The 65,881-nt window shown below is 44.6% G+C and overlaps 1 protein-coding gene, 1 long non-coding RNA gene, 1 other non-coding gene and 1 pseudogene across 7 annotated transcripts; 2 read left to right on the forward strand and 2 right to left on the reverse strand.

The window, feature by feature from the left end:
• Positions 1-1,992: 1,992 nt before the first annotated feature.
• LOC140603639 (uncharacterized) lies at positions 1,993-51,872 on the reverse strand. 2 transcript variants are annotated; one of them, XR_012006554.1, is made up of 3 exons: positions 51,742-51,872; positions 11,052-11,201; positions 1,993-2,168 (listed from the first exon to the last, which is right to left on the reverse strand). It is a non-coding gene; the product is annotated as an uncharacterized lncRNA (long non-coding RNA). The 2 variants fall into 2 exon arrangements; XR_012006555.1 differs by lacking the exon at positions 51,742-51,872 and adding an exon at positions 35,744-36,481.
• Positions 4,747-5,771, forward strand: LOC140624717 (prohibitin 1 pseudogene; annotated as a pseudogene).
• LOC140608750 (U6 spliceosomal RNA) lies at positions 11,996-12,104 on the reverse strand. Its single transcript, XR_012010733.1, has one exon. It is a non-coding gene; the product is annotated as a U6 spliceosomal RNA (small nuclear RNA).
• LOC140603619 (insulin growth factor-like family member 3) lies at positions 29,083-33,997 on the forward strand. Of its 4 annotated transcripts, none has more exons than XM_072774039.1 (4): positions 29,083-29,307; positions 30,502-30,552; positions 30,631-30,854; positions 33,777-33,997. In XM_072774039.1, the coding sequence occupies exons 1-4, from the start codon at positions 29,283-29,285 to the stop codon at positions 33,882-33,884; spliced, it is 408 nt and encodes a 135-aa protein (XP_072630140.1). In that variant the 5' UTR covers positions 29,083-29,282; the 3' UTR covers positions 33,885-33,997. The 4 variants fall into 4 exon arrangements, with proteins under 4 accessions (XP_072630140.1, XP_072630156.1, XP_072630151.1 ...); XM_072774055.1 differs by having other exon boundaries at positions 29,111-29,307; positions 30,631-30,910; XM_072774050.1 differs by having other exon boundaries at positions 29,122-29,307; positions 30,643-30,854.
• Positions 51,873-65,881: the final 14,009 nt, after the last annotated feature.

Below are 65,881 nucleotides of genomic sequence, written 5' to 3' on the forward strand. Positions count from 1 at the left end.
TCTGTGTGTCTCTCATGAATAAATAAATAAAATCTTAAAAAAAAAAAAAAAGCTATCTGCAATTGAGCCCTTCAACAACTGCATAGGTCTACTTGTGTGTGAATTTTTTTTTAATTTTATGTGTTTATTCATGACAGACACAGAGAGAGAGAGAGGCAGAGACACAGGCAGAGGGAGAAGCAGGCTCCATGAAGGGAGCCTGACGTGGGACTTGATCCAGGATCTCCAGGATCACAGCCCAGGCTGAAGGTGGTGCTAAACCGCTGGGCCACCGGGGCTGCCCGTGTGTGGATTTTTTACAGTACTATAAATGTCTTTTCACTTCATGATTTTCTTTCTTTTTTTTTTTTAAGATATTTTTATTTGACATAGAGTGAGCGAGAGAGCAAAGGCAGGGGTAACAGCAGAGGGAAAGGGAGAAACAGGCTCCCCACTGAGCAGGGAGCCCGAGGCAGGGCTTGATCCCCAGGATACTAGGATCATGACCTGAGCCAAAGGCAGACACTTAACTGACTAAGCCACCCAGGTGCCCCTTTCATGATTTTCTTAATGACATTTTCTTTCCTCTAGCTTACTTTATTGTAAGAATACAGTATAAAATACACTGAACATACAATATAATATGCTAGCTGTTTATATTATTAGTAAGGTTTCTAATCAACAGTAGGCTATTAGTAGTGAAGTTTTAGAGGAGTCAAAGTTATAAGTGAATTTTTGACTGCACAGGGCCAGGGTGTTGGCTTCTCACCCCAGCATCATTCAAGCAAAGGTCAACTGTACTTACATTTTAGAACTGAGTATTTTTTTTTTAAGATGTTACTTATTTATTCATGAGAGACTCACAGAAAGAGGCAGAGACACAGGTGGAGGGAGAAACAGGCAGAGAGAGAAGCAGGCTCCCTGCGGGGAGCCTGATGCAGGACTCAATCCCAGGATCCCGGGATCACACCCTAAGCTGAAGGCAGACGCTCAACCACTGAGCCACCCAAGAGTCCCTAGAATTGAGTATTAAAAGACCAGTCTTCAGAATTTTAAAAGCAGAATGCAATGAAGGAGGTAGAGCCATAGGGGGAAAGATAGCATCCTGCAGTAGAAATCTTTTTTTTTTTTTTTTTTTTTTAATGAGAGACACACACACAGAGAGAGAGGCAGAGATGTAGGCAGAGAGAGAAGCAGGCTCCACTCAGGAAGCCCCATGTGGGACTCGATCCCAGGACTCGAGGATCACATCCTGGGCCAAAGGCAGGTGCTCAATCACAGACCCTCCCAGGCATCCCTCCAAAAGAAATCTTAAAAATCTCTTCTGCTGAGGCGATTCTCTCCTTTGTCAATTTATTTATTCTATCCTTGCAGTGTTATTTTCGCAAAGTGGTCCTGAACATATTCCAAGAACTTAGAACTGTTGCTGTGCCCTGTTCTAGAAAGAAACGTGTAATTCTGCTTAGCTTTCTTACTTTAGTATCTTATTGCTTTGGCAGTAATGGAGAAAAGAAAATTTCTGTGTTAAGTACTATAAATGCTTATTTGTTTCAGGAAAAAATTTCCACATAATAAAATACAAAGCTGAAGTTTCTGCCGGTATTCATATTTAAACCAATACATTGGGATCCCTGGGTGGCGCAGCGGTTTGGCTCCTGCCTTTGGCCCAGGGCGCGATCCTGGAGACCCAGGATCAAATCCCACGTCGGGCTCTCGGTGCATGGAGCCTGATTCTCTCTCTGCCTGTGTCTCTGCCTCTCTCTCTCTCCCTCTGTTACTATCATAAATAAATAAATTTAAAAAAATAAACCAATACATTGAGATTTGTTTCATTTAAATATGCAAATGGGGGGCACCTGGCCGGCTCGGTTGGTAGAGCATGCAACTCTTGAGGTCAGGGTGGTGAGTTCAAGCTCCATGTTGGGTGTAGAGATTACTTCAAAATTTAAAATCTTAAAAAAAATTTCAGCTCAAGATAAATTATTAATAAGTAAATAAATACACCACACACACAACTAGGGCCAGTTTAGTCAATTGACTAAACTGACCTGAGGGCTGAGGACAGAGACACCTGATTGTGAGATGAAGGTGACCCACCTGCCTGTAGGCCCCAGCAGAGGTCTGCCCTCGCCATCTTCCTCATTCAGCCTGAAGTAACAGCAACTGAGGAGGCATTTTGCTGAACAAACCTTAGAGAAATTGTGAAAGAAAAAATACATATATGGGTTCTTTTCTATTGTCTTACAGGAATCACAGTCTGTATTCTGTGAAGGCTGATACAGATTAAGGTGGATTCTTAACCAGCTACCACCACCAGCATCTGGAAGAGCTAGAAACTCTCTTCTCCAGAAATAGGCCTGGCTAGACTCCCGTTTCAAATAGAGTGGTTTTTTCCTTCATGAAAATGAGGACCAAGTAGGCACAGGTTGTTTCCCAGGCTGCTAGGAAACCAGAGAGCCTGGACAGGCTGCAGGTCTCAGGGACTCAGCGCCTCCCTCTGGTGAGAAGTGGAACAACACCAGGAAGGACAGCTGGGGAGCCCTGTTGGCTAGTCTGTGAGCAACTCCACCCATGTGGGTTCTGGGTATCTGGTCCTTCTTTCCCTTATTAAAAAAAATAGGAAAATTCTACAGATATACACAAGTAATCTAAATCACGATGTGAGGAAGCCTTCCAGGAAAATTTGAGCGCAGAGCCCAACCTTTCCTACATTTTTATAAGACCAAGTATTATAACAAAGAATACAAAACAAAATAGAAATAGAGGGAGAAATACCCTTAGACTGTGAATGCTTCTTCTGGGATCTGACTAGCTTGTAAAATCTATCTCTAGACAATGATCCCAACTAGAGACTACAACACGGAGAAGGGAAATATGTCCCAGACAAAGGGCTTCCTTCAAAGTCACTGGCTTGGGGCACCTGGATGGCTCAGTAGGTGAAGTGTCTGCCTTCCTCTCAGGCATAATCCCAGGGTCCTGGGATCAAGCCCCCCATCAGGCTCCCTGCTGGGTGGGGAGCCTGCTTCTCTCTCTCCCTGTGCCCTGCCCCCCACTCATGCTTTTCTCTCTTTCAAATAATTTTTTTTAAAAAAAGTCACCAGCTTGCCTTTGAATATGGTAAGATTCTTCCATTCTTTGAGATTTTCTCTCTTTTCTCAAGTGTTGTAATTCGAGTGGATTGAAAAGAGGAGTAGAGAATAAGATTCCAAAACCCCTAATGAAGATCCAAGCTTGCTTGCTTGCTTTCTTCCTTTCTTTCAAGATTTACTCATTTATGGGCAGCCCCGGGGGGCTCAGCGGTTTAGCTCTGCCTCTAGCCCAGGGCCTGATCCTGGAGACCCAGGATCAAGTCCCATGTCAGGCTCCCTGCATGGACCTGCTTCTCCCTCTGCCTGTGTCTCTGCCTCTCCCTCTGCCTGTGTCTCTGCCTCTCCCTCTCTCTCTCTCATGAATAAATAAATAAAATCTTTAAAAACAAACAAAAAAAAAAGATTTATTCATTTATTTTAGAAAGAAAGTGCATGAGCAAGAGGGGCAAAGGGAAAGAGAGAATCCCAAGCAGACTCTGTGCTGGGTGCAGAGCCCTATGTGGGGCTTGAGGAATTAGACTTTATAGATTTTGCTCATGTTATGAACTCTTTTGCAGAATTTATGAGGTCCTCAGACATCCAAAGGTATGAACATTTACCATACACTCACGGGCCTTCTAGTCAGTGAGCTGTGTTAGAGGAGTCAGTGCATTTAAAATTTCCCAGGTGGGACACCTGGGTGGCTCAGTGGTTGAGCATCTACCTTTGGCTCAGGTTGTGATCCCCGGGTCCTGGAATCGAGTTCTGCATTGGGCTCCCTTCAAGGAGCCTGCTTCTCCCTCTGCCTATATCTCTGCCTCTTTCTCTGTATCTCTCATGAATAAATAAAATCTTAAAAATAAGTAAATAAAATAAAATTTCCCAAGTGCTAATGGATGAGCCTGATGCAGGGCTTGATCTCAAGTCTCTGAGATCACGACCTGAGCCGAAACCAAGAGTCAGATGTTTAACCAACTGCACCACACAGGCGCCCCAAGATCCAAGCTTTCTTAGTGCTAAAACACCAGCTATGCCAAAGCTGCTTGTCACTCAAGGACTGGTAAAATTTATGAAGGATGACCAAGAAAGACACTTCTTGTGGCAATGCCAGCCAGCCAAAGGATGCCAGGAACACACCTGGGATTGAACAAGTTAAGTTTATTGCTTGTTGCGGCAGTGGAGGCACATACCATGAGCAACTGTGGGCATCTAAGAAAGAAGGACTTAGGATAAGAAATTAAAATGTATTATAAGCCTAAACATGAGATTTATACGGCCTGTGTTAGGTTATTTTGAAAAGAGGATAAGGAAGCAAGGCCTTGCTCTGGGTTGGGTGCTGCCAGGAAGCTTGGAGCATTTTCTGACTGAGGATCTCCATACTATCCAGAAGGCAAGACCAGAGTGAAGTTAAAGCTGGAACAGTTAAAGCAGCAGTCACTTAGCTGTGACAGAGGGGTCATTTCTGGGGTTTGAGCAATGCTCATGTGTTTTTCTTCAGCCATGATTCTGGAGTGGCCTGATTTTTTTTTTTCCATCATAGTCAGAGTGGCCTTGCCTGATGTTGATGATCTGTAAAGTTGTTTATGCTCACAGGACAACACCAAGGCCTGGGTGGAGTGCAGGTCAGTTCCTGGATGTTGGAGGAAGGGCAGAGGGCTTTTTTCTTTTCTCACTTTTAAAATCATTTAAAAATTGGGGCTGGGGAATTCATGTGGAGGTCAGAGTGGAAGCAGGTGTGAGTGGATCCAGCAGAAGGAGATATGGCTACCAAAGTGTTTGAGTCCATTGACAAGTTCGGCCTGGCCTTAGCTGTTGCAGGAGGAGTGGTGAACTCTGCCTTGTATAATGTGGATGCTGGCCACAGAGCTGTCATCTTTGACTGGTTCCGTGGAGTACAGGACATTGTAGTAGGAGAAGGGACTCACTTTCTCATCCCTTGGGTACAGAAATCTATTATCTTTGATTGCCACTCTCGACCACGTAATGTGCCAGTAATCACTGGTAGCAAAGATTTACAGAATGTCAACATCATCCTGCGCATCCTTTTCCAACCAGTCAACAGCCAGCTTCCTGGCATCTTCACCAGCATCGGGGAGGACTATGATGAGCGGGTGCTACCGTCTATCACTACAGAGATCCTCAAGTCGGTGGTAGCTCACTTTGATGCTGGAGAACTGATCACCCAGAGAGAACTGGTCTCCAGACAGGTGAGTGATGACCTTATAGAGCAAGCAGCAACCTTTGGGCTCATCCTGGATGACGTGTCCTTGACGCATCTGACCTTCGGGAAGGAGTTCACAAAAGCAGTAGAAGCCAAACTGGTGGCTCAGCAGGAAGCAGAGAGAGCCAGATTTGTGGTGGAAAAAGCTGAGCAGCAGAAGAAGGAGGCCATCATCTCTGCCGAGGGTGACTCCAAGGCAGCAGAGCTGATTGCCAGCCAACTCGCTCGCCACAGGGGGCGACGGCCTCATAGAGCTGCGCAAGTTGGAGGCTGCAGAGGACATGGCGTACCAGCTGTCACGCTCTCGGAATATCACCTACCTGCCGGCTGGGCAGTCTGTGCTCCTGCAGCTGCCTCAGTGAGCCCTGTCTGGCCTGCCTGTCCTCGGGCCCCCACAGCCCTGACGACTCTTTATACCACCATCCTTGTGCCCCCACCCCAGAAATCACTGTGAAATTTCATGATTGGCTTAAAGTGTAGGAAATAAAAGTGAAATCACTTCAGATCTCTAAAAAATAATAATAATAAATAAAATAAAATAAAATAATTTAAAAATTGGAAATAAAGGACATTAAGTCTATCAAATTCAATAAAACTCCTATTTGATTTTAGGAGACTGTTAAGTGCTCATCCAAGCCCAAGATAAGGGGCGTAGGAATACCAGGAAAAATGTAAAGACCAACTTTAAGTATATATATGTGAGTATGATGTGTATGTCTATGTATATATGTGCATATATGTACGTATCTATTTCCAACAATTTCCTTTTAAAAACAACTGGCAAATATAAACTTTTAGATTAAAAATCAAAGATATACAGGGGCACCTGGATGGCTCAGTAGGTTAAGCCTCTGACTCTCAGTTTCAGCTCAGGTCATGATCTTGGGGTCTTGAGAGCAAGTACAGCACCAGGCTCAGCACTCAGCGCTGAGTCTGCTCAAGATTCTCTCTCTCTTGGCATGCTGGTGTGGCTCAGTGGTTGAGCGTCTGCCTTTGGCTCAGGTCGTGACCCCAGGGTCCTGGGATCAAGTCCTGCATCAGCTCCCCATAGGGATCCTGCTCCTCTCTCTGCCTATGTCTCTGCCTCTCTCCGTGTGTCTTTCATGAATAAATAAATAAAAATTTTTTTAAATAAATAAAATCTTTTAAAAAAATTACCTCTCCCTCAGTTCCTCCCCTGCTCCCTTTCTCTCTAAATAAATGAAATTTAAAAAAAAAATCAAAGATATCCTAAGAGGCACCTAGCTGCTCAATCAGAAGAGCATGTGACTCTTAATCTCGGGGCTGTGAGTTCGAGCCTTACATTGGGTCTAGAGATTACTTAAATAAATAAAAATCAAAGCTATCTTTGATTTCATTGGTTGCCCACCATCACCGTCTTATATTATTTAAACATCATCAAGTGACTATAGTCCTGCATTGTTCTCTGCTGAAATGGAAGTAGCTTCACTGAGGCAAATGGCTGCTTTGCAGGATGGGAGATCACCCTTATCTTAATTTGACCAAGTGTCAAGTTATAAAACCTTAAAGTCAAGGTGGCTGGCCTCCTACAGCTTTACTTGCCCATCCATTAGCACCTGGGAAATTTTATTTTATTTACTTATTTTTAAGATTTTATTTATTCATGAGAGACAGAGAAAGAGGCAGAGACATAGGCAGAGGGAGAAGCAGGCTCCCTCTGGGAAGCCCAATGTGGGACTCAATCCCAGGACTCCAGGGTCATGACCTGAGCCAAAGGCATATGCTCAACCACTGAGCCACTCAGGCACCCCACCTGGAAAATTTTAAATGCACTGACCCATTTAACACAGCTCACTGACTAGAAGGCCCCTGAGTGTATGGTAAATGTTCATACCTTTGGATGTCTGAGGACCTCATAAATTTGGCAAAAAAGTTCATAACATGAGCAAAATCTACAAAGGAATTAGAGGAATTAGAAGCTACACAAGCAGCTACAGTACTATCTGGGTAGCTATTAATAAAACACTGTATGCAAGCTTGTCTTCTGAGAATGGTGCCATCAGAAGCTAAATGGCCAGCCTCTGAGCTAAATTCAGGTTTGGGACTCCTTAGCCAGAAGTATTCTAAAAAAATCTGTTCTAGAAAAACTGACAGGACCTGAACTGACCATTGAAAATAAAGGAGAACAATCTGATGTCCACAAGGAAAAACTGAAAGACACATTTGAGGGAAACTCGGAAAGAGAAGTCCACCCAAGACCATCTTCAAAGTCATGGGTGTGGCTGCCCCACCCCTTCCACCCTCATTGCCAGGGATCTGAGGCTCCTGGGAATCCATTTACATCAAGCGAGGAACAACATGCAGGGTTTACTAGTAGCACCACAGGGCTGTGTGTTACAAAAAGGAGGCGAGAGAGGAGGAAGGGTGGGAGGGAAGGAAGTAGGAAGGGAGGGAGGGGTGTGGGAGGGGGGGAAGAAGATAGAAAGAAGCCAAACTCCTAGTGTTAAAATTCTCAACTCTGAAATCTCCCAAAGAAGGTGGAGAAACTATAAATAGGGAAGAATGGAATTTGTGAAAGATCAAAATCTACAAATCTTGCTAATGCAGATCAGGACGGGGGGGGGGGGGGGGGGGGGGGGGGGGGGGAATGAAACATCTTGTGTTGTCCCTCATCATCTGCACAGTAGATGGCACCCAAGTCAAACACTTCATAGACTTGATGCTTGCATCTGAAAATTCCTCCAACAGAATTGTCCTGTCTTCTCTTTTTGGCTATGTTTCCCCCCTCTGTTTGCTCCTATCTTGGCACCAACCTCAGATCACCATGTATTTCTCTCAGCCCCTTCCCCTCTTATCGCCTACTGAGTAGAGATCTTTGCAGAACAGGGTTATAGTGTATTACATACTAGATAGGTTCTTTCTGAATGTAAATTTTCTCTCAGAGGCCCTGACAGAGGCACCCTCTTCTAAATGTTATACTGCAGTGATTCCTCAGTAAGAGATTCAACAGGAAATTCCTGCCTCTGTGTCTTTCCCCTTTTGATCTCATATGTTAATAAGGGGTTGCTCTTGGTTAAAATTATTATTTTTTATTTTTTTTAAAGATTTTATTTATTTATGAGAGACACAGAGAGAGAGAGAGAGAGAGAGGCAGAGACACAGAGGGAGAAGCAGGCTCTATGCAGGGAGCCTGATGTGGGACTTGATACCAGGACTCCAAGATCAGGCCCTGGACTGAAGGTGGCGCTAAACCACTGAGCCACGGAGCTGCCCCAGCTCTTGGTTAAAATTAAACTAAACCCAGATAAGCTTCTTCCAAAATTGCCTCAAAAACCATTACAAAAGGAGTGTGTCTGCCACAAATGAAATCTGTCCCACAAAAAAGATTGACTTTTTGCCAAAAGTCCTTGCCATAGTTTAACTCAGGCATTCAAGGAGTTAGCCAATATTTTCCCCCAAACAGCTCTGTGCTATCATGCCGCACTATTGTCTTCAGCTGGGTCTTCCTAGTCTGGCCACGGTTCTGTCCAGTATGCCAACAAGTGCTGAATATGGCCTGTGGGGGCGCCTGGGTGGCTGGGGTCATGATCCCAGCATCCTGGAATTGAGCCCTGGGTCAGGATCCCTGATGAGCCTGGAGTCTGCTTCTCCCTCTGCCTGCCCCTCCCCCTGCTCATGCTCTCTCTTGCTCAAATAAATAAATAAAATCTTTTTTTAAAAACTGTGACACTGGGGCACCCCCGGTGGCTCAGTGGTTTGGCGCTGCCTTCAGTCCAGGGCGTGATCCTGGAGACCCCGGATCAAGTCCCACATCGGGCTCCCTGCATGGAGCCTGCTTCTCCCTCTGCCTGTGTCTCTGCCTCTCTCTCTCTCTTTCTCTCTTTCTCTCTTTCTCTCTCTGTGTCTCTCATGAATAAATAAAATCTTAAAAAAAAAAAAAAACTATGACACTGTAATGCTCTTCCATCTTCTCAATTCCCCTTCATGCTTCCAGCTGATGGTTACCTACTCTCCTAACCCAAGGTCTCCACTATACTCCAACTAGGAGTCCTGAGGCACATTCTGACAGACCCCTGTCTCTTCTCCTATGTTCTCTAAATAAATTTTGACATTATTGAATTTCTTAGCCTCTCCCTCCATAAGGGTATGTAAATGAGACCCTGTAATTCTGGTTCTCATCTCCAGCTCATGGTGGCCAGTAAGCTTCTAAACAAAATGATTATATTTACCTTGACTCCATGATCTAAAACACGTTATTCTTAATTGTGTCACCACACCTGCCAGCTTCATGAATCTCGGCTTTCTAGATATCTGTTTCAGTCAGGTTCTCTCCAGGAAAACAGGAATTACTTTGAGTATTTACAGCAGAGGAATTTAATACAGAGAATTGGCCAAACAGGGGATGGAGGAACTGAGGGTCGAGCAGGGAATCGTGTGGTGATGCCCCAGGTCAGCAGCAAAAAGTAGCTATGCCCACCCCTTTACTGGAAAGAAAAGGCAAGAGGTGAGGCTCTCAGAGCCCAGGAAAGGAATCAGCAAAGAAAACTGGAATCAGCGGGTCTGACTGGCGGGGACTAAGGCTGGGGCTGGGGAGGTGGAGGTGCAGTTCCTGCCATGGGGGCTGGCCAAGGCAGGGGGACAGGGGAGAAAGATACCTGTAGAGGCTGCTTTTAGGCAATAGGCCTGACCAATGGAAACCTGAGCAGGGCAAAAAGGCCCACAGTGACCACTGAGCAGACACGCACAGGTTCATTAAGCCATAGGCCTTAACTGACCAAGTACAACCAGGTACAGTCCCTAAGATTATCAAAAAAGGAAAAAATTCCATCTGTTCCCAGCTCCCTCACTCTGTCCTATAACTATAGCCCCTCACTACCACCTCGCAGCACACAGTCTCTCCTGTGCTATCCTGCTCACTGATCCCTTGTGGCGTATTCAATAAACCTCTATCTCTTTTGTTCCTCCTCGGGTAAATTCTTTCAGCATCCATGCTACCAGCTGCCAGCCCCCACCCACTTGAGATGCCCCACAATACCCTGGTTCTCTCTTCTCTTCTTCCAGCCTCCTGCCCATGTCCCCCCACCCCACCCTCTAAGCTGACTCAAACCCAAAGCTAGCTGACACTGAAGCCTGGCAAACAGTCTGCAGGTATCATTCCCCCTAAGTATAGAGCAGAGAAAGGGAGAGAGAATGGCCGAGGCCCAATTCTTCCTACCTACCACATACTACCGGACCCCAGTTCATGGATCAGGTGTCCTATGATATGCATAATACTTCCAAGTACTTATTTAGGGAGCCATTAGGATCTGTACCTACTCTGTAGCTGACTCTGGTAGAATAAAACTCCTGCTGTCATGGGGCTTTATATTCCAGTCTACTCCACAAAGGATGGAGTTTTGTCTTTGTTCTCAATGCTTCTTGGAATGAAGGATCTGTCCTAAACCCCAAGCTAAAGCTCAGCCAGCAGCTGGAAGAGCCCCTTTCTTTTACCACTGCTTACTGCAAGGTGGGCAGCATTCCCGAGAGAATCCCTGAGATCATTTGGCTGCTCCAAGGCAATTCTGCAACCTGCAACATTACCTAGTCCTTGATCATAAAGGTGAGGCCAGAGAAATCCTGTTCCTTGAGGAGGCTCAGTCTACCTATTCAAAAACTCATCTCTTCCAGAAACACCCTCCCAAATACACCTGGAAATAACGTTTAACCAAGACTCTGGCATTCCCAAGATCCAGTCAAGTTGACACATAAAAAGAGCCATCCCCCCCCCCCCAAAAAAAAGAGCCATCACACCAGCCAAAGAACTCAAGTAATAATCGACTTACAAGCAGAACACAGGGCAGCCCTGGTGGCGCAGTGGTTTAGGGCTGCCTGCAGCCCGGGGTGTGATCCTGGAGACCCGGGATTGAGTCCCACGTTGGGCTCCCTGCATGGAGCCTGTTTCTGTCTCTGCCTCTCTCACTCTCTCTCTCTCTCTGAATAAATAAATAAATAATCTTTAAAAAAATTAAAAACAAGCAGAACACAATTTACCTGGTGATGGAAAAGTGAATAGTAACTTTACAGTGAAGAAATCTGGAAAAGAAAACACCTAAAATAGTGATTAAACCTAACAGCAACATCATGAGCCCTTTGACGTGATGCAAGGGAAAAACCCCATGAATTTCGGGATCTCCTCACCAGAAATTCAGAACTTCAGTGCCCACGCCAAACTGAGAGCCACTCTACAAAAGAACTGATGACTTACTTACTCTTCAAAATGTCCAAGTCACAGGAGACAAGGAAAGTCTAAGATGCTGCCAGTTTGGAGGAGACCAAGGAGACGTAATAAGGAAGTGCATCATTTTGAATCATAGGACATAAAAGGGATACAAGTGGAAAACCTCGTGAAATCCGAATAAGGCTTCTAGTTTATTTAATAGCATTACACTAATGTTAATTTCCCAGTTCTGATCGTTGTACTATGGTTATGTAAGAGGATCATATTTGGGGAGGTTGAGTGAAGGGTATATGGAAACTCTGACTGTTTTTAAATTCTAAGGCTAAATTTATTTCAAAATTAATTTTTTAAAAATATGGAGGGACACCTGGGTGGCTCAGCCATTGGGTGTGTCTGCCTTTGGCCCAGGGCATGGTCGTGGAGACCTGGGATCGAGTCCTGCGTCAGCTCCCTGCATGGAGCCTGCTTCTCCTTCTGCCTCTCTCTGCCTCTCTCTGTGTGTCTCTCATGAATAAATAAATAAGATCTTTTAAAAATATAATAAAAATTAAAAATATGGAATGCTTCATGAACGTGCACGTCATCCTCATGCGCAGGGGCCACACTAATCTTCTCTGTATCGTTCTAATTTTAGTATAGGTGCTGCCAAAGCAAGCACTCAAGATTTTTTTTTTTTTAAGGCTTACACTTAATCGATCCCCACAAGTTTGTGTGTGAGGTGACCAACAGGAAAAGGTTACGGTAGAATGAGAGTATAGTCAGAGAGTATAGTATAGGCAGAGTATAGTCTCTGCCTCACGTTTTGCTGAGGAATGTGCAAAAGGAAGATTATATATAGCCTTGAAAGCTTCTGGAAGCCACTTCTGAATGCAGCCTATGCTGCAATCTACACTGCAGTCCAGTCTACACTACAGAGAAGAGAACCAACAAAAAGAAACCTCTCTTTAGTGAAAGCTTCTAGATTACTGTGTTCTGCTTGACCCAAAGCCTGTCCCCTTACAATGTTCTCTCTCCAACTCAGGCAAATAATGTCTCTGTAACATTATCCTTTTTAATGACCCAGTCATTTTTTAAGGCAGAGTTTTTAAAAGTCCTTTTTAAAGATTTTATTTATTTATTCATGAGAGACACACAGAAAGAGGCAGAGACACAGGCAGAGGGAGAAGCAGGCTTCGTGCTGGAAGCCCGACACAGGACTCAATCCCAGGACCCCAGGATCACGCCCTAAGCCAAAAGCAGACACTCAACCACTAAGCCACCCAGGTGCCCCGAGTTTTTTAAAGTTTTGTTACACTTTTGTTTTTTTGTTTTTGTTTTTTCTAACTGTAAATGGGAATAGGTTTTTGTATTTATAAACACTGTCAGATTAAAGACTTGTTAATGTTAGTAGATCTTATTCAGGAATTGGACTCAGCAATCTGAAGAGCTTCCTTTGCCCCAACTGCAAATTATAGCTTTGAATTATATACTTCATTAAATAATAATGTGGTTTGGTTTCCTTTGCCTTATATTGCATTTACCCCAGTAACTATATTTATACCTATTCAGTTTTTTTGTGTGTGTTTTTTAAAGTATGTATGTATGTATAGGAGAGAGCATGGGGTTAGGGGTGTAGAGGAGGAAGAGGGATAGAATCTCCCAAGCAGACTCCATGTGGAGCGCAGAACCTAACCCAGGGCTGGATCTCATGACCCTGAGATCATGACCTGGGCCAAAACCAAGGAGTGGACATTCAACAGATTGAGCCACCCAGACGTCCCTCTCTGGTTGTTTTTAAAAAGAAAAGACACACAGGAACTCATGACCCTCAGATCAAGACCTGCAAGAGCTGGATGTTTAACCCAGACACCCCTTGAATTCTTTTTGAACATCTAATGATCAACACGCTGATTCTATAATCCAACACTATCAAACACCATGATAAATTGGGATGAATTCTCAGCTTCAAGGATTGCTTCCCTTTAGTCAACTTGACTGTAAGTTGTTGTTTTTTTAAGACTGTATTTTTTTTTTTGAGATTTTATTTATTTATTCACAAGAGACACAGAAAGAGAGGCAGAGACACAGGCAGAGGGAGAAACAGGCTCCATGCAAGGAGCCCAATGTGGGACTGGATCTCGAATCCCTCCAGGATCATGCCCTGAGCCAAAGGCAGATGCTCAACCACTGAGTCACCCAGGTGTTCCCTTAAGACTGTATTTTTAAGAAATCTCTACACTCAACCTGGGGCTCAAATGCATGACCCTGAGATAAAAAGTCGCATGCTCCACTAATTGAGCCACCCAGGTGCCCCTGACTATAAGTTTCTTAATCCATACAACTGAAAAAGTGGCATTGCACGAGTCTAAATGCAAGACCTGTGGGAGAACTAGCCTCCCACTCTAACTTCCTGAAGGCTTACAGCAACTTGTAGAGGCCAAAACATTTCTCTGAAGCGGCAGGCATGTGTGAGATTAGCCTAATAATAAGATGAACCAAATTGTAAGAAGTAAAATTAGGCACTCCTGCCCACCCCCCCCCCCAAAGCACTCTGCTCTAGGTACATTCCTCAAAGTACAACAGTAACTTTTTCTGGTTTGGAGCCTTGTAAATAATACTGGTTTCTTGGCTTGTCTGTAGGACTCCCTTCTTCCCATTTTGATGAGTTGTAATTTGTAAAATTTTGAGGAGTAACAGCATTAATGACTATTTTGTTCCTTCCTTAATTTTTTCTCTATTTTTTCACCCAAGCAAAGCAATACAGCTACCTATGCCTTAGGTAGTTTAGTTCATAAAAGTCAGTTTGGAAAACTCACAATTTTTATTCAAGGAGATAATCTTTTTTTAAGCCCTTCTGGAAATGCCATTGGACTAGTTCTATCATTTTGATAGAGATTTACTCATTTGACTACTTGCTGATGTTGAATTGGCCTGCTTTACTTGCCACTTGCTCCCTCATTTAGATAAAAATAAGCTCTGATGCATTTTCCCCCATGGTATGACATTTCTCTCTCAAGAGTCTTTGCAGAACACTTGTCCTGGAAATAATCCATCATCAACTACCTTCTATTTGTGAGCAGTTTTGAATTTCTGGCTCATCACTGTTTTTTTCTGTCTTGGATTTTGAAACATCTGTTCTGGTTTATTTAAGCTCATGGACCAAGGAACCATTACATTACACATCAGCAGAGCGCTTCTTTGAGCACAGGGAAGGATAGCACTTCCCAGGCATCCAGTCATGAGGAGGAAAGCAGCCAGGACCTGGGGAGCCAGTATCTCTCCCTCAGTTTCTGACCCTCTCTGCCCCCAGATCCACAGCTGAGCTCGCCCACTCCTGAATGATGCTCCTGGCAAACCAGGGCCAGATCTGAAAATTCTGGGTTATTTTAGGTTTTCTGGGTCGTTTTTATTTTTTCTCCACCCTTTCGTTTTCCCTTTCCTTGTTGGAACTTAATTTTTTTTTTTTTTAGATATTTATTTATTTGAAAGAGTGAGTGAGCCAGAAAGAGAGCACAAAGTTGGGGGGGGTGGTGCGAGGCAGAGGGAGAGGGAGAGGGAGAAGCAGATTCCCTGCTGAGCTGAGCAGGCCAAAGCCAGGGCTCATCCCAGGACCCTGGGATCGTGACCTGAGTCCAAGGCAGACCCTCCACCGACTGAGCCACCCAGGCGTCCCTGAACTTACTATTCTCTTAATGGAATTAATCTTAAATTTGAAGTTGTTCTTCAGCCCTGTAAATTTCCAGCTTCCAGACAAGGGATGGATAGTAGTAATTCCAGTCCTGTCCCAGGAAATGTTGAATGAGGACCAGTACAAGGGCAATAAGAGGAGTTCGAGGCTGATCGTGATTAATAAGAGGGCTTGAGACACACGGAGTAGGAAATACTTTCTAACCTTTGCCAGAAATGACTTAAGCAGGACAGAAAAACTTCTATTGAGAAACTCTGCTCTAGGCTATTATGCTGTGTAACAGAATATAGAAATCCTACAGAAAATATCACAAACAAAACTACTGTGGTTTACAAAATCAATACACAGACACACACACACACAAGTGTTAAATAACAGAAAGGATTATTCAGTGTTAAGGAAACCTGACCTTTTAATTTACACAATTAGGGAGATCCTTCCAGAAGTAATTAGGCAGGGAAACCACCAGCAACACATTCAAGGAATGTGTTCCCTCCCTTCCTCTCATTTGAACCCACCAGAAAGCTCTCTAAAGCAGACTTAACACATAGGCTCTGCTAACTCAAGAACTGGAACAGGCATGAATTGTACAAATGAAAAAGGAGACCTCATGCCTCACTCCCTCATTTCCTGGCACAGTTATTCCCAGTTTTATTCCTGTTCTGTTTCCAGCTCTACCAACAATATGGATTTATTTCCTCAGGTACCCACTTTGAAATGATCTACTCCACTTTCTGCTTTTGAAGTCATTTATTAGTTTTGTTTTTAGAGGTGGTGACCTTTACTTTATATTTTCATGGATGCGGCATTCAAACAGAACAATACTGATACCTCTCTCTTTCGGTTAATCCACTGTTGTGCCCAAGATTACGTATCCGAGAAACCACCAAGGAGCCAACACCCTTGCAAACACACAAGGGCTTATTTACAAGCTCGAGCTTGGGTCCAAGTATACTCAACACAGCAGTGCAGGGACTTGGACCCCTAGGTGGGTTTCAGCTTAGTTTTTATGGGATGGTCTAGGGGACCTCCAGAAGGGGTGGAGGAATTTCTCAAGTTCTGTTTACATTCTGATGTGGGGCTTTCAAGGGCATTGAGCTCTGTTCTTATTCTAATATGGGGCTTCCTGCCCTTGGCTTGGGCTCTGTTCTCATTCTAATATGGGGCTTTATAGGACTTTAAGCTGTAAACTGTTTTTTTTTTTTTTTTTTTTTTTTCTGTAACGGAAGTAATGTAAATTTCAGCTCTTATTCACAGGGGACAGGGGCCTGGGATGGCTGTACTTGTGCTTATGCTGAACTTAAAGTGGAATGGCCTTAATTTTCTCGGCCTCCACACCACTAAATTCAACTGCCTGAAATCCAATCTGTACTGGATTGGATGATTGGGGTGATTTTGGAAGTCTTGAAGGTTTCTTCCCGTTTGTATTTTACCCATTTTATTTTGTAGGTGAGTTAGCCATCGGGTAATTGTTTTCTGCTCTGCTATCCAACCTGTTATTGCTGTACCGAGAAAAGGCCATTAGTTTATTTGATGAGTTTCTAGCCCCACTTCCTAATATCCTGGTCATGTAAGCTACTCGCACTTAGAACTCCATGTATCTTCATATATGACTCATGAAACAAGACGGCTTTCACAATGCTTGTACTATAGTTCAGAAAAAATGTATCATTCCATGAGGGCCACCTGCATGGCTCAATGCTTGAGCATCTGCCTTTGGCTCAGGTCGTGATCCTGGGGTCCTGGGATCGAGTCCTGCATGGGTCTCCTCTCCCTGTGAGGAGCCTACTTCTCCCTCTGCCTATGTTTCTGCCTCTCTCTCTCTCTGTGTCTCTCATGAATAAATAAATGAAATCTTTTTAAAAAAATGGTATTGCCACTATCTTCATTTGGAAGTTAAAGATGGTTATAAAAGATAATTATGAAAGAAAAAATGCTTGTTTTTCAGTAGGGTGACCTGCATAAAAAATAATTATGAAAGAAAAACTGCTTGTTTTTCAGTAGGGTGGCCTGCACCAGTCTCTCTATGCTCAGCTCGATACCACCACTACTCCCTTCTGAGTCTGGGAACTACATGTTTCCAGAAACGCCTTCCAGATATGAGGCCCAGAGGTGAGGATGTGAATGACTCAGGGTTAACAGGTACCATCGTGTTTTCATGCTGTTCATCTTCTGACTCCTGTCAAAAGCAAGCAGACAGAAAACAGCAGGGGATAGTGACCTTCCAGACATAGGCCGACTGAACCCCAGCCACAGCTTTCATGCCAGACTCGACATCTTTAACAGAGCAAATCAAGACAGAGTGTGGTATCTGGCACGCAGCTTTCCATCTAGCAAATGTGCTATCAAAACCTCTCAGAAAAAAAAAAAAAAAAACCTCAGAAAAAAAAAAAACACCTCAGTAAGGAGCCGCCTGGGTGGCTCCCACTATTTATTTATTTATTTATTTATTTATTTATTTATTTATTTATTTATTTATTTATTTATTTAAGAGAGAGAGTATGTGGGGAGGGGCAGAGAGAGAAGGAGAGAATCCCAAGCAGACCCTGCACTGAGCATGGAGCCAGACATGGGGCTCCATCCCATGACCATGAGATCATGACCTGAGCTGAAATCAAGAATGGGACGCCTAGGTGGCTCAGAGGTTGAGCATCTGCCTTTGGCTCAGGGTGTGGATCTGGGGTCCAGGGATCAAGTCCTGCATCGGCCTCCCTGTGAGGAGCCTGTTTCTCCCTCTGCCTGTGTCTCTGCCTCTCTGTGTCTTTCATGAATAAGTAAATAAAATCTTTAAAATCAATCAATCAATCTTAAAAAAGTCATTTACTCTTCCCTGACAGGCCTACCTCCCTCCTCCCCTTTCACTATCAGGATGGTATTTAATCCTGAAATTTCTGGTCACCTTGGAGAGTTACCCATTTTTCCCCTGGGTATTTCCTATTTGTATATGAAGTGCAGGTGAGTAAACTTCTGTTTTTTCTCTTGTTAACCTTTCTCTTAAAGGGATCTCAGCACAGAACTCAGAAGAAAAATCATTTTATCCTTCCCTATTACAGAATGGGTAAATAAATAATAAAACTTCATCCAGCTATACTCTTAATGATTTGTATACTTTGCTACATGTATATTGCGTGTTACTAAAAATTACATATATCAGGAATCCATTTTTTTCCCAAAATGACGTGAGGGTTTTCTGTTTCTTCTGGCTCCTGTAAAAGATCTGAAATCTTCCTGAGGGGGTGGGTAACATGGCCCCAGTTCTGTTGCTGCCTCCTGCTCCTCCCCATGACTGCATTATCCACTCGTCCTTTCCTCCCTCTGAGGTTCAACCCTCCAGTGAAGCTGTGTGAGGAGGGAGCAGCCAGATCTAGTTCTAAGGTGAACCAGGTACTGTCCCCACCCACCATTCCAGGAGCAGGTGGACTGGAAAACTTTTCAAGTGAACGATGGGCCTTTCTTTTTGCTTCCTCTCTTCACTGCAGAAAACAGAATGTATCTGTCACCAGCCTCAGGGGTGAAAACTCCTCACATTCTCCCCTTAGTTTATAATATGCATCTGATTCTAATAACTGTCTCCTTATTGCTTTGTGGCTTCCTGGTGTGGCTGGGTAATTTCGTAAGATAACTATTCTCATATATCTCTCCCCATGTTTCCAGAAAGGAGCAAGTCATTTTTGTATTTTTATGCCTTGGTGTTTCCTGCAGGGCAGAAAGCAGAAACACTTTTGCCTTTTCTTGTCCGTTGGGAAAGTCCAAGTTCTCCTAAAACTGTGCACTAGATCCTCATTATGGGGAGGGTGAGCTGGGAGTCACAAGACATATGCAGGCCAGAAGGAAATGCAGTCAGCTGGGCCCTGAGCTCACCTTAGGAAAGCAGCAGGCTATGAGGAGGTAGACGCTTGATGGACCCATGGAGCTGCAACCTGGGCACAGAGGGCCCCAGTCGTGGCAAAAATGTGCATTTTTATAAACATTATCTCGGGATCCCTGGGTGGCTCAGCGGTTTGGCGCCTGCCTTTGGCCCAAGGCGTGATCCTGGAGACCTGGGATCGAGTCCCACATAGGGCTCCCTACAGGGAGCCTGCTTCTCCCTCTGCCTGTGTCTCTGCCTCTCTCTCTCTCCCTCTGTGTCTCTAATAAATAAATAAAAATCTTTTAAAATAAAATAAACATTATCTCTTTTTTTTGTCATTAACTCACTCCCAATGGGAGACTCCTGTGCCTGTTCAATGTGATGTCCCTCTGTTAAGCCACCAGAAGTCCTAGAGTGGTTTCTGATCTTTCTCTGTCTGCTCAGTTCTATAGGTAGGAGTCTGGGAGCCCCAGAAGGCAATGATAACTGGGCTAGCAGAGGAACAGGAGATGGAGAGAGGTGGCATTTGGTTGGCTGGTGGTGAATTGTGGAAAAACTGAGAGACCTCTCTGTTGGTGAGAGTGTGGCGAGGGGACTCTCTTCACAGATCATAGCAGAAAGGGGTTGGCCTGCTGCCAGCTCCAGGTGTTCCTTGTTCTTGAGATAAAGATACCGTCTGGGGGTTGACTGTTTCTAACAACAGATGGGGAGCTGAGGGGATCATAATAACTCTTGTCACAGCAACATCTAACATCTAATGACCAGTTATTCTGTGTTGTATATACTCTGCTGTGTCCTTGATATTTGGGAACTTATTTGGGTTACCATGCAATGGCTGCAGGATGGGGATGCTCTTATTATTGACATGGCCAAATATCTTTATTAGGAAAACTTCTAAATGTACACAATATTGCAGACTCCAAGGAATTCTTCAATGTATACAGCTGGTGTCAAGTGGTAATTCATACAGCACATCAGTATATTTTCTTGGCATATTATAAGGAGTAGGGAGGAGGCCAGGATAGTCAGAGAAGGAGGAGCAGAGGGTAGGAGAAGGTCAGGGGCAATGGGTATGAGGAAACTCAGAAGCCTTTGGGACAGGGATCAAAATTTGAATTCTGGCTTTTTGGTTTTTGTTTGTTTGTTCGTTTGTTTTAAGATCTTGTCTTGACAGAGAGAGAGAGAGAGAGAGAGTGCACAAGTGGGAGTGGGGGCCAGAGGAAGAAGCAGGCTCCTTGCTGAGCAGGGAGCATAATGCGGGGCTTGATCCCAGGACCCTGGGATCATGACCTGAGTGGAATGCAGACACTTAGCCAACTGAGCCACCCAGGCGAATTCTATTTTAAATATGATAGGAAACCACAAAAGGATTTATTCAGTTTGGGATCATAGAAGAAGAGGAAGTTGGGGATGAAGGAGGAATTGTGAAGACCGTTTTGGTGTTGTGTAGTTCCAAAACGGAAGGGCTGGCAGGTTGCTTCTCTGTTCAATGAAGTCTAGAGAGGGGACTTTAAGGTGCCCACTGACCTCAAGGACTTAATGTGTGCCCCCTAGGACATGGTGGATTGCTATCTGACTTGCAGCTAGAAAACGTAAAAGCAAGTTTTTGTGTAGGTACTTGTACGGTGGACCACGGGAGAAAAGGCTACACTGAGCACCCTGCAGCCCCAAGTATTTCTAAGCAGAGATGGGAGGGTGGGGTGATCCCTCTAGACCAGACATGTGCCCATGAATAAAAACAGACACATGAGGCCAAGTCCTGGAAGACGCAAATGAGAGGACACTCAGCAGAGTCCAGCACAGCTGGCTGCCTGGGGCTGAGAAAGGACTTGGCCTCTTCCAGAATAAAGATTCATCTGCCCTCACCAAGGAAAGTCCAAGTGAGCTCTCTTGGCCCCTAGAGTGAGGGCAAAACTAGCTATAGAATTTGCACGGCCCAGTGAAAAATAAAAATGTGGTGTCCTCCATTCAAAACCTATTAAGAAGTTCAAAATGATGACAGCAAAACATTAAACCAAGCTCAAAGCCCTTTTAAGTGCAGGTCACACACTCGTGAACCTAGCTTTGGGAACCATCCATAATAGGACATCAATGAACACCTTATTAGATCCTTCACAAGGTGACAGTCATGTAAGAAGTTGTCCTCCCCCATTTTCCAAAGACCAAAGCCACAGGCAACACGTGGAAGGAGGAGGAATAAAGTCAGGTGCAGAGATGGCCATGTTCCCATCACAGCCATGTTTCCAACTTACAGAAGAACCGTGTGGTAGAGGGTAAGTTTTGTTCTTAAATATCATGTTTGTAGTCTTGACACTTTATATAAAACTGGTGGGATTTTTTTTAAAGATTTTTAATATTTATTTATTCATGAGAGACACAAAGAGAAAGAGGCAGAGACACAGGCAGAGGGAGAAGCAGGCTCCCTCTGTGGAGCCCGATGCAGGACTGGATCCCAGGACTCTGGGATCACGGCCCAAGCCAAAGGCAGACGCTCAACCACTGAGCCACCCAGCGGCCCCTACATAAAACTTTTTAAATTATAGCTTGCATTTTATGACCTGAAAGGATCCAGATACATAAAGAGATTCACCTTCAATTTCATCTAGGGCACAGGGAAAAGTAACTCCACAGAATAAATGTATGAGGATTGGGTGGACCAAAAGTATAGAAATTTTACCACCATCCCCACCCTGGACAGCCTTGAACTCTGACATTCAGGCCACTAATCCTCGGGGGATGTCCAGCCTCTTGGGGAGAGGGGTGTTGCTCTTTGGAATTGGCAAATGAGTCTGGGGTAAAGGTGTCCCCAAATTCCAAGATTTACTCTTCAAATTGCCATCCTCTCCTGGAACTTGGTTAGTTATTTCTCATTGACTTATCAGATCTTTGATGCTTGATGTTTTTAAAGTGTTTTTATACCTTGTCCAGCATCTTATGTTGTCTTCAGCAAGAAGGTTGATCTAAATCACCTAGTGTGGGCAGCCCGGGTGGCTCGGCGGTTTAGCGCCACCTTCAGTCCAGGGTGTGATCCTGGAGACCTGGGGTCAAGTCCCGCGTCGGGCTCCCTGCATGGAGCCTGCTTCTCCCTCTGTCTCTGCCTCTCTCTCTCTCTCTCTCTCTCTGTCTCTATGAATAAACAAATTTTAAAAATCTTTTTTTCTTTAATTTTTTTTCTTTTTAAATTTATTTATTCATGATAGTCACACGGAGAGAGAGAGAGAGGCAGAGACACAGGCAGAGGGAGAAGCAGGCTCCAAGCACCGGGAGCCCGATGTGGGATTCGATCCCGGGTCTCCAGGATCGCGCCCTGGGCCAAAGGCAGGCGCCAAACCGCTGCGCCACCCAGGGATCCCCAAATTTTAAAAATCTTAAGAAAAATAAATCACTTAGTGTGCTATTACTATAAGCCAAGATCTGTTATCTGAATTTTAAAATCCTTAAAACTATTAATTTGCCTGTCAAGAGGCTGAGAGTCTAAAACTACTGTGACTGAAAAATGAAAAGCATACAAGAGCGGCAGAAGAGTTTAAACAAATTAAGGGGTGCCTGGGTGGCTCAGTCAGTTGAGTGTCTGCCTCTGGTTCAGGTCATGATCCTGGAGCCCCCAAATCCAACCCAGCATCAGGCTCCCTGCTCAATGGGGAGTCAGCTTCTCCCTCTACCCCTCACCCCTCTCGTGCTCTCTCTCTCACTTGCTCTCTCTCTCTCTCTCAAATAAATAAAATCTTAATAAAATAAAACAACAAATTTCTTAGAACATTACCTATACATTGGCTACTGGTAAAGAGGTAATAAATTAATTCATGAAATTTTTTCTGAAGACTAATACTAATGATTAACATGGATCAAGCACATGTGTAAAATATTGCCTAAATTTTCTTATGCATGTTATCTTATTTTATTCTTGCAACAAACGGTTATATTAGGTGCTAATTTTTACAGCACACTTACAGATAAGAAAATTGAGTGAAGCACAGTGAAGTTAAGCAGCTTGCCCAGGACCACAAAGCTAGTGAAAAACAGAACCAGGACTTGAATCCAAACTAAGTCTAGAGCTCATGTTCTTAAACATAATTCTAGAATGCCTTCATGCAGGGTCAGGACAAGTGTAATTCAGTAACAGAAGCAATTATGGTATATACTTTGTGAGCAAAATTTAAGAAGGTGCCACAGAAAACCTCTGCGATCAAGATCAGTAATATATCAGTGCGATATTTTTTAAATCAAAATTAACACAAAAAAAGATTCATGCTTAAAACCCTTACCTCCATATATACTGTTTGCTTTAGCTGAAAAACTCTTCGGCTCCCAGTGAAGCATTTTGAACAAAACAAAACAAAAAAACTCCAGGAATGAAATTTCAATGGATATCACATTATTAGTGGCCTGGGACTTCCACAGATTGCCCCTCTCCCAGGTCTTCCTGGATGGTCTGCTCCGCGGAGGGAGAGGTTCCTGTCTGAGGTGGCACCTGGGAAGGGGACTGTGTTTTGCAGCTTCTCGCTCTTGGCAGCTTCCTACAGCAGTCACTGGAGGGGGCCTCGGCCCTTCTGCTCTGTTCCTCGACCTTTACCTTTGCAGTGGCCCAAGGAAGCCTCTTTTGGGTGAGGCCTCTTGGGTGGTGCCCTTTACCCGGAGGAAGAACCAGAGGGGCCTTGCCAGTAGTGGGATTACCCTGAGGAAATGATGCCTCCCCACTGGGATACAGGGTAGCCAGGATTTTGGAATAAGGCAGGCCCAAGTTTAAATCCTAGTAGTGTTTTATGACCTTGTGTCATCTGGAAACCTTTATGTATCCAACTTTAATTTCCTTCTCTATAAAATGCACATTGTTCACGTAATCCCTTAACAAATGTGTCCTGAGCAGTGAACCGGGCCGTGTTCTAGGTGTTGGGGACACCACAGTGAACAAACAACAGGCAATAAGCTTCCTGAGGTTTGAGGATATTGTAACCAAGGGGTGGGGTCCTAAAGTTTTAGTATAAATCCCAGCTTTTTCATGTCATGACTGTGAGACCTTGGGCAAATTACTTAACCCCACCTGAGTCTGTGACCTCCTCTTTCAAATGCAGGCAAAATAGTACTGCCCTTCTAGTGGTTGTGAGCATCCAATGAAGTAATGCATGTAAAATGCTCTGGGCAAGGCCAGGAGTATAAGTACTCAAACTTCAATAATGATTATTACTCCTTCCCATGGCCCATGTGGCCCCCCTGCCCCCTCCCCTTGCTCCCTTAGCTCCAGGCTCCCTGGCCTGCTGCCATCCCAGCATGGCCAAACCAGACTTTGGGACTCTGCACTTGCTGTTCCCATTCCCCCTTCCTGGAACTCCCTTTTCATGGCTGGCTTCTTCAGATCTCTCTTGTCCATGTCTTCCTCCACCACGTTAGCTTCCTAGGTCTCCCCTCCTTGCTCTTTCTCCACACTCATGTGACTTCTTAGTGTAGAGGCCGAGAAAAATCAAGGCCATTCCACCTCAAGTTTAGCATTAGCACAAGTACAGCCATCTTAGGCCCCTGTGAATAAGAGCTGAACTTTATAGAAAAAACTGCAGAATGTCCTCAATGTCCTCAGCAGAGAATCCCATATCAGAAAGACAACAGAGCCCACACCTGTGGTATAAAGTCCCATATTAGAATAAGAACAGAGCTCAATGCCCTTGAAAGCCCCACATCAGAATGTAAACAGAACTTGAGAAATTCCTCCACCCCTTCTGAAAATCCCCTAGACCAGCCTATAAAAAAAACCAGCTGTAACCCACTTCAGGGTCCAAGTCCCTGCTCCGCTGTGTCGGGTATACTTGGACCCAAGCTCAAGCTTGTAAATAAACCCTCATGTGTTTGCATCGGTTTCTCGGATTCGCAATCTTGGGCACAACATTTAGCTCCTATTACAATCTGATTTTTTAAATCATTGGTTTGCTTTTGCTTCATTTATTTGTTTTTGGCATTCTCTCCCAGTGGTTGTCAACTCTGTTTCAGTGGGGACTGGAGCTGGCAGGCCTGGACATAGGCCATGTACCCACCACATGCCCTAGAACCCCACTGAGTGTTCAGCCCATGGGTAATGTCTGACCTGGTGCAACACCTTTGAGGTCTATCTCCGAAGTCCCCTTTACTCTACCCCCACATCTTTGCTTATGCTAATCCCATGGCTCTTCTAGAAGTCTTTCCTGACCCTCTGGACTCCCCCATGGTACCCATCCAGGGCTGTCACTGTCTTGGGATGAGTCTGTCTTCCCCATGTACTGTGAGCCCCAGAAGGACAGGACCAAGGATGTCCTGGGCCCTGCTGAGCCCCCAGCACAGGGCAGGATATAGAAAGAGTGGTCAGTGGATAGGTATTAATCCAGCCAAGTGCAAGGTATTGTTGGAATCCATAATGAAAATTTAATGGTAAATTGAAGTGGCAGAGAGGCCAGCTTTGGAGAAATCTTAGACGAAAAAGAGTATTGCACGAGTGGAAACCATCAGAGAAGAGACAGATCAGCAAACATCAGATGACAAAGAGCCTAGAGGCTACAGTGAGGGGTCTGAATGCCAAACTAAGGCCCTGGGGATCCCGGACAGGTATAAGCAGGAGAGAAACTGGTTCATATTGGTACTTCAGAAGATCCCACTGCCTGCCTTACTGGGGAGAGAAGGGAGGCACTGTTTGTTCCCAGATGAGTGATGAGTAATTAAGGGGCCTAGATGAGCTGGAAGAGCAGGCTGAAGGATAGTGATACTCCAGAGTGAAGAGGATGGGGTACCTGTCTTCAGAGTAGCCAGGCCTGATTAGACTCTTTGACTATGCCCCTATCACCTGCATAACAGTAGGCACGCATCTTTACCTCCTTTTCCTCCTCTGTAAAATGAAGTTAATAATAGCCTCTCTTTCCAGGATTTTAAGGATTAAAATTAAAAAGATACTAAACCCTTTGGCACACTCTAGATACCTGACAGCTCGTGGTTTTTTTTTTGTTTTGTTTTTTGTTTTGTTTTGTTTTGTTTTGTTTTATTTATTTATGATAGTCACAGAGAGAGAGAGTGAGAGAGGCAGAGGGAGATCCCTGGGTGGCGCAGCGGTTTAGCGCCTGCCTTTGGCCCAGGGCGCGATCCTGGAGACCCGGGATCAAATCCCACATCGGGCTCCCGGTGCATGGAGCCTGCTTCTCCCTCTGCCTGTGTCTCTGCCTCTCTCTCTCTCTCTCTCTATCATAAATAAATAAAAATTAAGAAAAAAGAATCTTAAAAAAAAAAAAGAGAGAGAGAGAGGCAGAGACACAGGCAGAGAGAGAAGCAGAAGCAGGCTCCATGCACCAGGAGCCCAACGTGGGAGTCGATCCCGGGTCTCCAGGATCGCACCCTGGGCCAAAGGCAGGCGCTAAACCGCTGCGCCACCCAGGGATCCCACAGCTTGTGTTTTTATGAATGGGCCTAACGTTTACCATCAGGACCCAGACACATATCAGTTTCTCTGAAGGCAGCTGCTCCTTACTGGTCAACGCTCAAGGCAGCCCTGCACTGCACCCAATGCCCGCCAGGGGTAGCTCTGGTCCCATTCTCCTGGAGTCTCGGGCTCACCTTATGCTAAAGGATGTGTTCCTTCCCCACATCATCAGTGAGGTGGGCATAGATCCTGGAACCTCGAGACTGGGATGGGAATTTTTATTCAATTGGCTCCAGGCGATTCAGGGTACCCACGCTGGAAATGCATGCACATGCAGACACAATTGTCCGACTCGTGGGTTCTGGTGTCTAGAACACTGCAGGCAGGTCTTCCTTCTCAACACATGCATGATAGTATTAACATCTAACCTATACCCTGTGGAGAATTGAATTCGAGGAGGATAATGGAAGAGACGAAGACCACCCACTCTGAGAGGGAAGTACCCCCAGATCAGCTACAGATTGTGGCCTCTGTGACACTGGCCATAGGGAAGCAAGAGGGATTCAGTTGTCATGTCCTCCACAATACCTAAGCAGCATCCCACCCCCCTCTCCAGCCAAGGCTGCTCCTCCTTGGGCAAATCCAGACTGAGGAGGGTGTCTCCATTAAAAGAGATCTCCCAAGAATCTTTCCTCATTTGCACTCTAAGCACAAGCTCATCTGTGACAAACCCTCCCATTGGGGAAGGGGACAGTGAGCAACCTTCATCTTAACTTTAAAGTAATTTTGGGGGATGCCTGGGTGGCTCAGTGGTTGAGCGTCTGCCTTTGGCTCAGGGCGTGATCCTGGAGTCCCAGGATCAAGTCCCACATCAGGCTCTTTGCATGGAGCCTGCTTCTTCCTCGCCTGTGTCTCTGCCTCTCTCTCTTTCATAAATAAATAAAACCTTTAAAAAAATAAAAATTAAAAAAAAATAAAGTAATTCTGGAAACCTAAGGCTGGGGCAGCATCGCTTGAAATAGACCGGGGATGAAGTTTAGATGGTGCCACAGGGAGTCAGAATTTGTCCCCACATCTCCTGTGTGGCTAGCACAACATGAGGTGAGCGCTCATCAGGGACAATGGAGGAGACAGAGCTGCTGTGGCCCAAGCAGCAGGACAGTAGGGCCCCAGCCTGGAGTTCTCTGGGAGCCACAGCCCACCTAGTCCCCTCTGGACTCACATGGGGCTCCACGTGAGCAGAGGGGAATGAGAATGCAGAGAGCAAATGAGAGAGCCAGTGGGAGAAGAGAGGGGATGAGGTAGGGCTGACAGGGCAGCCAGAGGTCTCTCTCAAGGAGCCCACCCTGAGGCAGGGAAGGGTCAAGGAAAGGTTAAGAGAGGACCCAGGATGGAATCAAGTCCTCTGGCTAGAGAGATAGTACGCACAGCACTCTTGGGGGAAACGGGTTTAGGATTCTAGGGAATGTGGTGATTTCCTGGGGAGGAGGAACAGGAGGAGAAGTCTGAGGCAGCTTGGATGCAGTCAGCCCAGAAAGGGGGCTGAGCTGACACGTTAGTTATGCATATGACTGACCTTAAAATTTAGAGGATTAGGGTACTCATGGCTGGCCCAGGTGGAAGAGCAGAAGAGTGTGAGACTCTTGATCTCCGGGGTCATGGGTTCAAGCCCCACACTGGGTGTAGAGATCACTAAAAAAATAAACTTAAAACATTTAGATACAGGGGATCCCTAGGTGGCTCAGTGGTTTAGCACCTGCCTTTGGCCCAGGGTGTGATCATGGAATCCCCGGATCGAGTCCCACATCCGGCTCCTTGCATGGAGCCTGCTTCTCCCTCTGCCTGTGTCTCTGCCTGCCTCTCTCTCTCTCTGTCTCTCTCTCATGAATAAATAAATAAAATCTTTAAAATAGTGATCTGATCTGAAGGGGCACCTGCACCCCAATGTTCATAGCAGCAATGTCCACAAGCCAAACTGAAAAGAGCCTAGATGTTCATCGACAGCTGAATGGATAAAGATGTGGTATATATACAATGGAATACTACTCATCCATTAAAAAATAAATCTTGCCATTTGCAATGATGTGGATGGAACTAGATTTATTATGCTAAGGGAAATAAGGCAATCAGAAAAAGACAAATATCATGATTTCACTCGTGGAATTTAAGAAACAAAACAGAGGATCATAGGGGAAGAGAGGAAAAAATGAAACAAGATGGAATCAGAGAGGGAAACAAACCATAAGGAGACTCTTTATGATAGGAGACAAGCTAAGGGTTGCTGGAGGGGAAGAGGGGTAGCAGGATGGGGTAACTGGGTGATGGGCATTAAGGAGGACACACTGTGTAATGAGCACTGGGTGTTACATAAGATTAATGAATCACTGACCTCTCTCTCTGCAATTAAAATTACACTATATGTTAATTAATTGAATTTAAATAAAAAATTTAAAAACTTTTTTAATTTAGAGAATTAGTTTTGGAGTGGGAACCAAGATGTGTATGTCACTGGGCCCGAGCTGGGAAACTGAATGGGGCGGGGGGGGGGGGGGGGGGGGGGGGGGAGGGACTGAGCCTGGGAATGTGGAATGAGTGTTGTTATGAGGGAGTCTTGGCTCCATTCAGTGCCCAGGTGGAAACTCTTGAGCACCTCAAGCTGGGTTAGGGCCAAGCTGCAGCCATGGGAAGCCTTGAGTAGACCAGGAAGCAGCAATGAGTCAGTTAGGAACACTTTGCTTTCAGGAGCTCACACCTCCTGAGCAGACCAGCCAGTCCCCTCCTAGAGAAACTATGTGCTAGTGATTCCTGAAGAATCTGAAGAGCTAGCTGAAGGGTGGCCTGATCTGAATGCCCAATCAGAAACTGGTGACAAAAGGTTGGGGCAGCTGCCTACAGAAATTCCCGAGTTGATCGCTCTCTCCTTCACTGTCCTAGAGCCTCTTCAGAAGCGATGACACCACGAAGCTCCATCTTAGGTAAGGAGGACCCCGAATGCTAGCATCATCTCACCCCATCCCCAGTGCAGCTCCCAAATCTCAACATCATTCCCATCTCCTCCCCACCCCTGGTCGCCTCAGGAGCATCTCACCTCATCTTGCCCCACCGCTCCATTCTTAGACAATCCAGAAACCTTCTGTCTGGGAGCCAAGGCTGAGGACTCAAGTCTTCCCTGATTGCCCCTCACCTGGCAGGCTGCAGCTACACAGGGCCTGGCTGAGGAAACCAAAATCCACACCTTTAAATCCCCCTAACCTGGGGCTTCTTCCATACTCATCTGCCTTCCCTGAGGACCCCTTGACCACTTTCTCCACCCCATGTTCCACCTTGCAATATGATTCATAAGAAATATTTATTTGGTCATTGAGATAACCAAAATATATTTCCCATGGTATATCTGGTCTTCAGCATTCCTGAAAATGATTCAGAGACATAAAGGTGAGATGGGTGCCTTATTAATGAAGGTGACTTTTGGACCCAAGCATGGGAGCTGGTAGCCAGGAGGACCAACCCTGTGCATGAAGGAGTGGAACTTTTATTCCCACCTTCCCTAGCTCCAGGGAGGGGAGAGGAGCTAGACACTGAATCAGCCAACGGCCAATGACTTTGTCAATCATGATTTTTCAATGAAGCCCCATGAAAACCCAAAGGGATTGGGTTTGGAGGGCTTCCAGATTGGTGAATCCATGGGCTCTGACGAGGGTGGCGCATCTGGAGGGGGATGGATGGTCCACAACCCCTCCCCAGACCTCACCCTATGTATCTTTTCATTTGGCTATTGATTCCTATCCTTTATCACATCCCTTAATAAACCAGTAAATGTAGGTAAATGTTCCCTTGAGTTTTGTGAGCCACTCTAGTAAACTGAAAGAACCTAAGGAGAAGGTTGCTGGAATCTCCAATCTGTAGCCGATGGGTCAGAAGCAGAGGTACTGGCCTGGGGCTTGTAACTAGCATCTGCGGGGTGCCATGGGGTATGGTCTTGTAGGACTGAGCCCTTAACCTGTTAGAATCTGATTCTATCTCTGCACAGACAGTGTCAGAATGGAGTTGAATTAGCAGACACTGCTGATACCTTGGAATTTGTTTGGTGTTATGTGTGCAGGAAGCCCCCCCCATGTTGCAATTCGGTTTGGGAACTGTGCAAGAGCCCCCTTTTCTTTCTCCCACAGTTCCTGTCTGCATAGCACTCTTCTTCCTCCAGTGTTCACAAGCAGTAACAGGTAAGGACAAAGAATGAGGAGGGAGGAGGCTGCCCTTGGAAAGTGGGTATCTGTTCCTCCTTGGACTCACATCATCAGTGTCTCCACCAGATGCCCCCGTGGGCTCAGGGCTGTGGCTGTGCCAGCCTGCTCCCCGGTGTGGGGATCAGATCTACAACCCCCTGGAGCAGTGCTGTGACTATGACACCGTCCTGCCTCTGAACCGGACTCGTCTCTGTGGCCCCAACTGCACCTTCTGGCCCTGCATGGAGCTCTGCTGTCCTGACTCCTTCGGCTCCCAGAAGTTTGTCGTGAAGTTGAAGGTACTGGGTGACAAGTCCCAATGCTTCTCATCCCCTATCTCCACGAACTGCCCCAGGTAAAGGCCCCTAACTGCTCATGACTGAGGGAAGGAAGGAGGGATGAGGGACACAGAAGGTCATAAGAGGATGCTCTGTTCTGCTGTTTAATTTTTTAAGTTTATTTATGCAATCTCTACACCCAGTGTGGAGCTTGAACTCCTGACCCCGAGATCAAGAGCCGCACACTCTAATTACTGAGCCAACCAGACTGCCTCTCCTGCCCCAGCCCTGTCCTGTTGTTCTCTCTCTGCCCATTTCTGGAATCTTTCCATTCTTTTCCTTGTCGGTGTCTCATAATTTCCTAATTTTTCTTTCTCTGTGGCTAAAGGAAACCTTTCTAGATGAGCTCCTTATGAAAATGTGATGATGTTTTCCACATGCCAGCAGACACCCCAACCTACACCACTAGCTTCCCCCCTCCACCCCCCAGAGAAGCTGATTGTGGGCTGGCCCTGTGCTGCCCATCTTGGGACACTCAGAGACTCCTTCACGACCTACATTGCCTTGTGCCTCAGTCCCTCATCTGTAAAACAGGGATGATACCATCTTCCTGAGGTGCTGAGGCATCATAAGGAAGATGCTTGGGATTTGAGTTTTGGGGTATTAGTATTAATATAAGGATGAGATGAAAACCCTTTTCTAGAAAATTTTGCATGTGTATCTTGAAATGGAAAAAATAAATTAAAAAAAAGAACAGAAATCAACCAAAGACCTGTGAAATTTAGAAAGCAGTTTCTAGAAGATCTGATGGCTTCACGTTGCATGAATTTATAAAATCAAGACTTCTCTTTTCATTTTCTTACTGTCTTAATCCCCTCTGAAACTGAATAAAGTCAACCTCACTTAAAATGGAGTCAGGAGGGCAGCCTGGGTGGCTCAGCGGTTTAGCACCTGCCTTCAGCCCAGGGCTTGATCCTGGAGATCCGGGATCAAGTCCTACGTTGGGCTCCCTGCATGGAGCCTGCTTCTCCCTCTGCCTGTGTCTCTGCCTCTCTCTCTATGTCTATCACGAATAAATAAATAAAATCTGTGCAAAACAAAAAATGGAGTCAGGAGGGGCGCCTGGGTGACTCAGTCAGTTGATTATCTGCCTTTGGCTCAGGTCATGATCTCAGGGTCCTGGGATCGACCCATGTTGGGCATCCTGCTCAGCAGGGAGTCTGCTTCTCCCTCTTCCTCTGCTCCTCCCCCACTGTGCTCTCTCCCCCTCTTTCAAATAACTAAATAAAATCTTTTTTTAAAAAAATGGAGTCAGGAGCCCAGAAGGGGAAACTTTCATGTTATACCACACATAACCCTTCACAGAACTAACTGGGAGAAGCCTATGTGACTACCTCAGCAAGAGGAAGACTCTGTCCTGGCAAGAACGCAGCCAGTGAGACTGTCACAGTGCAGTCAATGAGAAGCCTCTGCACTGAGAACCCCCAGTTTACTCCAATGGGCCTCTCCTATATAACAGTCTCGCCCACCTTCCCACTTTCCTCTGTAAAGGATGAGTCTCCCCTTTGTTTTCTAGACTTGCCTGTGGTTTTGCCAGGGCTCATGTGTGTCAGATTCCAATTCTCTGTTCCCGAAAAAAAAATGGGGGGTGAGGGCGCTGGTAAAATAACTGATATTTTTATTTCTAACTTCAACTATCTACAAAATGAGATAAAATCACTATCTTGAAAAGACAGCTGCCCACCCACGTTTGCTGTGGCACGTTTGCTATGGCCAAGATATCCATATCCAACAACCTAAAAGCCCACTGACAGATGAACAGATAAATAAAGAAAATGTGGTATACATCATAAATACAACGCACTACCATTCAACCATGAAAGAGGAAATCTTGCCATTTGTGACAACATCAATGAACCAGGAAGGCATTATGCTAAATGAAAGAAGCCAAGCAGAGAAAGACAAATAGCACAGAATATCATTTATACGTAGAATATACAACAACAAAAAGCTGATTTCACAGAAACAAAGCAGAGATAGAATGGTGGGTGCCATGGGCTGGGAGGAGGCAGAAATGAAGATTGAGGTCAAAACCACACACTTTTCTAATATAACTTCTGAGAGGGGGGATCTCTGTATGGCTCAGTGGTTTAGCGCCTGCCTTTGGCCCAGGGCATGATCCTGGAGTCCCGGGATTGAGTCCCACATCAGGCTCCCTGCATGGAGCCTGCTCCTCCCTCTGCCTGTGTCTCTGCCTCTCTCTGTCTCTCATGAATAAATAAAACCTTAAAAAAAAAAGTTCTGAGGGGCACCTGGGTGGCTCAATTGGTTAAGTGTCTGGCTTCAGCTCAGGTCATAATCTTGGGGTCCAGGGATCGAGCCTCATCCTCTCCCTCTGCCCCTTGCCCCACTAATGCGCTCTCTCAAATCAATGAAATCTTAAAAAAAAAAAAAAAGAATAAGTTCTGAGGCTCTCACATACAGTTCAGTGACGACAGTCAATAATATATACGGTATTATATACTTAAAAGTTGCTATGAGATCTTAAGCAGTCTGAAAACACACACACACAAAGGTCTTGATGAATGTTATCTTAGTAATCATCCCACTATAAATATATATTGTGAAAATGAGTAATGGCAAATCTCATTAAAATGAAGTGGGGAGGGCAGGCCAGGCGGCTCAGCGATTTAGCACCTCCTTCAGCCCAGGGTGTGATCCTGGAAACCCTGGATCAAGTCCCATGTCAGGCTCCCTGCATGGAGCCTGCTTCTTCCTCTGCCTGTGTGCCTCTCTCTCTCTATCTCTCTGTGTGCGTGTCTCTCATGAATAAATAAATAAAATTTAAATAAATAAATAAATTTAATTACATTAAATGAAGTGGGGAGGTCTGGGCAGGAGTTCTCACATCCCACCATTCACAGTCAATTGCACACCCAACAGGAAGAGAGAAACCTGACCTTGCATGAACTTTATCTTGCACGTGGATACCAGTTACCAGCAGAAGGAAGCTGCTTTCCTCATCCCTCCAGGCAACAGCTCCTCCAGTGAGAAACCACCACACTTGGAATTCCAGATGCCTGTAGTTTGACCACTGCTTGTTTGTCCGGGATTGCAGTTCTCTTTTATTCTCCCAATAAATCCATCTTCTGCTGATAAAATAACTGGCCAAGTCTATTTTTAAAGCTAAGAATGATGTAGAAAGTGTTGGGGGTTCAGAGCTAAAGGCCAACAAAGAATTCTTGAGTCATCTTCAGTGCATAAAAGGTGGTTTAATTAAAGCATGGGGACAGGACCTGTGGGCAGAAAGAGCTGCACTGGGTTGTGATGGGTGACTGATTATATACTTTCAAGTTGGAAGGGGGTTACCCACAGCACAAACCTCCCAGGCATTTTGCAAACAAGGTTTCCAGGACCCTAAGGAGGCTGGCTATTGTTAGGAAAAGGTCATTTATTAATGTTTAGTAAAAACTCAGTCACGAGACCCTCCAGATGTATACAGTTGGCCAATGCTTGGAGTATAAGCGCCAACATACATCTTGGTGGGGGGTGTGGGACAGAGACAAAGGAAGTTTCCAAAAGGAATTTCTATATGTTTAAAGGAGACTCACAGGATCCTGGGGAGTGTCAGGCTAAGGCTGCCTTTTGCCCTTAGCATAGTGTCAACATCAAGGCAGCTGAGTCCCTGGAGGAAGGTAGCTGCCTGTTTCAAGGACTTGTCAGGGGCTGTACGCAGTAAGGAAATTCAATAATTTCTCTTCTGCCTTTGTTTCCCATATCAACAACACACAAATGTATACATGTATAAAATCATGCCATTGAATACTTTAAAACATACCAAATGAACATTTGTCAATCATCCCTCAATAAAGCTGAATAAGCATTTAAATGGGATCATTTTATTTTATTTTATTTTTATTTTTTTTTTAATTTTTATTTATTTATGATAGTCACAGAGAGAGAGAGGCAGAGACATAGGCAGAGGGAAAAGCAGGCTCCATGCACCGGGAGCCTGACGTGGGATTCGATCCCGGGTCTCCAGGATCGCGCCCTGGGCCAAAGGCAGGCACCAAACCGCTGCGCCACCCAGGGATCCCTAAATGGGATCATTTTAATGAACAAAGCATGACTCATGGAATATAATTACAAAGTAGCTTTTGTTTTCACACCTCTTTTTACATTTTATTTCCCCTTGTAATGCTAGGTGTTCCCCTGTCCCTGGATAAAAAAAAAAAAAAAAAATCCCTGGAAATCTCCTGGTCACTTTTAATAAAATATTAATAAATATCCTCCTCTGACCAATTTAAAATGGCCAGGGGCTCCTGGGTGGCTCCGCTGGTGGCCGACTCTTGCTTTCCACTCAGGTTAGGATCTCAGGGTCATGAGATCAAGCCCCCTGTTGGGTTCTACACTGGGGTGTGGAACCTGCTTGGATCCTCCCTTCCCTCTGCCCCTACCCACCCCCTAACAACCAACCCCCACAGGCTTTCTCTCTTAAAAAAAAAAGTTAAAAAACAAAGTAAAAGTAAAATGTCCAGAAGCATGTGGCATGTGTAAAAGTGAAAACAACCATCCTGACCACAAGCTACATTTCACTATCCTTAGCTCTGGCCAGCAGGAAAAGTAGAAGCCTGAACCTGAGGAAGAAATGTTGGCACCTTTTACTTTTTGCTCTGTCACACCCTTTTATGAATCTTCCTTAGTTTCTGAACCTACCGCTGAAGGAACTTTGGGAGGGATGACAGTAAAGCCTAGGGAGTTCCAAGGCAGGGGCAGTGAAGTTCCTCCTCCACCAGAACCATCCTGGTCGTCTAACACTGACACCCCGTGGGCTTTGCAAATATTTAAAGCTGCTTCTTTCCGTTCAGGGTGCATTTTACCTCCTACACAGACACGTATTTGTCTCTCACCTGACCTTCCTTTGAGGAGGGCAAGCACCTCCGCTTGCTTATCTACATTCCTTATCAGCCTTGAAAAGCCAGCAACCAAAATCCAGCAGCAGCTAGGCTGGCGGGCGTCCCGCAGGTGTCCGTGCAGCTGCAGCAGATGGGCCTCTGCCAGCCAGAGGTGCTGGCTCTTCCAACGCACCGGCTACGGCCTGAGGGACGCCAGGGCCTGGGCGGAGCAGACACGGGCATGGGGGTACGAACCCCACGTGTGAGACCTGAGATCTCGGTCTAGATAAAGGGAGGCACACGGATTTCCGCCCCGTGGAAGATGCACCTGTGTAACCTGCCCAGGTGCGGCCACGCGGGTCACGACTCTCCGGACTCCACTCCAGAAACGCGGAACTTGGGCTGCCTGACGCCCAAAAGGTGGCGGAGACCTGATGGGAGTCCCAGGCTCCCAAAAGGGGCTGTGAAGGGGGAGCGCAGCCCCAAGCAAGGGTAGTCCTAGCCACCGAATTCGGCAGCGTCCCAGGTTCCAGGAGGCCCGTGGTGACCCCCCAGTAGGCCCCCTCGGCGGAAACATGGCGACCCCTCCGCCGCAGCAGCAGCGCGCATGTGCGAGCTCTACTGGGGGCGCCTGCGCACTGCAGGGCTGTTCCACGCGGCCCTCTCAGGCTCCTCCTACCAGGCGGGAGGGCAGCTGGGGATGCTGGCTGGGAGGTGCCGGGAGGGAGCTGCGCACCCTTTGAGCGACAGTGTAAATGCAGTATGTTATTATGCTTGGTGCACATGAAATCCGCCCTTGATCCCATGATTGGATGATGTTATAACCCATATTAAAACTAAGTGACCGGGGGCGCCTCGGTGGCTCAGTCCGTTAAGCATCTGCCTTTGGCCCAGGTCATGATCCCAGGGTCCTGGGATCCAGACCCGCAAGGGGCTCATTACTCGCTGGAGAGCCTGCTTCTCCCTCTCTCTCTGCCTGTCACTATCCCTGCTTGTGCTCTCTCAATGTCTCTCTCTGTCAAATAAATAAAATCTGAACAAAATAAATAAAATCTAAACAAACAAACAGAAAACCTAAATGATAAAAAAAAAAAAAAAAAAAAGCACACCAATCCTTGAGGAGGTGAAAAGCCATTGATGCCTCTGGATAGCAAGGTCCTGGTGGTCTATGTTAAACTTGTTCATCCAAGTTGATGGTGGGGGGCAGTGAGCAGAAAAAAGATTCAGGATAAGTTTTAGCCGCCTCTCCGTGGGAAGCTGACCTCAGGTAATCTTCTCTCCACACAGTTTCTTTGGAACCAACCCGGGTTAAGATAAATGTGGAGTGTCAACTATGTTATCAGACAACATTGTCATTAAGAGGACACTTGATCTGGACTAAAAAAAAACTGTGAGTGTGTTAACAGAAAGAGTTAGGGATCCTTAGAAAAAGAAAGACAGACATAGCTTTCTTGATATAAGGAAAGTTATTTTAGCTGCCCCCACCCCCTATCTTGTGAAAGAATGAAGAACAAAGAGCCAGGAGGTTGACTAATGGTATCAGAACAATGAATCACTGTTAAGACTCCTAGTGTTCATTCATAAGGGAAGACAGCCTTATGCACACTGATTAGTTATCTTTGCTGCTAAACTCCTTTGAGCTCTCAGATACTGGACTAAGAGGAGCCAGAATTGACGATGCTTACCCTTGCCAATTCTGGTGAACTTGACCTGGACTCAGTCATTTCAAGATGATTTTTGCCCCAATTCCATGCTGTATTCCCCATTGCGCAAGCCCCTTCGTGAATATGGATACACTCTTAGCCTAAAACTTCCCCAATTTTGTTCAGGGAGACTCTATTTTGGGAAAGATCCCCAGTGTTCTCCTTTACTTGTCGCAAATAAAACCTTTTTTTCCCCTATCCTTTAGCTTAGTTGTGTCTTTTGGTTCAGCAGCATCAAGAGGCCAACAGGTGAATCCAGTTTCAGGTAACAAATGGACACATAGGGATCCCTGGGTGGTGCAGCGGTTTGGCGCCTGCCTTTGGCCCAGGGCTCAATCCTGGAGACCCGGGATCGAATCCCACGTCGGGCTCCCGGTGCATGGAGCCTGCTTCTCCCTCTGCCTATGTCTCTGCCTCTCTCTCTCTCACTGTGTGCCTATCATAAATAAATAAAAATTAAAAAAATAAAGTTGCTTAAAAAAAAAACAAATGGACACATAGATGCAGACAGGGTATCTACTTTCAGGGAAAGACAACAAAGAATAGTTTAAGAGATAAGCCTTGGTTTTCCTGGATGGAGTTTCTTGTTTCTGAGCCTAACACTTGTATGTTTTGGGAGCTACACTGCGTTTCCCTGTTCTATGCCTGTTTTCTATTTATAACCACTATCTATGACGAGCAGCAGATTTCTTCAGTTCAGGTTGATGTTCACACACACAAGGCATGACGGGCTGCAGGTTGGCAGAGTAGAGTTAAAAAGACATAAGAGGGAAACCCACCATGGCTTCTTGACAGCATCAGACACATCTTTGTCGGGAAGCCTTCCAACTATCTAGATGGTGCTTTCTAGACTCCAAAACAGGCAGCTCAGCTGAAAGGGGTAAGCCCTGTGGTTGGAAGTGTGAACAATCTCACCTGCACATCCTCATTTACAACAGGAACTATTAGCATGTATCAGCCCACAAGGGTAGCTTCCAAAGTACACAAGTATCATACTCAGAAACAAGAAACGTCATTCGGGAAAACAAAAACTTATTTCTGAAGCCATTTTTTTCTTTTTTTAATATTTTATTTATTCATGAGAGACACAGAGAGGCAGAGAGACAGGCAAAAGGAGAAGCAGGCTCCCTCAAGGAGCCCGATGTGGGACTTGATCCCGGACCCCAGGATCACGCCCCAAGCTGAAGGCACACATTCAACCACTGAGCCACCCAGGCATCCCTGAAGCCATTTTTTTTTTTCCTAACAGATCCAGACCCTCTGGATCTACATGTCCATTCACAGCTCACGTAGTCCAGATCAGGGGTCTTTTTCATGATAAACAATGTTGCCTATAACAAAGGTGACATCCCACATTTATCTTAACCCAGGATGGTTCCAAAGAAACAGTACTAAGAGAAGATCATGAAAAAGTCTTGTGGCTGGGGCACCTGGGTGGCCTAGTGGTTGAGTGCCTACCTTCAGCTCAGGTTGTGATCCTGGGGTCCTGGGATCAAGTCCTGCATCCAGCTCCCCTCAGGGAGCCTGCTTCTCCCTCTGCCTATATCTCTGTCTCTCTCCCTGTCTCTCATGAATAAATAAATAAAATCTTTAATTAAAAAAAAAAAAAAACTTGTGACTACTGCCCAAACTTCTTGGAATACTTGCTCATGGAGCTCAGTTGCCAGGCTGTGAGGAAGCCCCAGCAGCCATGTGGCCAGGCCCATGTGGGCAGGAACTAAGTAAGGTCCCTAACCAGATTCCTAGATTGAGCTCCTAGAGGACATCCAGCACTAGCTTCCCAAGCACACAAATGGACATTCTAGAAGCAAATCCTCTGGGCCTAGTCAAGCCACCCCAGCTTACTTCACGTGAAGGAAAAATTAACCTACCCAAACTGTATTTTTGTTAGGAAAAGCAATGATTGTTGTTTTTTAAGCTGTGAATCAAAAGGATGAGAACCCAGCTCCCTTTCAGGGCAGATTAATGGAAGAATCTTTCCAGAAGTATACTAACACAGACCCCAATTCTCCAGGACAATCATTATTGACTGTGCATTTTTTTCCAGTTAGCCTGCAGCAGATATCAGGAGAAAATTACAGAAAGCAACTTCCAGGCCCTAAACCCCTGTGAACCAATCGTTGAATATGGCTTTTGCTGTCTGTAGTAATAGGGATAGGGCAGGAAAGGAGGACAAGTTTGTTCAAAATAAGCAGAATGCCCAGTTCTCAGCTGTGGCATTGAAGACCCTAGTGTCCCATGATCACCCAATACAAAAGCCTACAAGGCCAAAATCTGGCAAAGCCAAGCTAGAGTCCCAGCTCACAAAAGGCTGGGACCTAATGAGTGTGCCTTCTGTAAGAAGGATGGCCATTGCAAAAAAGGCTTTCCCCACCTCTGAAACCTTTGTTGCCTGAAGTTACAGAGAACCAAAGGGACCTGAGCTCTCCTACAGCTCCCCTGGACATCTCCACATAACATACCAGAAGCTTCAGGTAATCCTTGACATGACAGGTAAGAAAAATGAATTTTTCCCAGACATGAGAGCCAACTACTCTGTCCTCACTCAAGCGTACAGGGCCTCTATTCCACCTGGACAACAAAGAATTGTTTAAGAGATGATCCTTGGTTTTCCTGGATGGAACAGATGGACAGCCACAGGAGAGATGATTTACTTGTCCACTAGCTTGTGGCAGGGCTCTCTTGAGCTTTCCCATAGCTTTCTGTGGTTACCTAAATGCATTACTACTTTTACTGGGGAAAAACATATTTTAAACAAATGATTCAGAGAACTGAGAAGCAATCAGAGGAAATTTGTTTTACAGGAGAAAGAGATAACAAATGGGGGAAAAAAAGAGAACTGAGTTAGTCGCAACTTTGAATCTGCCTTCACTTCCCTTCCTCCCGTTCTTGCATCACCAATGGGTGCAGCTCTTATAACCAGCTCCTAGACCACCCTCAGTGCCTCAGTATTGGCTCCTACTCCTCCTACCCTCACTATCGAGGAGCAAAGAGTACCCCAATTGATGGGCCACCTCTTTTTGTGGTTCAAATTCCTCCCTGGACTTAGAGCACCAACTTTAGTTTCCCCATAGGAGTCTCAAGTAAAAATGTTGGGAACAAACTGATTGACTTTTAGGTGGACCTAGGTGCAGTATCTTCAGTATTTAAACTAATTTAAATTTGTTAGGTCTTTTTTCAAAAATATTTTATTTATTTATTCTGTGTAGAGCCACAAAAAGAGAGGCAGAGACACAGGCAGAAGGAGAAGCAAGCTCCCTGAGGGGACCCTGACTCGGAACTCAGTCCTAGGACCCCAGGATCATGACCTGAGCCAAAGGCAGATGCTTAACTACTGAGCCACCCAAGTGCCCTTAAATTTGTTAGTTTAATTAAGGTAGACATGTCTTCAGATTTATCGGCGTTAACTATAAAACTTTTATTTTACGAAGGTTTGCTAAAGGTTGAATAAGCTCGTGTTCTTTCCATGGCAATTTGTCACCAAAAAGGAGACTCAAAACGATGGTTAGTTTTGTCTGTCTCAAAAGGTACTTATAGGTAATTGTAAAGATAGCTTTCAAAATCTTTAGTAAGCCAAGACTTTGAAGTTTTGCTAAGTCCAATGATAAATCAGATTGAATTCATTGGACATCTAAGTCTTTTCCAAATAAGATAAAATACTGAAACATTGGTTACTGAACAAAGATTGGTGCTTTTGGCTTCTTACTGCAGAGAAACTGAGAATGCGTGGGTCTGTTGGTAAACATGAGTTATGCTTTTTTTGAAAGATTGTACTACAGAAAAAAAAATGTTTTCAGAAATTATAACATGTATTCATGAATTTCAGATCTAAAGAATTCTGGTGTAACAGTTCATGATTGCTTACTACTTAATTTTCCCTGGAGACTAAGGTTTCTAAGAGTTAAAATTCTGCTAAATGTTATTAAGACTCATAGAGGGGTAGCTGGGTGGCTCAGTCGGTTAGGCATCTGCCCTTGGTTCAGGTCATGATTCCAGGGTCCTGGGATCAAGCCCCCCATCAGGCTCCCTGCTCAGCAGGGAGTCTGCTTCTCCATCTCCCTCTGCCCCTCCCCCTGCTCTTGTTCCCTCTCTCTTTCTCTCTCTCTCTCAAACAAATAAATAAAATCTTTTTTTTAAGGCTGATAATAATAAGGGAGGAACTCTATATGCAAGAAACAATGAATTTTTAATGAGAAAAATATAAGGAATGGGAATACATTTTGTTGAGGGGAAAAGAAAGTAATTGTGTCCTAAAATGAGAATGGTTGTTTGGGGAGAAAAGGCTTAGGACAAAATCTAAATGCAAAAGAAAGTTATAGAAGGTTTGTGAGGGAAAACCTTTGGAGAAGAATTTTAGGTGTGGTCAGGACTGATTGAGATAGAAAAGAACAGAATTTTTTTTTTTTAAGAATTCTTTTTTTTTTTAATTTTTATTTATTTATGATAGGCACACAGTGAGAGAGAGAGAGGCAGAGACATAGGCAGAGGGAGAAGCAGGCTCCATGCACCGGGAGCCCGATCCCGGTGGGATTCGATCCCGGGTATCCAGGATCGCGCCCTGGGCCAAAGGCAGGCGCCAAACCGCTGCACCACCCAGGGATCCCAAAAGAACAGAATTTTAAAAGTACACTGGGGGACGCCTGGGTAGCTCAGTGGCTGATCATCTGCCTTCCTCTCAGGGTGTGATCCCAAGTTCTGGGATGGAGTCCCTCATCAGGCTCCCTGCGAGGAACCTGCTTCTCCCTCTGCCTGTGTCTCTGCTTCTCTCTCTTTCTATGTCTCTCCTGAAAAAATAAATAAATCTTAAAAAAAAAAGAAAGTACACTGGTATGAGACTGAAATTCTACTTTTCTCCCTTGCAAAAACAGAGTTTTCTTGGATTGCTGGTCTTGATAAGAAAATGTAAACCAAGGTTTTTTTTCTTTTCTTTATCTGCCCAGAAAACCAAAGCCTCTGGATTTTTAAATTAAATTAAAATTAGGCGACTTCCCTGACTCGGGCCACCTCTCCGAGTCAGGGGACCTTGCCCGGGAGCACTCCCCATTAAAGCACTCTCGAACCTAAAAAAAATAATAATTAATTAATTAAAATTAAATTAATTAATTAATTTAAAATTTAATTTTAGGTAGGCTCCACACTAGGCTTGAACTCATGACCCTGAGATTGAGACCTGAGATCAAGAGTTGGATGCTTCACTGACTGAGCCACCCAGGCACCCCAAAAGCCTTTATGTTTTGTCTTTACCAGGGCTTTGATTACTGAAAGTTAAAACTTTTCAATATTAAAGAAGCTAAGTTTTGCTAACTATATAACTTCCTGTAGAATCTCTTATCACTTTGGTGAAATATAGAGTTTTATAATGATTTGTAATCCTATTTAGGCATGTGCTTTAAAATAGATATTTTGGAGGTGCCTGGATGGCTCAGTCAGTTAAGCATCTATCTGTCTTGGCTCAGGTCATGATCTCAGGGTCCTGGGATAGAGTCCAATTCGGGCTTCCTGCTCAGCCAGGGTAAGGGGCAGGTGTCTGCTTCTTCCTCTGCCCCTCTGCCTGTTCATGCTCTCTATCTCTCACTCTCAAGTAAGAAAATAAAATCTTAAAAAAAAAAATCCTGAAGTTTTAATGTTTCAATATAAGGTCATCACTTGGTATTCTGATTATTCAAGTGTTATATGTCACAGAAATAACTACATTTCCTTGTCAGCCACATTATAATGAATTTTCATATTAGATTGTTAACAATGTTTTTTTTTCTTTTTTTAAAAGATTTTATTTATTTATTCATGATAGTCACACACAGAGAGAGAGAGAGAGAGAGAGAGAGAGAGGCAGAGACATAGGCAGAGGGAGAAGCAGGCTCCATGCAGGGAGCTCGATGTGGGATTCAATCCCGGGTCTCCAGGATCGCACCCTGGGCCAAAGGCAGGTGCTAAACCGCTGCGCCACCCAGGGATCCCCCGATTGTTAACAATGTTTATTTTTTAGTCTTTTCCCATTTACAGTTATGATTCGGATGCTCTTGCAAAACGAGTATTGTCTCCAAGGGGATTCATGAGAAGGACTTTTAGCAAATATAGGTTTTTGATATCTTTAAAATCATAAAACTAAAATGAATAAGAATTTCTAGAACTAATTTTTTTAAAAAGCTGTATCTGAACAATTAGAATTAGTAACATGGGACTAAAATGAACTGAGGAAGATGATTATAGTTTTTATGGCTCTTGTTTGAAACATTGCTGGCTCTCTAATGTTTGCTCTTCCAGATGAAGGAAATTTTCTCTTAAGATATCCATGACTGGATGGCACCTGGCTGGCTCAACCAATAGAGCACAAGACTCTTGATCTTGGGGTTGTTGGGCATAGAGCTTACTTTTAAAAAAAGATCCATAACTCACGGAAATATGTTAAAGCATCCCTTTGTGAACAAATTGGAATATTTAACTTTTCTCTCTACCTGAACTTACTGAAATTCAAAAAATCTTAATGGGTGTTCTTTCTTCCCTGGCAAGTGTAATTATTTGCATAAATTCAATGAGAATCTGTTCTCCTTGTAACAAAACACCATTCGAAACACGGGTTATATTACCAAGGCTTTGCCTAGAATGTCACATTTGAGAGAGACATGCACAGACTCAGATATGACCGGACAGTTTTAAGGTACTAAGGTTGACTGTATGGAACCAACAGAGCCCCTTGTGAATGTTGCCCTGATACCTTGCTTACGGAGTCCTCAGCAGCCTTATCAGTGAGTAAAGAATGTCACTTTCTGGAAGGTGCAGGAACCCCAGGATTATCTGGGGGAATCTCAAGAAGAGATATTACAGGCAAATCTGATGACATGTATTTGGCTTGGCTCTGGCCTCAAGACACCATTAAAAAGTTCAATCTAGAGATTCCTTATAAAAAGTTCCAGCAAAGTAGATTTTAAAGAATCCTATGATCAGTTGCTATTCTTGCTGAGCTTATGTAAATAATTTGGCCAAATTTGTTAAAATTGGACTTGTTTTTCAAATGAATTAGTCCTGATTTGGCTATCCCTGGAAATAAGAGTGAATTTAGAGAGAAAAATTATGTTTCAATAATACATCCTTGTGGATGCTAGATTCTAGTTTTGATTAATTGTCTTTAATTGTTTGATGTTTGCCTAAGCTAGACAGCCTGAGGGAAGCTTCAGAGAGATTGCCACTATCACTCAAACATAGACTATCTTTGTGCTTATTCCTCTGTGGGGATAATAAAAGGGACCCCATGGGCATATGATTATTTAAACAGCTGGACAGTGGGAGGAACTCCCCACTACTTATGTAACTCAGCTGTCATCTTGATCAAGTCAATGTGGCTGTGATAACAAAATTGTTCCTTAAAAGTCAGAGCGTACCCCACTCCATGGAGTTAACTATGAACTTGTGGAGATAAAGGGTGGCCTCACCTTTATAATTGGACTGGAAAATGCATTTGAGGATGTTCTTATCTCCTGCAACAAATTATCCCCCCACTTGCCAGTGATTCCTCATAATCAGGATATTGTTAAGGCTAGCCATCAGGATACTTGGGTGGCTCAGTGGTTGAGGGTTGGCCTTTGGCTCAGGGCGTGATCCCAGAGTCCTGGGATCAAGTCCCACATTGGGCTCCCTGCATGGAGCCTGCTTCTCCCTCTGCCTGTGTCTCTGTCTCTCTCTCTCTGTCTCTCATGAATAAATAAATAAAATCTTAAAAAAAAAAAAGGCTAGCCATCAAGCAAAGAGGGCTTCTTCTTCTTCTTCTTCTCCTTCTTCTTCTTCTTCTTCTTCTTCTTCTTCTTCTTCTTCTTCTTCTTCTTCTTCTTCTTCTCCTTCTTCAATAAATTACAGGTTTTTGAGAGACACAGAGATAGACAGAGATATAGGCTGAGGGAGAAGCAGGCTCCTTGCAGGGAGCCCGATGCGGGACTTGAACCCAGATTGGGATCACACCCTGAGCTGAAGGCAGATGCTCAACCGCTGAGCCACCTAGGTGTCCCATGGGGCTTCTTTTTTTTAGATATATGTATGTATGTATGTATGTATGTATGTATGTATTTGAGAGAGAGGGAGAGAGTCTCAAGCAGATTCTGCACTCAGTGCAGAGCCCAACACAGCGCTCCATCTCAGGACCCTGAGATCATGACCCGAGCAGAAACCAAGAGCCTGACACTTACCTGATTGTGCCACCTAGATGGCCTGCAAAGAGGGCTTCTTGATGGCTTTACCTCTTACCTTTCTTTGTTCTGAGAGCCACCTCTATCAATGTAAAATCACAACTAGAGGCTTTACCCAAGCATACAGTAGCTACCTTTGACCCAATCCAACACAGAGTCACCCACAAATTCAAAAAGTGGCCCTCTAAAACCTAATGGTCCATGATGTCATGACTACAAATCAAAGAGGAACTTATTATGCTAATATTGAGACTAAATGTTGTGTATACATGCCAAATGACTCTGCTAATTATCCAAAGTTTTAGGAGACATCCATACCCAAATTAAGGCAATATTTCATTCCTGTAGTTCTCTCAATGATTGGATTTATTCCTGGTTTAGCAGAGATGGCTTTCACTATGATAATAATATTTTTGTATGTGTCATTTAAAATATTTTCTAACTTACTATTTTGAAAGTTTTAGACTTACAAAAAAGGTACAAAGACAATAAAGAGTTTTTATCGTTCATAATGTTGACATCTCTACAGACCTTATCTTAATTGTGCCAACTGTCCCCTGATGTCCACTACCTGCTCAGGATCTAATCCAGAATCCCACATTGCATTCAATCGATATGACTCCTTTGTGCCCTTCCATTTGGAATAGTGTTCTGTGTTTCGTTAGAGTCTATATTTGTCTTTTTTTTTCCTTCTCCGATTGACTTATTTCTTTTTTTTTTATAAATTTATTTTTTTTTAATTTTTTTTAAATTTTTTTTTATTTATTTATGATAGTCACAGAGAGAGAGAGAGGCAGAGACACAGGCAGAGGGAGAAGCAGGCTCCATGCACCGGGAGCCCGATGTGGGATTTGATCCCGGGTCTCAGGATCGCGCCCTGGGCCAAAGGCAGGCGCTAAACCGCTGCGCCACCCAGGGATCCCTATTTTTTATTGGTGCTCAATTTGTCAACATATAGAATAACACCCAGTGCTCATCCCATCAAGTGCCCCCCTCAGTGCCCATCACCCAGTCACCCCCACCCCCCGCCCACCTCCCCTGTATTTGTCTATTTAGTATCCATTACAAGGCCAAACTAAAGGTCACATCTCCCCTGTGATCTGTGTTCATGTACTGACCCACCCCATTTATCTATTCTCACATACAGAGCCAATATTGTCCCTGTCCTAAATCAACGCAGAGCCAGGTACCAGACAACTAGAGATTGCTAAAGCCCAGAGCCCAGCAACACTATTCAACTAGTCAATCCTAAGCTGTTTCCCATGCCCTATGTTGCCTTTCCTTTGGAAAACGCAGTAAGTCTCGGTCGCATGATTCCTCTCCTTCCTGCTTCCACTTTGTGACTAAACCTGGCACGTGTCTCATTTCTAGGGAACCTGTGAGTAACATCAAATTCCTTTCAATGGCATTGGGCTATGTCATCACTCAGTAGCCTTCAAACATTGGATACAAATTAGCCAGATACTTCTTTCTTAAAGCTTTTCCTCTCTGGTCAACTTTGAGAGGTCTTGCATGTGTATGCACAGCCTGACTCTCTGCCCACACAGATTTCTGGGGCTCACTCTGTGCGCTTTCTCTTTGATGCCACATAGCTATGAGTTTCCAGCTCCACTCAGTTTCCAGAACAACCTCATTTCTTTTTTTAAAAGATATTTATTTATTTGTTTGTTTGTTTATTTATTTATTTATTTATTTATTCATGAGAGACAGAGAGAGAGAGAGAGAGGCAGAGACACAGACAGAGGAAGAAGCAGGCTCCATGCAGGGAGCCCGACATGGGACTCTATCCCGGGTCTCCAGGATCAGGCCCTGGGCTGAAGGAGGCACTAGACTGCTGAGCCACCCAGGCTGCCCCAACAACCTCATTTCTAAAGGATGACTGCTCTACTCAAAGCCCTGCTACTGGGGATCCCTGGGTGGCTCAGCGGTTTGGCGCCTGCCTTTGGCCCAAGGCGCGATCCTGGAGTCCCGGGATCGAGTCCCACGTCAGGCTCCCAGCATGGAGCCTGCTTCTCCCTCCTCCTGTGTCTCTGCGCCTCTATGTCTCTCTCTATGTCTATCATAAATAAATAAATAAATAAATCTTAAAAAAAAAAAAAAGCCCTGCTACTTGCACAACTCAGTTGGGAAAATGTCTCCAAGGCAGGAAGTTTGATTATCCAGGTACTCACTTTGTGAGTTTCTTTTCTTTCAGAAGTGAAGGTCCTATGCAGTCTTTACCTACTACCTGAAATCAATGGCATCAGCTTAATGCTTGTTGTTATCAGGAAAACTAGTCTGGTGTCAGTTAGTGCCCTCATGACTGTAAGTAGGAGAACCCTCACATTCATTTCAGCAGGTTATTTCAGCAGCGTATACAATTTTAGATTGACTGTATGTTCTTTTTAAAATTTTTATTTATTTATTTATTTATTTATTTATTTATTTATTTATTTACTTACTTAGAGAGAGAGAGAGAGAGAGAGAGAGAGAAAGAGAAAGAGAGCATGAAGGAAAGAGAGGGAAAGAGGGAATGGAAAGAGAATCCCACACAGGCTCCACTCTCAGCTCAGTGCAGAGGCCAGCATTTGGGCTCAACCTCACAACCACAAGATCATGACCTGAGTCAAAATCAAGAGTAGATTGACTGTTATTTTCTTTTACCTCTTTAAAAATGCTATGCTGCCAGTTCTCTGGTTCACTAGGAAACTCCCAGCTAGTTCTGTTCGTGTGCTTGATCAACTAACCAGGCTTGCACTATCAGGACTCCTGATTGCACATCACCTTCTTTCATGCAAGTCACCATTATCTTTCTCTTTACTTCCCCATACCTGTTCGATATAGATCACTTCTTTATTTATTTGTATGTCTCTCTATTTGGTGTGAAACTCCCCTGGGTCTCTAGGTGGGAAAGAAACTGAACCAACTAGACAGATAAGAGAGAACTGAAGGGACGCCTGGATGGCTCAGTGGTTGAGCATCTGCCTTCAGCTCAGTTTGTGATCCTGGGGTCATCCCACAGGGAGCCTGCTTCTCCCTCTGCCTATGTCTCTGCCTTTCTCTGTGTGTCTCTCATGAATAAATATATTTTAGAGAGAGAGGGAGAGAGAGAGAGAGAGAGAACTGGAAACCAGAAAAGGGGTGGTTTTTTGGGGGAAGAATATCATTCTTCTAGAGAAACTGAAAAGTGTCTTCATTTGCAAATGGTGAAAGGAGAGATGAATGTGACTGGCATCATAGTTCAATTCATACAGAAACCTTGAGCTTTCTGACTTGTTTGCGTGTCACTAGAGTGAGGGAAAGCAAACTGGGGAGGAGTGCTGAGCTCAGAGACAGACAGAGAAAGAACCAGATCATGTCCTGGAGTTCCTGGCTCCTGAGAGTCATGATGCTGGGTTCTACATTTGCCAATGTAGAGAGAGTTAGTCATCTACCCCAGAGTTAGGTCTGTAAGGAGTAGAGTGGATTTTCTGTAAGGAGCAAGCCTATTGGGGGCTGTACTTTGTTAGGCAGATATCACAGACCCAGGGGAGTGCAGGGTAATGCCATCACTTGGGGGCCACATGGGAGATTTAGGAAACTGAACCCATTGAACATGACTTGTTTCTTCCCAAGATACAATAACATGAAGAAAAAACAAAAACTTCAACACAAAACACATACTCAGAATAAATCAAATCCTCCTTTATCAAGATAAAGAATACTTTAGACTCACCCACCAAAAAGCAGGCATAGAAGCAGGAATTTCTAGCTGCCTAAACTGGTTCTCAATTTCTTTTTTTTTTTTTTTTTGGTTCTCAATTTCCAAGAGACAATTTATTTTGATAAAGTGCAGATGAGTTGATGACCTAATAGATGTAACTCTCTGATGGGAGTTAGTAATGGTGCTTCTCTATGACAAGCTCTACTGAACAAAGTCTAATTCCCTAGAGGAGGATTAAAACTTTTGATCTGAGTATGGGAGAGTTAAACCAGAAGTTCCTTGAGACTTGCACAATTGCACCATGAGTAACATGTCCAGAAAGAAAATCTCCAACAAACATCACTACCTCTTGTTTGGAAGGCTTGGAATCAGTGTGAATTCTGTTGGAGACCATCCCAAAAAACCATGCACGTTTAAACACTTGGAACTAAAAAACCCTGGGCCCAGCCTTGATCATACTTCTTGTTACATAGGACATAATCAATTAGCATATTGTTTTAGTGTTCCCATTACCATTACATATGACTCAGTGCATCATACCCAATTTGCTTTAGAATTGCTTCTTCTGGGCAGCCCTGGTGGCTCAGCAGTTTAGCACCGCCTTCAGCCCAGGGCCTGATCCTGGAGACCTAGGATCGAGTCCCATGTTGGGCTCCCTGCATGGAGCCTGCTTCTCCTTCTGCCTGTGTCTCTGCCTCTGAGTGTGTGTGTGTGTGTGTGTGTGTGTGTCTCATGAATAAATAAGTAAAATCTTTTTTTAAAAAAAAAGAACCTCTTCTAATGCTGTTACTGGCGAAGCACTCTAATATGCATACAAAGACTTAAGTATTAGAATACTTATTGCCACATTTTAAGGGTAAGACTGAGAAACTGGGGGAAAACTTAGGCAACTTTCAAAAGGTGACAAATGGAATAAATTACAATTTATTTGTAAAGTGGAAATCTAGGCAGCCATAAAAAAAAAAAAAAAAAAACCTGTGTGCTTTTGGGATTTTAAAGGGGTATGTGTAATACTATCTTATTTTATAAACGGAAAAGTGTGATATATGTGTATGTGTATACATACATATAATTTAAAGAAAAATACAAACAGTACATTGTGGGGGTTTGGGGATTTTTTTTTAAGATTTTATTTATTTACTCATGAGAGAGACAGAGAGAGGCAGAGACATAGGCAGAGGGAGAAGCAGGCTCCCTATCGAAAGCCTGATGTGGGACTCGATCCCAGGACTCTGGGATCATGACTGGAGCCGATGGCAGATGCTCAACCGCTAAGCCACCCAGGTGCCTCACAAATAGTACCTTGTAAATGCAGTTACCATGTGGGAGGGGAGGGGGTATAATGAAGAAGGTTATCACCTCTCACTATATAATTTCTAGTTCTCAACAAATGGAACATTTTTCAATAACGTATATTCCTATTGTCTGTATTGTTAAGTGATATGTAAAGATTAAGAAAGATAGGCAAAGAGGGCCACCTGGCTGGTTCAGTTAGTAGAGCATGCGACTCTTAAGGATTTATGTTATTTATTTATTTGAGAGAGAGAGCACAGGGAGGGAAGGCAGAGGGAGAGGATCTCAAGCAGACTCCAAGCTGAGAGTGAAGCCAGATATGGGCCTTGAGCCACAGTTCCTATAGGGCAAGGGAGAAGGCCTAGGGGATGCCAGCACACACAGTGCATTGCACTATAGGAGATGAACCTTATATCTGAAGTCAGGAAATCTGAATTTTTACATAATGGGTGGTAAGCCTGCCTGGCTTTTGTCCTGGATGAAGATCTTACCACTATTACCCAAGACCCTAAACAAATCTGTCCTTCCCGTGGGAGGAAGACACTCCCTCTTATCCTTCAAGGCTATTCACACTATAAACATTCTTGAAAAGAGCCTGGAAATAAAAACAGCCATGCCTCCTTGCAAGACATGAAAAAATGTAAGAGACCTATGGAGAATTGTCACCAACACCAACCAACAATATTAAAACAAAGAAATAGCTACAGTAGTCCCCCCCACTCCATCCATGGTGGGATATTTCCAAGATCCCCAGCGGATGCCTGAAACCGTGGATAGGTACCGAACTCGATATATAGTATGTTTTTTCCTACCCATGCATACCTATGATAAACTTTAAATTATAAATTAGGCACAGCGATAGATTAACAACAACAATAATAAAAGAATGATAACAATATGCTGTAATAAAAGCTATGTGAGTGTAGTCTCTGAGTGACTGTCTCTCAAAATATCTATTGTAATTTCCTCATCCTTCCTGTGATGATGTGAGGTGATAAAATGCCCACGTGACGAGATGAAGTGAGAGGAATGACAGGCATTGAGACATAGCATTAGGCTACTGTTGACCTTGAGATGATTCTTCAGAAGGAGGATTATCTGTCCCCCCCAATAGCAGATAAAGGGGGCCATTGTAAATAAACAAGTCAATAGGGGTACCTGGGTGACTCAGTTGGTTGAGTGTCTGCTTTGGGCTCAGGTCATGAATCCGGGGTCCTGGAATCCAGCTCTGCATCGGGCTCCCTGCTCAGCGGGGAGTCTTCTTCTCCCTCTCCCTCTGCTGCTCCCCCTGCTTGTTCTTGCTTTCTCTGTCAAATAAATAAATAAAATCGTTAAAAAAAATAACAAATGAGTTAATAAAATGGGGCAGGTGGGTGATTTGGGGAAGTCGTTGCCTTTCCTAAGACAACTGTGATAGCCCTGAGTGTGAGGGAAATCACTAGTGTCACAGAAATGTGACCTGGTTTGGATTTTCAAGGCTGCTCAAAATTGCTGGGTGACTCCAGGATAAAACTCAAACTGCTGCCCAGCATGTCCAGCAAGGTCCATCATGATCTGCCCTGCTTGTTCTCCTGCCCCTTCACCTGCTCCAGCATTGCTGGTTTCTGCCATGAACCCCAATGCTCCTTCCCTGCACTTCCCCAAACAGGCTCCCAAGCCTGGCTCACCTGTGGGTCTCTGCTTGATGCCCCCTGGCCCTTCATGTGAGTCATTTGATTCTCTTTCAGGGCTCAGCTCAGGCCGCCCCTCCTCCCCATCTTCCATTCTGCTGTCAATTTCCCCACTGATAAAAAATAAGGATCTAAGGGCACCTGGGTGGCTCAGCTGGTTAAGCAACCAACTCTTAATTTCAGCTCAGGTCATGATATCAGGGTTGTGAGATGGAGCCCTGCATGGGGCTCCATGCTGAGCGTGGAAACTGCTAGATTATCCCTCTCCTCTCTCTCTACCCCTCTTCTCCCTCCATTGCTCATGCCCATCAGGCAGGTTCTCTCTCTCTCTCTCTCTCCCCACCTCCCAAAAAAAGAAAGAAAGAAAGAAAGAAAGAGAGAGAGAGAGAGAAAGAAAGAAAGAAAGAAAGAAAGAAAGAAAGAAAAAAAAAAAAAAAAAAAAAAGAGCCCATTGCTTATCAGGCCAGGTAGAGACTGCCCTGGTTATTTGCCCAACCTGGGTTCCTTTTAAATTTTCAGAGGCATCCATATATAGGGTAAAACTTCCAGTTCATTTCTTTATGTCTTTTCAAAAATTAAAAATAAAAATCACACTCTCTTCCCTTGACCTCCATCCCTACTGCACTCCTGAGTCCAATGCTGTTAGCAATTTCTGGCGTTACACCCTTTATAGTTTTAAATAATAGGCTTATATTTCTCTCTGATGATTTTAGGGACCCGACTCTACCATTTATAAGCTGTAGGATTTTTTTCTCAAATGACAATGCCTCAGAACTTCCATATTTAAAATAAACAACAATAACGAAGGAAAAAAAAACCATATACCAGCCCATGCAGATTCCTGCCAAGTTAGGGGAGGAGGGCTAATTTATATGCAGGCCTCCTGAGGCTATCACAGCCCTCCAGCTGGTCTTTGGGGTGAACTTGCTTCAAGGTAACATACTCCTTGTTTGCTGATTTAAGGCCCTTAATCTGTAACAGAGCTGATTTGTTTTCTTTAAGATTTACAGACCACTAAAAAAAAAAAAAAAAAAAAAAAATTTACAGACCACAGCCCTTGGGCAATAAGAGACCAGAACTTTCCCAGAGGGCAGCAAGTCCACTTGGAGTCACCCAGGCTTTTTTTTTTTTTTTTTTAAGATTGTATTTATTTAAGAGAGAAAGGGAGAGACAGGAAGAGAGCACAAGGGTGGGGTGGGGAGGGGCAGAGGATGGGGGAGAAGCATTGAGCAGGGAGCCTAATGTGGGTCTCGATCCCAGGACCACAACCTGACATTTAACTGACTGAGCTACCCAGGCGCCCCCTGCCTGGGCTTTCTAATTAGCCCAAAAATCTTTTAGTAAAATGTGTGTTTTTAAGGTCACACAAATGACTTTACTGACCTCCCTTTGTGCATCTGTAGACTTTGCATCCCTTTGCAGAAAGAACAGAATACTCTTGCACAACCCCTGGGTACCGAGGAACCAGACCTTTTAGTACAATCCGCCCAAGCTCTGGGCACCGAAAAGCTAGAATTTCTTGCATAACCTCCGAGCACTGAGATAACTCTGTAGCTGGCATCATGGAGTTTGCACGTAAGTATGAAATGTCACAGACCACTGCACTCCCTCAACTGATTAGATCCCGTTAAAAATCTCTAGGTCAGGGACACCTGGGTGGCTCAGTGGTGTGATCCTGGGGTCCCGGGTTCGAGTTCCGCATTGGGCTCCCTCTGCCTATGTCTCGGCCTCTCTCTGTGTCTCCCATGAATAAATAAATAAAATAAAATCTATTAAAAAAAAATCTCCGGGCAGCCCGGTGGCTCAGTGGTTTAGCGCCACCTTTGGCCCAGGACGTGATCCTGGAGACTCGGGATCGAGTCCCATATCGGGCTCCCTGCATGGATCCTGCTTCTCCCTCTGCCTGGGTCTCTGCCTCTCTCTCTCTCTCTCTTTCTCTCTCTCTCTGTCTCTCATGAATAAATAAGTAAAATAAAATCTATTAAAAAAAACTCTCCATGCCAGGCAAAACCTCCGAGTTGGCCTTTGGACAAGACTCCACCTTCTCCCTGAGGTGGCTGGCCTCCTGAATAAAGATCATATTCCTTCCCAATCAAAACTCTTCTCTTGAGGATTGACCTTTCCAGAGAAGGACAGTTGAACTGGGATTTCAGTAACAGGACCACTCTTGCTCAATATTGTTTGGACACTTGAGGCGTGTGGGTGGCTCAGATGTTCCTGAGGAACAGAGTCCTAGGCCACCCCAGACTCTAACATTTGCTTGTCAGTTGTGCTATATGGTTTTTAACCATAAATATTACTCTTTATGCCCTTAAAATCTCTATTAAAACACACCCTTGTTAGAGCAGAGAGAGAGAGAGAGAGAGAAATAGGCAAACCAAGAAATAGACTGTTAAGTACACAAAGCAAACTGCGAGTTAGCGGACGGGAAAGGAGAGGGATGAAGGAGTTTGCCTGCCGTGATGAGCACCGGGTGTATGGAATTGCTGGGTCACTATATTGTACACCTGCAACTAAATATTACACTGTATGTTAACAAACTGAAATTTAAATTAAAACTTTTAAAAGTACGAGGGGCAGCCCGGGTGGCTCAGCAGTTTAGCGCCACCTTCCGCTCAGGGCCTGATCCTGGAGACCTGGGATCGAGTCCCGCGACAGGCTCCCTGTATGGAGCCTGCTTCTCCCTCTGCCTGTGTCTCTGCCTCTCTCTCTCTGTTTCTCATGAATAAATAAAATCTTAAAAAAAACTTTTAAAAGTATGAAAATAAAGGTTTTTTTCCTTTAAAATTATTTTATTACTTATTAAACATCAAAGAGGGACTTCTGTTTCAGGAAAAATGGAGTAGACATACTTTCCTCTATGCTTCTTGCTAGATAAAGCCAAAAGTCCTGAACATTATACATAAAGCAAATACAAGAAGATTCCAGGGGCATCTGGGTGGCTCAGCCAGTTAAGCGTCTGCCTTCAGCTCAGGTCATGATTTCAGGGTCCTGTGATCAAGCACCGCATTTGGCTCCCTGCTCAGCAGGGAATCTGTTTCTCCCTCTCCCTCTGCTCATGCTCTCTCTCTCTCTAATAAATAAAATAAAATCTTTTTAAAAATAAAATAAAATTACCTTCCTTGAGGGGCACCTGGATGGCTCAGTTGGTGAAGCATCAAACTCTTGATTTCAGCTCAGGTCTTGATCTTAGGGTTGTGAGTTTAAGCCCCGTGTTGGGCTCCACATTGGTTGTGGAGCCTCCATCAAAAAGAAGAAGGAGAAGGAGAAGAAGAAGAAGAAGAAGAAGAAGAAGAAGAAGAAGAAGAAAGAAGAAGAAGAAGAAGAATAAGAAGAAGAAGAAGAAGAAAATTTATTAAACATTTTTTTAAATCTATTTATGATAGTCACACAGAGAGAGAGAGAGGCAGAGACACAGGCAGAGGGAGAAGCAGGCTCCATGCACCGGGAGCCCGACGTGGGACTCGATCCCGGGACTCCAGGATCGCACCCTGGGCCAAAGGCAGGCGCCAAACCGCTGTGCCACCCAGGGATCCCTATTAAACATTTTCTGAAGGCAAAGTTTGGATAGGATCATTTGAATAGAACTTTCCTTGGGTTTTGCTTTTTGGAGTTTTGTTTGGTGGGAAAGAAGGATCCATATTCCATAATTCCTGGTACCCTCACCATGTGCATAGTGGACTTATTGGTCACTCATCATTTGAGGGATTTTCCTTTGTTCTCTGCTGATTTTTTAAAAAATATATACTGAACTTTGTCAAGTGCTTTTCTGGTCTGTCGAGATGATCATACAGCTTTCTTCTTTAGCTTGTTGCCATGACAAACTATACTGATTGTTTTTTTTTTAATGGTAAAGAAAATCAATCATGAAAATCACTTCATGTGGTTTTCTGAGAAACCCAAATCTTCAAATTTCTTGGTGTATGCATCAAACACCAACAGTACCAGCTCAAATGAGAGGAAATACATGCCAATGCCAGCTTACAACAACAAAAATAATGAAGTTTCAAGTCCCCCACGTTTGGCTAATGTAGGTCAGGAAATCACAGAAAAATTCAAGAGTATATTTTATTGTTCTGCACAGTGAAGGAGAGAAGACAACCCTGTACTCTTCCACCACAAAATCATCTCTATCCCTTTATTTGCTAGAAGCACTAGCATTTGAAGAGGTACTGGCACATTCCAATTTTGATAATTTTTCTCCCACAAACAATTGTTTCATATTTGCAATTTGTTGAAGAAAATCTTATCTCATAAGTCTTTTCTCTTCTTTTGCGTCTTGAGCCCTAAGAGTTCTAGACACTTTGAGAGAATCCTGGTGTCCTGGGTGACCTGCTGAATGCATCAAAAATCAAATTTGGGGGCGCCTGGCTGGCTCAATCAGTGGAGCACATGGCTCTTGATCTCAGGATCATGATTTTGAGCCCCACACTGGGTGTAGAGATTACTTAAAAATAAGATTTTGGGGATGCCAGGGTGGCTCAGTGGTTTGGTACCTGCCTTCAGCCCAGGGCATGATCCTGGGGTCTCGGGATCGAGTCCCACATCAGACTTCCTGCATGGAGCCTGCTTCTCCCTCTGCCTGTGTCTCTGCCTCTGTGTGTGTGTGTGTCTCTAGTGACTAAATAAATAAAATCTTTAAAAAATAAAAGTAAATAAAAAATAAGATTTTTTTTTAAATCAAGTTTTATATTCTGAAAATACTCTTAAATACATACCCACCCCAGAGAGGTGGAGTTCAGATCTCTTACTGGCACTTTGACATTTGAAGAACATGTGTGACGAAAGCTTCACTGTCGATTCGGGTTTTCCTTCTTCTTTAGCTGCTGTGCTTCTTTTTCCATTTTCTCTGTTATTCTGTTGTCTTTTTTCCATTTGCTATTTTCTGCTGCCTTAGAACATCTGCTTGCCAGCTCACATCTTTTTGCTATGCCCTGGTATTTTCTTGCTAGGTGTCTCTGTCACCTAATCCAGGAAGCTGAAGGCAAATCTTGTGGAGCTGCCAATCAACCAGAGAAACCGTCTGGCAGGCCAAAACCTAATGGCTCATTCCCCTCCTCCTCATCTTCTTTTTCCTTCTCTCCTCCCCCCTCCTCTTTCTCCTCCTCTTCCTTTTCCCCCTCCTCTTTTCTCCTCCTCCCCCTCCTCTTCCGCCCTACTTATCTTTCTCCTGCTCTTCCCCCTTCTCCTCCCCCCTTCCTTTTTCTCCTCCTTCTCCTCCCCATCCTCCTCTTTCTCTTCCTTCTCCTCCTTCTCCTTTTTAAAAAAGTAATCTCTACACCCAACATGGGGCTCAACCTCACAACCCCAAGATCAAGAGTCCCATGCTCTACAAGAGTCCCATGCTCTACCAACTGAGCCAGCCAGGCTCTGCATGACTGATTCTTTTTAATAATGATTTTCTGAGTTTTCCCTATAGTCAATGTCTCATCCTTAACACAGTTGGGTCCCAGTTGTTCCAAAGTATCTTGTGCTGTGACCACATTCTCACCTTTCCGTTGGTCTTTACCCCTGTGGGTGCCTCTTCACCATTCTTCTGCTTAGGAACTGATGAATAATCAACTCTAGTTGCAAAAAATTTTTTAAAGATTTTATTTATTTATTCATGAGAGACACAGAGAGGCAGAGACACAGGCAGAGGGAGAAGCAAGCTCCCTGCAAGGGGCCTGATGCGGGACCTGATCCGGTACCCCAGGATCACGCCCTGAGCCAAAGGCAGATGCTCAACCACTGAACCACCCAGGCATCCCTGGGTTTTGAATGTTAAGCACGCCCTGAGCTGCTGACTTAAACCTTACCTGATCTCGTTACATGTTGTTGAATTCGCTGGCTCATACTTTGTTAAAGAGTTTTTGCCATCTATTTTCATGAAGGGATATTGATCTGTGATTTTTTTTATTTTTCTGGAATACCTTTCTTTCTGGCTTTGGCATCTGGATTACACTGGTCTCATAAAAACGAGTCAGGAAGTATTCCTTACCTCTATTTTCAGAAAGAGTTTTTATGAAAGAGTTCTTTATTCTTTGAATGTTGGAATCCAGCAGTAGAACTGTCAGGGTCTGGATTTTATTCCACTTTACAAGCCAACAAATTATTCTGCAATCATTTCATAAAAGTTGGCAGAAGGCATAAAACACCAGGTTCAGAGACAAAGGATTCCAGTATTCAGAGCACACCAAAAGGATGAGTATAGGATACTTGCTTCTGTTGATTCATCTCCCCCACCCCACCCCACCCCACCCCCTGCCACCCTTCCAAGTACCATGGGGCATGCAGAGGGAGTCAGGGTGCTGTACGTGCCTGGGGTTATATCACACCTGGAGAACACTGAGCTTCAGGAATCCGCCACTTTTATAGGAGCAGTAAGCAAGTTTATCTTTTTCTGGGAGGAAATGTTACCTTACCCTTCAGGGTTGCTGGTTATAAACAGGATCCTAAGAAATGGTCTGCATAAAGAGCAGTCAGGGCTTGGATTCCTGTCGTGCCCAGCAATAATGTTCAGGGATGCTCAGTTCCTACTGTGATTGCCTCTCTCTGGAGGCTTGAAGGGAAAATTTGTTTATTCCTCTTCTGGCTTCTGGTGGATACTGGTACCTTTTGCTGCACCTGCATTGTTCCAATCTCTGCCTCTCTCTTTGCATGGCCTTCTCTTCTGTCTCCGGTCAAATAGCCCTCTCCTTCCCTCTTATAAGTATGAGTGTATTTAGAGCCTGCCTGGATAATCTGAATTAATCCCTTTCGCAAAATCCTGAGCACAATCACACCAGCAAAGACCTTTGGGGGGTTGTTGTTTTGCCATATGAAGGAACACACACGGTTCCAGGAATTAGGATGTGGGTATCTTTGATGAGGACCACTTTTCAGCCTACCACAACCATTATATTACACAACCTGTCAAAGACACAGTAAATAGAACAGTCCTAATCAATTGAGAGGTTGAAACAAGAAATTAGTAAAAATCAATCTAATTTATGGAGTGTCAAAGGGCAGAAGAATTTGATAAGAGGGCTGATCTTAGGTGAGGCCAGATCCAGAGGCTCAGCAATATTATCACAGACTCTCTGTATCTTCTCTGCCTTCTGAAGAGTTGACCACACACTAATTGTGACTTCCCTCATGGTTGAAAACCGGCTTCCAGAAGTTTCCATGGGTGTCCTTATAGACCTCCAGGAGTTTGTGCTATCTTCCATCCTTCTCTCTCTCTGTCCCCCAAAATGATCTCTTAAATATGCAAGGGGACAAGGCACCTGGCTAGCTGAGCAGGTGGAGCCTGTTGACTCTTGATCTCAGGATTGAGAGTTCCAGCCCCTTGTTGGGAGTAGAGATTACTTAAAAGTAGAAAATCTTTTTAAAAAAATTTTTTAATAAAACTAAAAATACGAAGTGGCTTAGTGTCACTCCTTATATTTTCTTTCATGGCTCCCAGTGCCCACAGCATGAAGTCCAGACCCTTACTATGTGAACAAGTCCCAGGATTGTCTGGTTCTGCTGAGCTGGCTCCCCACACACTCTGGTCCTTTACGCTCCAGCAACATTATAGCTCCAGAACATTACCCCGCCTCTTCTCTTCTCCATGCCTCCATTCACGCTGGTCCCTCTAACCCAAGAGCCTTCCCTCTCTCTGCACCCTGGCTGATTATGCCTATAGGTGTTGTGTGATCAACATAAAATTGAGTAACTCTGAGCTCCTCGAACTTCATGGTATGATTGTCCTTGCTGTCATTAGGAGCAAACCACTCCCTGGGACAGGCAGGCCTCCAGGAAAATCCCAGAACAGGGCCTTTGCGAGGCTATGAGGCTTGTCCCTTACTATTAAGATTGGGGAAGGGAACCCTGGGTGGCGCAGCGGTTTGGCGCCTGCCTTTGGCCCAGGGCGCGATCCTGGAGACCTGGGATTGAATCCCACATCGGGCTCCCGGTGCATGGAGCCTGCTTCTCCCTCTGCCTGTGTCTCTGCCTCTCTGTGTGTGTGTGACTATCATAAAAAATAAAAATAAAAAAATAGGGGAAAAGCGCGGAGAAGGGTGAGGACAGGTGGGGACGGCGCGCCCTCTGGCGGTAGGAGGAGGGAACCGCGGAGAAGGCTCCTCCACGCCGCGCAGAAACCAAGGCCAAGGTCGAAATCAAACCCAAGGTCAGAGCTGCTGATGCTCCTGGGGCGCCTCCTACCCGCCAGGCCTAACCCTAGTCGCGCCACCACGCGAAGCTATAGTATATCTGGCGCTATTTTTTTTTTTTTAAGATTTATTTATTCATGATAGACAGAGAGAGAGGCAGAGACACAGGAGGAGGGAGAAGCAGGCTCCATGCAGGGAGCCCGACGTGGGACTTGATCCCGGGACTCCAGGATTGCGCCCTGGGCCAAAGGCAGGCGCTAAACCGCTGAGCCACCCAGGGATCTCCACCTGGCGCTATTTTAAATAGCTATTAGTTTCTTTGTTTACTGTGTGTCTTCCCTACTAGAAAGGGCGAACAGGAATTTCTGTTTTATTTACCGCTGCATCCCCAGCACCTGCAACAGGTAGGTGCCCCCCCCAATAGGTTCTCAGTAAAGAACTGTGGAATGGAATTAGTTAGCATCGATATTGTCCTTAGACACAGGCCTGAGTCTCTCAGGTCAGAGAATCGCCAGGAGCAAGATGTGTCCCTGCTTCTGGACATGTTATGGATCCTGGAGACCCTACAATTCCCTAACAGGCAGCCACTAGTCGCCTTCCAAAACTCGCCTGAGCCTCTTTCCTGAGTCAGTGGTATGAGGGGTCAGGTGTGCAGCTCTGAGCCCTAGGGGCTCCCTCTGTCTCTGAGACGTGGTTAGAGCTGGCAAGCAAGTGGGATGAACAGGAGGCCCCCATGGTAGGATGGAGAAGAGGATTTTAAAAAGAAGAGGGCTGGCTATAAGTTGGGAGCCAGGGGCCTCTCTGGAAGTTTCCATGTTCCTGGAAGAATTCCAAGGTGCTTGAAAACTCAGAATTCCAAGGGAGTTACTAAAAAGCAACTGGGCAGCAGGATGGGGGTGCTGAGAGCACGTTGTGAGCAGAGATGCCTGAGTTAGCCCAGGTAAGGGAGGAGACACCCACAGGAAGGCCTGGATGGGGATGGGGGCCAACAAATGAAAAGCAGTCCCATTCCCCCAAAAAGATAAACAACAGCAGGGCACCCAGGTGGCTCGGCTCCATCGGGTTAAGCCAGCCGACTCTTGGTTTCATCTCAGGTCATGATCTCACAGTCATGGGATTGAGGGATCGAGCCCCGGGTCAGGCTCTGCGCTGAGCACACAGTCCACATGGGACTCTCTCTCCCTTGGCCTCTCCCCCTCCTCTCAAATAAATAAATAAATCTCTTTTTAAAAAGGAACAACAGGGGATCCCTGGGTGGCTCAGCGGTTCAGCCCCTGCATTCGGCCCAGGGTGTGATCCTGGAATCCCAGGATCAATTCCTGCGTTGGGCTCCCAGTATGGAACCTGCTTCTCCCTCTGCCTGTGTCTCTGCCCACCCCACCCCCCCTCCCCACCCCCCGTCTCTCTATCATGAATAAATAAATAAAATCTTAAAAAAAAAGGAACAACAACAAAAAGGTATTAATCATGTGGCTTTCCTGACTTTACTGAAAGAGGGGCAGATTCAACAAATGTGGGAGAAAGCTGTCCTCTTCCTCCTCCTCCCCAACTACCCCTCAGCCCCCCAATGGTCCAGAGTGAACCATGGTCTCTGGTAGGAAAAAAAAATCCACTTTGAAAGTGCACAGACATTTGGTTTGTTTTGTGCATATCCTTCTATGTTGACTTTGTGAAGGTAAGTTTTTGTGAAGAGGGAAGATGGTCTTCTGCTTAGCAGCTGTTAGCTTATGAGGATATAGACTCCATCCAGCACTGGTGCTTTCAACAGCCCTATGAGGGCAGAACTGTCATTAAATACATTTCACAGGGGGAGAAACTGAGGGTGGCTTAGAATGGGAGCTTGCCCTGTATCTATCACCAACTATGTGCAAGGAATTGGGGCTATAGTGGTATTCAAGGCGGGGGGCAAATGATATCTTTAAGTGAGGTGATGATACATCCTGGATTATTTGGGACAATCCACAGATGCCTATCAATGGCTCCCTCAAGTATCTCGGTTTGGACAATACTTATAGACTTCACTGTAGAGTAGGAAAGACATAAATTCATCAAAGAATTGCTCAGGTTAGTTAATAACTACAGTGATAAATAGGAAGGAAAGAAATTAATGTGGGGAAATGAATAGGCTAATTTGTCAGCTCTGAGGAGGCGACAGGGAAGAAGAGTAAGTGAGAATTAGGAAGGGGGGGAGTGAGGGAGGTGAGCATTCCAGGGTTGAGAATGTCAAGGGGGAAAAATGATTCTGCATTGTGTTTTAACCTTGTCTTCGCTATAATCAGCATTTGACTTCTTTCATTTTTGACACAACAAAGAAAACCGGTGTTTTTTGTTAACTTCAAGAGAACCTGAGGAGTTTTTAAATGGCTGAATTAATTATAACGAGATCTAAGAAAGGCAGTTGAATTAAATATTTAAAAATTCAACTTCCTAAAACATACAGGGAGTAGATCTAATTTCCTATTAATAAAATACAGTAGTAATACAGTCTCAGGATTAAAGGTAATATAACAATTACCAATTGAAGCTCTTGTAAATGCTCACCAGGGCATGTCTCAATTTTAGGCTGACAAGATGCAGAATGAATAAAAAAAATTCTAACAAGGGAAGACTTCACACCACCTGGTTAATGATGATATTCTTAGTACTGATGAGCAATCTAATGTGTAAATATTCCTGTCTTTTTACAAAAGGCGAGCTGAGTGTTTTGAAATCGTAAAGGCAAGGTACAAAGTTTCTGAATTCTTCAAGTTCCTCTATTTTGGGGCACCTGGGTGGCTCAGTGGTTGCATGTCTGCCTTCGGCTCAGGGCATGATCCCGGGGTCCTAGGATCGAGTCCACGTCAGGCTCCCCACAGGGAGCCTGCTTCTCCCTCTGCCTTGGTCTCAGTCTCTCTCTGTGTCTCTCATGAATAAATAAATAAAATCTTAAAAAAAAAAAAGAAGAAGATTCCTCTATTTAAAACTTGGACATACTACATAGAAAGTCCCCTGAGGGGGATCCCTGGGTGGCGCAGCGGTTTAGTGCCTGCCTTTGGCCCAGGGCGTGATCCTGGAGACCCGGGATCGAATCCCACGTCGGGCTCCCAGTGCATGGAGCCTGCTTCTCCCTCTGCCTGTGTCTCTGCCTCTCTCTCTCTCTCTCTCTCTCTGTGTGTGACTATCATAAATAAATAAAAATTTTAAAAAAATCTATAAAAAAAAAAAAAAGAAAGTCCCCTGAGGACAAGGTAGTCAAAGTATTTTCAAGGGCAGCAAGAAGGGCAGGGAAGCTAGATGATTCAGGAAGAAGGTCTCAAAAGTAAGCCAAGTGAGGCTAGGTTGAAGGCAGCCCATGTTGAGGTGCTTGGAATTCATCCTAAGAGTCATGAGGAGCCACAGAAAACTGACTTGCATTTGAGGGTGACCTGAGCAGATCTGAGCTTTGGCCTCACAGGAGCCAAAGTGCATGCATGGTAAGAAGTCACCGAAGAGGTGGGAGCAAAATCCATGTTCACCACAAGAACATGGTGACTGGGCCAAGGTGGGGAGAGTGACATAGACAGGAACAGTGGAATTCATTCATATCCCCTAACTATGGAGATAACAGCAACACGACTTGGGGGTGAACTGGATATTATTATTATTATTTTAAAGATTTTATTTTATTCTTGTGAGACACACAGAAAGAGGATCACAACCTGAGCCAAAGGCAGATGATCAACAACTGAGCCACCCAAGTGCCCTGTGAACTGGATAGTAATCAATCATTCAGTATTTATTGAGCACCTACTAAGTGCTGAGTGTTGTTTTGGGGGCTAGAAACAAGAGGGGACAGAGTAGAGGTTGGTCAAGGATGGTGCTCTGATGCATGGCTTTTGTAACTGGAAGACAATCACAGTGTTCCTTTAGACAGGAATTCCTGGAAGAGGGCTGATTTTAGAGGAACAAATCATAAACCATTTTGGAAACCTTGCATTTGAGGTCCCTGTGGGACATCCAAGTAGAGATATCAAGGAGGTAGGTGGATACACAGATCCAGAATTCATCTGAGAGCTCCAGGCCGGACATAAAAATCAGGAAGTCATCTGCATTTCAGTGGCAGCTGAAGCCATTACCTGGATGAAATCACCCAGCAGAACAAGTATAGTACGATGGTGAAGGAAGAAAAAATGAGTTAAAAAAGCAAGAAAAAGCCTGTCTAGAGAAGCAGAAGGAAAATCAAGACAGTCTTACAACACAGAAGCTGAGGGAAGTGAACATTTCAAGAGGGAAGTGGTCAAGTATGTCAAATGCTGCCTGATTGCCCAAGGTCATCCAATTAATGAGTGGTAGAGCTTAAATTTAAAATCAGGTCTAACTATTTAATAAACAGTGCCAGGCTTTAGCCATTTGGAAACAAAATTAAACCCCTACCTTACACCATTTGCAATTATAAAATCCAGCCGAGGTAAAAGTCTAAAAGTAAAAACAAGATAGCAATATTTTTTAAAAGATTTATTTATTTATTTATGATAGACCTAGAGAGAGAGAGAGAGGCAGAGACACAGGAGGAGGGAGAAGCAGGCTCCATGCACTGGGAGCCCGATGTGGGACTCGATCCCAGGTCTCCAGGATCAGGCCCTGGGCTGCAGGCAGCTAAACCACTGCGCCACCAGGGCTGCCACAATGTTTTTTTTAAATAGAAAAAGTTGGGATCCCTGGGTGGTGCAGCGGTTTAGCGCCTGCCTTTGGCCCAAGGCGCGATCCTGGAGACCCGGGATCGAATCCCACATCGGGCTCCCAGTGCATGGAGCCTGCTTCTCCCTCTGCCTATTGTCTCTGCCTCTCTCTCTCTCTCTCTCTCTCTCTGTGTGTGTGTATGACTATCATAAATAAATAAAAATTAAAAGAAAATAAATAGAAAAAGTTTCGGGGCGCCTAGGTGGCTCAGTCAGTTAAGCATCTGCCTTCAGTTCAGGTCATGATCTCGGGGTCCTGGGTGGGATCCCCGCATCTGCTTCCTGCTCAGTGGGGAGTCTGCTTCTCCCTCTCCCTCTGCTCTCCCCTCTGCTTGTGCTCTTTCGCTAGTGTTCTCTCATGCTCTCTCCCAAATAAGTAAATAAAATCTGAAATAAATGAATAAATAAATAGAAAAAAATTTGCAATCTTAGCATATTAAGATCTTCTTAAGGCAGGGGTGGCTCAGTGGTTGAGTGTCTGCCTTTGGTTCAGGTCATGATCCCAGGGTCCCAGGATCGAGTCCCACATCGGGCTCCCTGTAAGGAGTCTGCTTCTCCCTCTGTTTATGTCTCTCATGAATAAATAGAAAATCTTTTTTTTAAAAAATCTACTTAAGGCAGGACTGGAAACACAGAAACCATAAAAGAAAGAAAGGTTTTTTTTTAATAAACTGGAGGAAAGGTTTGTAGCACATTTGACAGACAATGTTAATATTCCCCATATACAAGGACCCAACAGGGAAATTGAGAGATTCAAAGAGATGAGCAGATAACTCACAAAAGATCGATGACGTATTGTAAAAAGACAATTACC

Source organism: Canis lupus, chromosome 1 (assembly GCF_048164855.1).
Source record: "Canis lupus baileyi chromosome 1, mCanLup2.hap1, whole genome shotgun sequence".
Taxonomy (NCBI): domain Eukaryota; kingdom Metazoa; phylum Chordata; class Mammalia; order Carnivora; family Canidae; genus Canis; species Canis lupus.

Coding starts and splice junctions, on each gene's coding strand:
- LOC140603619 (XM_072774039.1), top strand. CDS start 29,283: ATGACACCACGAAGCTCCATCTTAG. Junction 29,308..30,501: donor ACCACGAAGCTCCATCTTAG/GTAAGGAGGACC, acceptor TTTCTCCCACAG/TTCCTGTCTGCATAGCACTC. Junction 30,553..30,630: donor GTGTTCACAAGCAGTAACAG/GTAAGGACAAAG, acceptor TCACATCATCAG/TGTCTCCACCAGATGCCCCC.